This window comes from Corythoichthys intestinalis, chromosome 9 (genome assembly GCF_030265065.1).
Source record: "Corythoichthys intestinalis isolate RoL2023-P3 chromosome 9, ASM3026506v1, whole genome shotgun sequence".
In the NCBI taxonomy this organism is placed as follows: Eukaryota; Metazoa; Chordata; class Actinopteri; order Syngnathiformes; family Syngnathidae; genus Corythoichthys; species Corythoichthys intestinalis.
This window is the reverse complement of record NC_080403.1, coordinates 35,746,333-35,818,421: the sequence shown is the minus strand read 5'-3', so window position 1 is coordinate 35,818,421 and position 72,089 is coordinate 35,746,333. Positions and strand designations below refer to the sequence as shown.

At 39.4% G+C, this 72,089-nt stretch overlaps 1 protein-coding gene and 1 long non-coding RNA gene across 3 annotated transcripts in view; one reads left to right on the top strand and one right to left on the bottom strand.

Moving 5' to 3' along the window:
* Positions 1–8,099, top strand: part of gata2a (GATA binding protein 2a) — a 9,646-nt gene extending 1,547 nt beyond the window's left edge. Inside the window, exons 3-6 of one of the 2 annotated variants that reach the window (XM_057846856.1) lie at positions 1–213; positions 2,187–2,332; positions 6,294–6,419; positions 7,007–8,099. The exon at positions 1–213 is cut by the window's left edge and continues 360 nt beyond it. In XM_057846856.1, the coding sequence (XP_057702839.1) occupies positions 1–213; positions 2,187–2,332; positions 6,294–6,419; positions 7,007–7,306 (785 nt within the window). In that variant the 3' untranslated portion in view covers positions 7,307–8,099. Of the gene's footprint in view, positions 214–2,174; positions 2,333–6,293; positions 6,420–7,006 lie in introns of both variants that reach the window. The other variant, XM_057846855.1, reaches the window with a different exon arrangement.
* A 10,282-nt stretch (positions 8,100–18,381) lies between these two features.
* On the bottom strand, positions 18,382–67,486 carry LOC130922168 (uncharacterized). The gene is made up of 3 exons (XR_009064465.1): positions 67,378–67,486; positions 43,246–43,547; positions 18,382–22,200 (listed from the first exon to the last, which is right to left on the bottom strand). It is a non-coding gene; the product is annotated as an uncharacterized LOC130922168 (long non-coding RNA).
* Positions 67,487–72,089: the final 4,603 nt, after the last annotated feature.

Sequence of the window (72,089 nt, the reverse complement as noted above, 5' to 3'; positions counted from 1 at the left end):
GCATGAAGATGGAGAGTTGCAGCCCTCTGCGCGGCGGCCTTGCCTCGATGAACAGTCAGGGCCCAGCCACGCATCACCCCATTCCCACGTACCCGGCCTACCCTCTGCACACACCCCACGAGTACAGCGGCAGTCTGTTCCATCCCGGCAGCCTGCTCGGTTCGTCGTCCAGCTTTACGCCCAAGTGTAAAAGCAAAGCCCGCTCGAGCTCAGGTGAGTCTCTTCATTACATCCAGCGCGTTTTCTATTCACGCAAAAATAGCTTTTACACAATAATCAATTCAGAATATTATTTTGACGAATTTTCACTTGATTTTTTTTTTTTAAAAAAAGGAAGGTATTTCTCAATTTAATAGAGTCAAGAAAAAAAAAAAAAAAAAAAAAAAAAACGGCACTTTTGTATTAGAGCGTCACACACACCTTCCCTGGAAAAATGCCTACACACCCAGAATGACGTTGTTAAATAAAAAAATATATATATTTTGAGGAGGAAAATTTGTTATATAATTATAGTTAAATGTGACATTATTATGCATTGTTTAATAATGTATTGTTTGCACGTGGAGTAATGATAAATATTATAACTCAGCCTCGACAGATTTTTTAAGGCCATATACAACAGTTTATTATTATAAAAACATAATTTCTAATATGACTTCCAACACTTGGATGCGTTTCGCTAAATTAACCATGGAATGCATTAACCCCACATTGCCGTAAATGGACATTTTTAGATAGACCGACTAAATTATAATGCACGTCTTCTTTGTGACACTTGAGATACGCGGTGGTCGTGCCGTTGGCTTGTTTTCGTTTCAATGTGCCCTTTATTGCACTTAAAAACGAAGGAGTCACGACGTCCTGGCTCCTGCCATATCCTGTATACCTCCGAGTGAACAAATCACGACCTCCCTCCTCCCCGCAACCACCCCAAGCTAACAAAGAACAGGCGACAGATCCCCGCTGTTTGTGTTCTTAGACACGGCTTTGCCTCACGAAAAGTGGCGGTGAACAAAACCGCAGTGGCGTTATCTCCTCTGGGCAACAACTGTGCATATTACACAATAATCGTACTTTTTTTTTTTTTTTTAAATTTCTAACTGAAATGTCACAACATTTTAATTTGTAATGAGTAGACCATTGAAATCTAGTCGAGTATTTTTCATTTAAAAATGAAGAACTCTTCCATCTAACTTGTCATCATTTGTTCAATGAGTATTTTCCCACCTATATGCGATGCTGCCACTCAGATCACCTGACTGATGTGAGCTTTTATTGGTCAAAAATGTTGTCTTGTGACATTTTAATAGAAGCTTGCCCGTAATCAGGAACACATCAGGTGTGGCATTAAAAGGCGCTTATCTCTTAAAGTGGATGTCCAGCACCGGTAAATGTTGATTGACTGGTGTACAAAATGCCACACTGACATTTCAGCTGTCGTCACATATACCTTACAGTGGCTTCCTGTTGAATTACCCTCAAAACCCCAACCCCTCCTCTTCCCTTACTTTTCTCAGCTTTCATCTTCCCATTTTTAATTTCAACACCGAACGTTGCACAAGACTTACCAATGAATATTTAAAGCACTAATGACCCTTCTTTAATGTGGTTGCTGGACTTGCGAAACACTTGAGGAGAAGATGAGCGAGGTATGAAAGAAAGCAGGCGAATTTCAAAAGGAACATGGCTTTTGGCTCAGGTCAGATTCCATTGTGGAGCCAAAGGGTGGGACATTGGGTGTCGCTTGTATTATAACAGTAATAATGAGGTGATACTTTAGGGATACTTGAATTAGAAGAACATTTGAGAAACAGGTCATTTGAGGTCTTTTGGTATGTGAGAATAGAACTAAGGGGAAAAGCATGTTTAGTCAGTTTTCACCAAATGCAGTAACTGTTAAAATAGTGTAAGCATTAACACATTCTTACAGTGGAAGTCCTAAAGTCCTAATTTGATATTGTGCTATATTGACACCTCTGGACATGATCTGGCTGACCTCAGGTCATTGCCCATGACTAAGTTAATGACACACTTATGCACTCTGGTACAAACTTGTCACGAGACCCAGTATAGGTCATCCAGGCCCGGGTCAGAGTAGCAGTGAACACTGGCATTGTATTGTTGATTAACGGCGACACGTTTAATTATATAAAATTTCTTCTTGTCCCTTTTTGAATTATATGCAGAGGGCCGTGAATGTGTAAACTGTGGCGCCACGTCCACCCCTCTGTGGCGACGGGACGGTACGGGCCACTACCTGTGCAACGCCTGCGGATTGTATCATAAGATGAACGGCCAGAACCGACCGCTCATCAAACCAAAACGTAGACTGGTGAGTCCCACTTGCATGTCGGCACCCAAATATGAGCAAAAAGCAGATGCCTTCAACACAATTCCAGGAAAGTTATATTTTCCCTATCATCTTCCTGGAATTGTTTGTTGCTCTCACCCCCTGATGATCCACCTCCATAGCCTGTTTAAATACTGCTACTATTGCCATTGTTCCTGCTATCATTATTGCTGGTACTTCTGATACTGTTACTGATAGCAATGCCCATGTTGGTGTAGTTAGCACCACTTTGGAGTAAATGACATGCTTTGCAGTGCCGTTGTGCAGCTATGTCAATTGAGATGTTTTTCAGTAATACAATTAACTACAATTATAGTATTTGAATACATTTGGTAGCAAAGGCTTGCTTGTTTAAACATATTGTACATGTTTAAATGAATGGAAATACTCATATTGAAAACAATTGGTAAAATTATTAATGAAACAAGCAGAAAAATATCAACTGCTTATTCTTTTCCGATAATTTGGAACTCATCCCCAATGAGAAATTATTAACAAATCGAATTAGCGATAGATTGTTTCCATAAGACCCCCCATCCCCCAACACACTCTGTGGCGTTAGTAATGAAAATTCCTTGACTGCATAGGTACTCTTCCTAAGCGAACAGTCTATTCCCATTTTCCACTGGGCCGGCCTATGTGGCGGCAGCTTTTGCATTTCCAACTCAAGTGTTTGTCAGAGCCGTGTTCAAAGGGGCATCCAGTTGTTTCCTATCCGGATATCTGCCCGGCCCAGATAAGGAAGTCAGGCTCCCGGCTGTTTCCGCCTTCACCCGGCACGCTGCATTCTCTCTGGCCAGACTGACATATACTGTAAAGAGATTATCACAACACTAGAGGAGCCGCTTATGCTCTCCGAAGAGATGGACCGAGTGGGGCGGGGATTGGAAAATACACAGATTTATGTTCATGTCGTGTTTATCATTCTCTGCGTGTGCAAGTTGGATAGACACAAATGTTAACTTCATTCCATTTTTTCCCATAAAAATGAATAGGAATTTGATCAGTTGGTCCATTAACAGCAACTTCCACCTGGATTGAATTTAAAGGGAAAAAAAGGATGCTGCTCACACAGCACCCGCAGGGTTCTTGCATGTAAAGTTAATGTTTCTCATTATGTGTGTAGAATTGATCTGCAATGGACACAGCAGTCCAAAGCCAAGTGGGGCTACGAGTTTGACATGCTGGGTTTCCACCGTTTCCTGTTTTATAAGACGCTGTAGTTAACTCATTGGCTGCCGTTGATCGACGTCCAAACCATTTTGACAAAATTTGTCAAAATGTCTAGTACCTTCCGTTGCACTGAAAAATTCCCTTTCACAGCCATTCATCCCAGTTTAAATAAATCGCAGTTCTGTCGTGGTCAATAGCAACCAATGAGGTAATGAAAAATGCAACAGTTGATGTATTTTGCAAATCTTACAAAAGGTGAAGGTTTTTGTACAGATAATTTCTGAATCAACTTTGCTGGTACTGCTTTAAAATAAATATTGGAAAAGATTTGAAGCTGTGACAATTATATATTTTTTGCACTGCTCATTTTAAGGTAGTATAGTTCAGTAATCAAGTGGTACATTTAGTAGGACTGTAACGGTACACAAAAATCTCGGTTTGGTACGTACCTCGGTTTTGAGGTCACGGTTCGGTTCATTTTCGGTACAGTAAGAAAACAAAATGCAAATGTTTATTACACACCTTTGTGCTTTCAACAATATGAACATTAGACTATATAAAGCTAGAATTCTGCTCAAAAAGTAGTGGGTATTTAAAGATAATCTAACAACAATTTGCCTTTCAGACCCCGCGTATTGGTCAGCTTTCTTTCTGAAACAAAGAAGAAAAAAGAAGTCCTGTGCTAAAGAGAAAAGCAATCCCAATGACAAAGATTTTAACATGTATTTTAAAAATGAAATGCCTCAATTAATCATTTTTTTTCTTATGAACGGTTTTCAAAAGCTTTATTGGTGGATTTTCTAAAGTTAAAGCGCACACAGAAATGAATAAATTTAATTGTGTAAGCAGGATCTGTGTATTATTATTATTATTTAATTACAGGTGTTTTAGCTCATTTCAATTTATTTGATTCAAATGGGCTATTATTTATTTTATTATGTGTTTATATTTTACAAATGTAATGTAGTATTCATTTGTATTGTTTATTTCATGTTGTATAACTTTAGTTCCTAAGTGAATATTAGTTCCTACTTGTTTTGTTGTGGTAGGAGGGTTTTGTATTGAACACGGGGCCGTGTTGGTTATTATTAATAAAGCAGAGAAGACAGAAGTAAATCAACAAAGACAAGTCAACTGTGCCCCGATCTACCACTCAAGAGATCTGATGGACTCAAAAAGTGGGTTACGATTGCATATTAGTTTGAAAATCGACCGGATGCACCGTATTTTTACATGAGTGACTTCCGGTCTGCCCGATCCTAGCTACCGGTAGTAGTATTGACGCAGGAGGGTCGCGTCTCGCGTCAAATAATAAATTCTGCCGTTCTTTTCGCGTGTGTCGTGATGAGCCGCTTCTGGGACGCGTCTAACACGCAGCCGCACTGCGACTGGTGTGCATTGGCTGATTGAGTTTAACGCCGGCGTTTCACTGCGTTCTCGCAACGGCTACGTTGTTGCGCCATTTACGTTTCTGGGTTATACTGTTGTACCGTGTTGGTCCTCATTATAGTAGAGAAGATGGAGTAAATATAATCTACACAAAGAAACTGTAACCCGATCGACTCACAGCCTCGAAAAGTGAGGGTTACATTAAGTCAGAAACTCGTTCGGTACGCCTCCATTCCGAACAGAGCACCACGTACCGAAACGGTTCAATACAAATTAGGGTTGTTCCGATCATGTTTTTTTTGCTCCCGATCCAATCCCGATCGTTTTAGTTTGAGTATCTGCCGATCCCGATATTTCCCGATCCGATTGCTTTTTTTGCTTCCGATTCAATTCCAATCATTCCCGATAATTTTTCTCGATCATATACATTTTGGCAATGCATTAAGAAAAAAATTAATAAAACTCGGACGAATATATACATTCAACATACAGTACATAAGTACTGTATTTGTTTATTATGACAATAAATCCTCAAGATGGCATTTACATTAACATTCTTTCTGTGAGAGGGATCCACGGATAGAAAGACTTGTAATTCTTAAAGGATAAATGTGACTTTGTATATTGTGACTAAATATTGCCATCTAGTGTATTTGTTGAGCTTTCAGTAAATGATACTGCACCCATTTAACTGTTCTGCCAAAATGTATGATTGGAAGTGCAACCATGACTGTGCGTAGGGGCACCAATTGATATATCTTCTCTGCGTTGGGAAAGAACATAGGGTGCAACCATGACTGTGCGTAGGGGCACCAATTAAGAAAATGATCAACTACTACCTTTCTTCCCCACATTGCCTCTCATGATATTTTTAATTGCTGAGAGAGGGATTACAAGGCTTTAGCCAAATAAAAAAAGGCTCTCAAGGCTGTCAAAATTCTCTCTACTCATTATATGCTGCCTTTTAGTTCTATATATAGGTAAACCGGCGCCTTTATAGATTGAACGCGACAATGCGTGAGTGGGTCGTGCAGCGCATGCGTTAATAATTAAATGAGATTAATTAAAAAAAATTAATTACCGCCGTTAACGCAATAAATTTGATAGCCCTACTTTAAGCCAAAACTACTCTGGATGAGTGTAAGACATTTTGTCTCTAACGTTAAATACAATTAGACAGCGATTTAAATAAAATATATTTATATATTAAAAAAAGGCCGATATTTTTTTGCCGATTCCGATACTTTGAAAATGACGTGATCGGCATCTTTAATACAAATACATGTACCGTTACACCCTTAATATTTAGTATTGCATCCTCTTGTCAACAAGTGCGTAAGCTGGAATTTATAATTGACGGCATTTTCTCTGCTTCCCGCAGTCAGCTGCTCGACGTGCAGGCACCTGCTGTGCAAACTGCCAGACCACCACTACGACCCTATGGAGGCGCAATGGCAATGGAGACCCAGTGTGCAATGCCTGCGGCCTTTACTTTAAACTGCACAACGTAAGTAGCACCTCCCAAGAAACCATCGCAGCACATGGTTGAGAGGGGTGTATGGGGGGTTCTGCTGGTCGTTAACTGGTCAAGTGGGCGGACAGCTTGTATCGATTCAAGAGCAGAGAAAGTGTGAGCGTGAAGCAGAACCTACTGGCCGTCCTCCTCTCTTTTTTTTTTTTTTATTATTATTAATCCATCGTTGTTTCAATGGGGGGCGTTACTCCCCTGAGAGGCAGTGGGGTGGGACTGTCTTTCAGTGTAACGGCGTCGGTTACACTGATGAGGATTTGTCTGAGGCTGCTCCTTTCAGATCCAGCCAGGCCCTCATCCTCATGTATTCAAATTGACCAAGACGACTGTTTGGTTTTGAATTAGACAAAAGCCAAACACTCCCCCGACTCACCTTATAATGCAACTATAGTATATGCAAAACAGCTGCTCATTAGTAATAGCAAACTGGTTTGAATTAGACACACAAAAAGGCAAAGTCGAGCGACATTTCAGTTTTCAAAAGCACAATTAAAACATAGTATTCATGATGTCAGTGCAGCTTTTGTCCCGGATGTGTCGGGCTAATGTGCCGCTCTTCACAGGTCAACAGACCACTGACGATGAAGAAAGAAGGCATCCAGACGCGTAACCGCAAGATGTCGAGCAAGTCCAAGAGGAACAAGCGCTCCAGCGACGGCTTCGAAGAGCTAACCAAGTGCATGCAGGACAAGGCCTCACCCTTTGGTGCTGCCCCTGGCCTCACAAGCCACATGACCCACATGGGTCACTTACCCCCTTTCAGTCACTCGGGACACATGCTGCCGACTCCCACGCCCATTCACCCTTCATTCGGGCCCCCCCACCACACCAACCGCTCGCCGGTTTGGGCAGAGCCTCACTGAACTTCTTTCCCTGTCTGAGCCACCATGTTGCCATTAACATTGAAGGCCCTCCCTCCCTCAAAATACGCCGGAAGCTGAGCAGACTCGACATGCCATGAATGCGGTTTAAGCCGAGCAGCGCAGAGCTCAGTTGGACTATTTGAGTCGGACCTGGCGGATGGAAAAATATAGAAAGCAGGGCCGACTGCGGGGCGCGCAGTGTATTCTCAGTGGCTGAGGATTGCAGGACTGGAGAGAATGTTGACGCTTGTCCATCTTTCCGCTCACTCAAGTCACTCTGGTACCCACTTCAACTCTCATGAGAGGTCTTAAAAAGTTGTCGCTACACCCCATCTCCTTATATTCTGACATATGAGCACCCACTCAAGCCCTTCAGACACTTCGGTGCTGGAATTGAAGGCCTGCCTGGACACAAGCAGCAACAGACTATAGGGTCAGACTGCAGAAAACACGTAAAACTGTGCTCTCCTCACATGCTGGACACAATGTTAATCAGTTTTTAATAATGGCCTTTTATGGAGTGGAGCAGTAAATAGAGTGTTTATAAATGCTTAATTGCTATTATGGTTGTTATATTTGATGTTATAATTATTGCTACAATAATTTATTTTCACTTTTCAAGCTTTTGTCAAAGAGTATGGAAAATGTTCTGAGTTTGATTTCATGGTTATGGCGCAAAGGAAAACACTGACTTATGGATAAAAAATTCCCCGAGCTGTACGTTTTTATCATTTTTCCATTGCACAAATCGTGAAGAAAATAAAGTTTAATACTTATGTCACTGCTTCTTAAATTTGGTCTGTGTTTTTTTTCTGAGGCTACTTTTCACTAGGGTTGTTCCGATCATGTTTTTTTGCTCCCGATCCGATCCCGATCGTTTTAGTTTGAGTATCTGCCGATTCCGATATTTCCCGATCCGATTGCTTTTTTTTTTGCTCCTGATCCGATCCCGATCGTTTTAGTTTGAGTATCTGCCGATTCCGATATTTCCGGATCTGATTGCTTTTTTTTTTTTTTTGCTCCCATTTCAATTCCAATCATTCCCGATGATTTTTCCCGATCATATGCATTTTGGCCATAAATTAAGAAAAAAATGAATAAAACTCGGACGAATATATACATTCAACATACAGTACATAAGTACTGTATTTGTTTATTATGACAATAAATCCTCAAGATGGCATTTACATTATTAACATTCTTTCTGTGAGAGGGATCCACGGATAGAAAGACGTGTAATTCTTAAAGTATAAATGTGACTTTGTATATCGTGAATAAATATTGTCATCTAGTGTATTTGTTGAACTTTCAGTAAATGATGCTGTAGCCATTTAACTTCTGCCCAAATGCATGATGGGAAGTGCAACCATGACTGTGCGTCGTGGCACCAATTGATATATCTTCTCTGCGTTGGGAAATAACAAAGGGTGTTAAGAAAATGATCAACTACTACCTTTCTTCCCCACATTGCCTCCCACGATTATTACAATCGTCGGGAGAGGGATTGTAAGGCTTTAGCCATTTAAAAAAAAGCCTCCAAAGGCTGCCAAAATTCACTCAACTCATTTTACGCTGCCTTTTAGCTTTATATACTGTATGGGTAAAACCGCGCCATTATGGATTGAACGCGACAATGCGTGAGTGGGTTGTGCAGCGCATGCGTTAATTGCATCAAATATTGTAACGTGATGAATTAATATTACGCGATAAATTTGATAACCCTACCTTAAGCTTAAACTAAAGACTCTGCAAGAGGGTAACACATTATGTCTGTAACGTTAAATACAATTAGAAAACGATTTAATGAAAAAAAGAAATATATATATATATCAGCTATATCTTTATATAAATAATATATATATATATATATATATATCTTTATATATATAAAGCTAGACTTTTTCGTTGTCTGTCATTTTGACTGACAGTGTCATAAAAATCCGGTCATAATCTATTTTTACCCGTCACTTACATTTTTAAAATGATAATAATGACATATTCAATAGTATTTACTTTTCATTCATTTTTAATCAATATTCTGTCCGAACAAGCTTAACAAGAGGCAAACAGACAGCGGAGTGCACCAATCAGCGACGGGCAGACGTGCCGTTAGCAAAGCGACGAGGCCAGGACGAGGGACTTGCGCGCGGAAGTAAACATACGAGGAGAACGGAGTTTATTCAACATGGCTAGCGCGAGACAGACTGTTGTCAATGTCTCGTGTCGATGTGTTTTAGCTCATTTAAAACAGAATTTACCGCGGATTGGAACATATTCTCGGCTCTCCCGCCATCCGTGTTGTTGTAGAGACGACTTTCGGCGCGCAAGAGTGACGTTGCTCGTGACGAACATGTCACGCAAATAAACAAATCTGATTTGTCGATTGATTTTGTACCTACTCGAGAGGCTGTGTCCCAGACTTTTCTCTCAATGTTTGAAAAATACAGGGAGAACAGTCTGGCCGTGCCAGGCAAACACTCAGTTGCCTTGACATTTTTCCGAGTAAGGCAAACGACGTCATGCATCAAGACAATAGCTAATTAATATGCTCACTCGCCACCCTGTGGTCTGGGGTGTGAATTGCAACCTGTCAAAATGACGGATGGACTTGTTTTTTCCGTCACCGTTTTAAAAAACCGGTCAACGACGGAAAATATTCGGTTAACGCGACCCCTGATATATATATTAAAAAAGGCATGTCCGATATTTTTTTGCCGATTCCGATACTTTGAAAATGACGTGATCGGACCCGATCGACATCGCTACTTTTCACCATGTGACTTTAAACTGTACAGTTTTAAGCATCTGAACCCCGATAGGTGATACTATAGAAGATGAGCAGAATTAATTAAAAAAAAAAAAAAAAAAAAAAGGTACTTTATATATCGAAATAAATGATAAAAAGGGCTTATCAAAATCGTAAGTGATAACCAATGTATCAAGGGAGGCTCTGTGATCACCAAAACGTGGAAATGCTTTGGTTAGGCTCCTTCTCAATCTGTGATGGGGTCTTGTTGAGAAGGCCTCTTTGTGGTGCTGAGCAACAGGCTGGCTCATTGTCCATGACGAAAAATCCAAATTGACACAAACACATAACCACACGTTCGCATGAGCAAAGTTGGGACCTTTATTTAACCAGGTAACAAACAAAATACACAAGAACTTGCGGCAACAAATACTGAGTCATGAGAAAAGTTCAGTGGGAGTCGCTCTGTCTCCCTTTGCTTGCCGCCCTCTTTCTTGGCTGCGGTGATTGGAGTGAGAGGAAGGACAGCGGGTCTTTAGTGGGATAGAGAAGAGGAAGGAAAGGCAATCAGGCGACCTGAGCAAACACGTGGGGGTCTGCTCTGACCGTTTACACACAGATGTGCACGCAGCTGAAGCTGCCAGGAAGCAGGCGTCGATTGTTTCTCCCTCTTCTCATCCTTTTTTCTTTCTCTTTCTTTGTTTTCTTCATGCTTTCCCACTCTCCCTCTTTGCTCTCGATATTACTTTTTTTTTGTTGGCAACACTTCCCAATTTGTTTGTATTTTACCCCCTCCCCTCCCATTTGGAAGATTACAGTAAAATAACTGGTTGAAGAGATTTTGAGCAGAGCCGGCCATTAATGAGTGCTCCATTAGGGCCAATTAGAGGTCATCGTCGTTAAGTTCAGTGTGCCCTCACACACCCTAGAGACAAACTGGCCGATTAAAGACTCGAAAATAAAGTTTAGTATTACCCCTCTTTGAACCCTCCAACCTGCTCACATCTGCAGCAGAGGTTGATCTACTGGGGTTTCCCACAGCCTTGATATAATATTGACTGTAATGACGAACGGATTTATAAAGTTTCTGTGTTATTTCCAAAACATTAAATTTTAGCTGTCGCCTACAATGTACCATGAAATACTACCGTGATATGAAAAAGTATCTGAACCTTTTGGAATTTCTCACATTTCTGCATAAAATCACCATCAAATGTGATCTTATCTTAATCAAAATCACACAGATGAAAAAACAGTGTCTGCTTTAAAACCACCACCATAGATTTTTATATTTTAATAAGGATCGTATGCAAACAATGACAGATAGGGGAAAAATAAGTAAGTGAACCATCACATTTTATATTTTGTGCCCCCCCACTTTAGCGGCAATAAGTTCAACGAGATGCTTCCTGTAGCTGCAGATCAGTCTGGCACATTGATTAGGGCTAATCTTGGCACATTCTTCTCTACAACACTGCTGTAGTTCAGTCAGATTCCTGGGATGTCTGGCATGAATCACTGTCTTTAGGTCATGCCACAGCATCTCAATGGGGTTCAAGTCTGGAGTTTGACTTGGACACTCAAGAACGTGTATTTTGAACTTCTGAAACCATTCTGAAGTTGATTACTTCTATGTTTTGGATCAATGTCTTGTTGCCGCATCCATCCTCTTTTTAGCTTCAACTGTCTGACAAACGGCCTCAGGCTTCCCTGCAAAACATCCTGATGAACTTTTGAATTCATTCTTCCATTAATGATTGCAAGTTGTCCAGGCCCTGGGGCAGCAAAACAGCCCCAAATCGTGATGCTCCTTCCACACATGCTTCAAGGTGGGAATAAGGTGTTGATGTTGGTGAGCTGTTCCATTTTTCCTCCACACATGACGTTGTGTGTTACTCCCAAACAATTCAACTTTGGTTTCATCAGTCCACAAAATATTTTGCCAAAACTTTTGTGGAGTGTCTAAGTGCCTTTTTGCGGACATTAAACAAGCAACAATGTTTTTTTTTAGACAGCAGTGGCATCCTCCGTGGAGTCCTCCCATGAACATGATTCTTGGCCATAGTTTTACAAATAGTGATGTGTGCACAGAGATATTGGACTCTGCCGGTGATTTCTGTAACTTTAGCAGACACTCTTTGGTTCTTTTTTTACCTCTCTAAGTATTCTGCGCTGAACTCTTGGTGTCATCGTCGGTGGACATCCACTCCTTGGGAGAGAAGCAACAGTGCCAAACTCTCTCCATTTGTAGACAACTTCTCTGACTGTCGATTGATGAATATTCAGACTTTCAGAGATGGTTTTGTATCATTTCCCAGCTTTATACAAATAAAGAAATCATTGATCGCAGGTCTTCAGACAACCTTTTTGACCGAGCCATGATGTACAACAGTCAATGCTTCTCATTAAGACAATTCTGACCAGGTGTGTGTTTTATAGTGGGCAGGGCAGCTTTAAACCACTCGTTAGTGATTGGGCACACACCTGACTTAAATTGTTTGGTAAAAATTGGTTTCAATTGCTCTTTAAGTCTCCTTAGGAAGAGGGTTCACTTACTTATTTTTCCCCCTTCTGTCATTGTTTGCATGCTATCCTCATTAAAATATGAAAACCTGTTAAATGTTTGGGTGGTTTTAGCTAAAGCAGACACAGTTTTTACATCTGTGTGATTTTGACAAAGATTAGATCACATTAGAATGTGATTTTATGCAGAAATGTGAGAAATTCCAAAAAGATTCAAATACTTTTTCATACCACTGTATATCTACAAGAGTAGGCCTATATATCGCTTATGATCGTTTCCTTTTTAAAAAAATTTTTTTTTTTTTTTTTTAAGAAATTACATTCTCTCTTTCCCCTGCATGTTTTATGCCTAACATTGTGCTATGAAGCACTTCGCACAAAATTCACCATAATAGAGTAATTCACTCTTGTAATATGGCTGTGTATTCGTAGCATCAGAAAGACAAAAAACTTGTACAAGTGTCCAAAATACATTTTTTTTCTCAAAAGCAACACAACCAGCACTATGTACATTGTATGATCCATCATGGATTCATGAGAGTATTTCTGCATTATGTTCAATGGAACAGGAGTGATCGAGTAAGAAAATTTGGGAGTACATTGAGAAGCGCTAATCATTGTGAGATTCAGTGTTGTCAGTAACGCGTTACTGTAATCTGATTACTTTCTTTTAGTAACGAGCAATCTAACACGTTCATTTTTCCAAGCAGTAATCTGATTAAAGTTAGTTCCTCGGTGCCTGTGCTTTACTATTTTGTTGTTGCCTTATACTGTATGCTGAATGAAGAATATTGTAGTCATGTACGAAGAGCATTTGAAAAGAAAATACTGGGCTTGAGTTTGGGAGTGACATCACATCTCACGTTTTCTCATCGGGGGAAAAAAACAGATCACGTGTATTACCATCCTGCCTGTGCGCGCGCCATCTGCCACGGCGGTCAACAACATAGCCTGGCTAGTGGCTACCTATCAGGATGCTAACAGTAAAGGAGCCGGAGAGGTACAACAAACGGCTGCATTTGCTCATTGGAGATACAGCCATTACTTCACATATCCGTCAAGTAAAGATGACAAAAATATCTCCGTGCGTTGCAAACTCTGCGCAGGCTCAGAAAGACTGTCGAAAGCTAAAAACTCGACATCCAATTCAACAAGGAAGCACTTGGAATTACAGCACAACGCAAAAAAACTCGAATCAAAGCCAACAGTTAACAAGACAGCCAGCACTTCTACAGTTTGTAACCAGCTTTTATAATATGTGTAATTATGTACATTTTATATTTAGAGTTTGTAATCATAGGCAAAGTGTTACATTTGTGGGACTGATGAAAAAGCATGTTGAAGACTGAAACAAAAGTCAAGTTTGGGCACACTTCACGATTTTTGCGTTTTTTTAAAAAAATATTTTCACTACTATTGTATATTCTCACTGAAGACATCAAAACTATGAACGATCATGTGGAATGGCAAAAAAAAAGTGAAATAACTGAAAAAAGGTTTTGTGTTCTACATTCTTCAAAGTATCCACCTTTGAGGTGTCTCCAAACTTTTGGCCAGTACTGTATATATATATATATATATATATGTATATACTAGGGCTGTCAAAAGATTACAATTTTTAATCGAGTTAATTACAGCTTAAAAATTAATTAAACGTAATTAATCGCAATTCAAAACATCTATAAAATATCGCATTTTTTTCTGTAAATTATTGTGGGAATGGAAAGATAAGACACAAGATGGATAAATGCATTCAACATACGCTACATAAGGACTGTATTTGTTTATTATAACATTAAATCAACAAGATGGCATTAACATTATTAACATTCTGTTAAAGCGATCCATGGATAGAAAGACTTGTAGTTCTTAAAAGAAAAATGTTAGTACAAGTTATAGAAATTTTATATTAAAACCCCTCTTAATGTTTTCGTTTTAATAAAATTTGTAAAAATTTTCAATCAAAAAATAAACTAGTAGCCCGCCATTGTTGATGTCAATAATTACTTACACAATGCTCATGGGTGCTGAAGCATATAAAATCAGCTGCACCCAAGCGCCAGCAGAGGGCGGCAAAACTCCATAAAACACAACAAGTGAGCGTTTCACTGTACTGTCATTTAAATCTGTCTGAGCGGGGCATCTGCGTTAATTGCGTCAAATATTCTAACGTGATTAATTTAAAAAAATTAATTAACGCCCGTTAACACGATAATTTTGACAGCCCTAGTATATACACATCTTGACACTGTTTGAGTTCAATCAACTGTTCAAGTTGTTGTTGGCAGCGTTTGAAAGCTTAGGTTTAAAGGAATTCTAAATATCCATTTTGCCTCCTCTGGTGTAGTTTTGGCTTAGCAAAGCAAAGGATAGTCTCCGAGGTGCCAGTCTCATGATCTGTTTGAAAAATGATTTTGACCCATTATGAAAACTTTACGTTGTAGGATTTTTGTTCATTTCAATAATTTTTATTGTTTGTTTTATTGCTTTACAACTTTTGGAGACAACATTTTAACGGCTCAGTCTTTATTTCAAAGGGGCAGTTCAGAATTTTTTACATTAGGCTTAATCTTGGAGTTAGCGGGGGTTTAATTAGTCGTTGGAGTTAATTTAAACAAATGTTGTGCAATTTGTCAGTTATTTGTTAGTTTTAGGGCTCCGGAATGGCTAAGCTAGGGCGAGTCAATGGCTGGTCGACTAATTAAACCCCCGCTAACTCAAAGATTAAGCCTTATGTGAAAAACTCAATTACACGCGATGACATTTTTCAGTTATTTTTATGTTGAGGCAGCAAAAGGAAAAAAAATGGTAAAAAGTAACGGATAAGTTACTTTTAAAGTAACTTAGTTACTTTGATAATAAAGTAATCAGTAAAGTAACTAGATTACTTTTTTTTAGGTGTAATCAGTAATCAGTAATTAATTACTTTTTAAAGTAATCCGTGACAACACTGGTGAGATTTGTCTGATGAACAGAGTAATAGGTGCGTGTTTTCAATAAAAAAAATAGGGAACACTTCATTAATAGTATATATGTGATTTGACATTTGTGGGAGTGGCCTAGGGACTGACATCAGGAGCTTTGACTGAAGCACCGTTTCCACACAGAGCTCCTTCTGAGTGTTTGCATTTTTCATTGCTTCTTGTTCTCTTTTGTGTTGGTGTGAATTATTTGGTTAAAGTCTTTTTCTGTCAGCATGATTGTGCTTAAGTGCAAATATAATCAACTATTTGTTTGGGAATCGTTAAATGAACGTATATATGTATCCTAGTGGCGGAACAAATCAGATTGAGAAATATGACCGGGCCCCCTCAACCCAAATCAGATGGATCATCATAACATCATTTCACAACATACACATGGCTGCAACAGCAGGGCTGATAAGTTTCAGCACCACAGAGATCATCTATGTTTTTGAATCCCATCAAATGGATGAATGAATCAAGAAAAAAACAAAAATATAAATTAGCAGGATAAATGAACCATAATAATAAAACTACACAATTTCAAAGCAGCTCAAGATGACAGAATATGACCAAATCATTTTTAAACCCACTTGAACTACAGTATTCAAATTAATGAGGGCATTGTTGGCTACTAGTCTACAGAGGTATATCAGTATGGTCTATCTTGGAGCAGCTGCTGATTCTTTAGCAGAAGAAAAGATCTTTAGGAAAAAAAGGGCTTTTTTAAAGCTACCCTCAGGTTACTGCAATAACAACTGTTAACAGTTTTCAACTTAATTCACATATTGAGCTCTATTTTCATATGATATCAAAATTTAGACCAGTGAAAATCTACGCCCAGAGAAATGGCGCATTATAGAATTTCTTGCTCGAACTCCCTGACATAAAGGTTGCCATGCAGCCAGAATTTAATTTTTTTCCCGGTGTGGGGTAAAAATTCCCAAAACCATCGAAATGCAAAGAAAACGGCTTTTGGCACAGTTATTATGCCTATAACACACAATAAAACACAACAGGTCTTATACATGCATTAGGCTACTGCTTTACACTTACTACCCTAACGTGATTGTAAGAAGTCATACACGAGGAAGTGATTTTCATTCAATATATATATATATATATATATATATATATATATATATATATATATATATATATATATATATATATATATATATATATATATATATATATATATATATATATATATATATATATATATACAGTATATATATATATTTTTTTTACAATGTTGTGCAAAATAACAGTTAACAAACACACCAGAAACCCCGACCTCAATCTCCTATTATTATTTTCCCTCATTCTCTCACATCTCAAGACAAAACCTCAATTTTAAATACTTTAGAACATGACTTAAGAACATATGAGGGACATTAAATTTGAAGATAATATAAACATGGATTTTTTTTTCTTAATACAAATTAGTAGCCTAGCATAAATTACCAAATCCAAATTCCTCTTACATTGTGCATATTTAAATGGAACATTTTAAACATAACACAAACATTATTAAAAAAAAAAAAAAAATTAAATACAGCAAAAGGAAATAAATAAGTACCGTAATTTTCAGACTATAAGCCGCTACTTTTTTCCCTCCTTTTGAATCCTGCGGTTTATTGCCCAGTGCGGATTATTTGTTGATTCATTTGGGTTAATAGGTAGCACTTTATTTGACAGCGGCATCATACGACTGCTATAAGACCGTCATAATTACAGTACGACATGACATTATCATGGGCATTAATGAATGCTTATGACCAATATTATGAAGTGTCATCTGGCAAATTATGTCACTAACTCCATTTATGTCCAGCTTGAATCTTTTACATCTGTTCAAAAGGGAGATAATTTGTCGGATGACACAAAATGACATCTGTCATAAGCATTCATTAATGCTCATGGCAGTGTCATGTCATTATTATGATGGTCTTATGTCAGTTTTATGGTGCCACTGTCATATAAAGTGTTACCAAATTCCATAACTAGCAATGAATGAAACAACTAGAACAGTAACTACAGAAACAATTGACACAGAACATGAATTTTGATTGGTTATTTATGAGTGATTGATATGTTCTACTACTGTAAAAAATTGCACCTTAAACAGTAAAGTGAAATGTGAGAGTGAACATAAAGCCAGTAACTGGTCCAAAGCACAACATATCTTTTAGTTCACACGTGCCAGTTTATGTGTTGCTCTATTATAGCTTGAAGCAACACCTACTAGTATATAATGATTAGATTATCATTCACAAGGTAGTGGGGAGGCTCTAAGGTAGGGGTGTAAAATGTATAGCTCATGGGCCGGAATCAGCATGGTCTGGGCCCAGGTGCAGCTGCCCCCCTATATCTCCGCCCCTGATCTAGCAAAATTAAAAAATTTGGTCAAAATACCAGCAACAGTGTGTGAAAAGCTTGTGAAGAGTTACAGAAAACGTTTGGCCTCCGTTATTGCCAACAAGGGGTACATAACAAAGTATTGAGATGAACTTTTGGTATGGACCAAATCCTTATTTTCCACCATGATTTGCAAATAAATTATTTAAAAATCAAACAATGTGATTTTCGTTTTTTTTCTTCCACATTCTGTTCCTCATAGTTGAGGTTTACCCATGTTGACAATTCCAGGCCTCTCTAATATTTTCAAGTGGGAGAACTTGCACAATTAGTGGTTGACTAAATACTTATTTGCCCCACTGTATCACACAGTATTTTATGCTCCTGAATGAAATGGACTGCTTGGATGTGTGTGGAAGCGATCGATATATTTTATTCAGCTTTCTGAATCCCGTACCATGAAAATGAGTGACTTCCGGCCAGATTCTAGGGTTAAGGAAGAAGGCGGATGTGACGTCAGAGAGTGAGATCATCTTCACTATACAGTCAAACCACTGAAAGCAGAAGGATTGTGGATTCAGCTGATTATGCGGATTAATTAGTTTATTTTTCACGTCATGCCGGCCCAATGTGCTGCAGGCCTTTGTTGCTACACCAGGGAGAGTGGTGTGAGACCTTTTGGGTTTCCAAAAGATCCTGTTCACTGCAAAGAATGGGCAAAGCAATTCCGACAATCGAGGGACCATTGGACGGAAGAGGACACGAGTAAGATACCTGTTTTATAGTATGTCAAATACTGTGATCATGGTACACGTTTTGATAAGGAGGTGGGTTGCATTTTGTGGGTGACAATGCTTGCCCTCGGCCAGTGAAGCAGGGCGTGCTTGCATTCATTGGCCGGCAACCATGGCATGTGACAAGCTGCCCAATGTTGGTCGGTTTGTCTGTCGAGAATGAGCCATTTTTGGTGTTCATTCCCCTGCTCCGTCCTTGGCGACGAGCACTCGCGCGGGACTGCTTGCCAGTGCCGCAGAAGGGGAATGACAACCTGTAATAGTCCGCTGAAAGTTGCTAGCCGCCGGAAGCTGGCCGATCGGTGAAGGCAATCAGTCCCGCCGCTGTGTGTGACATGAGTCGGCGTAGTTTTGTGTGATTTTTCGTGTTCGAAAGGCATTGACATTTAGTGTTGCTCATGCAGTCTGCTTTAGTCATCAGACTCGTGCTTGTTGTCTCTGTCGCCTTTTTCGCATTCTGAATTTTCCTCCTCCTCCAAATACGACTCAAACTGTATGTCCTATACTTTTTTCTGGGTCGACAATATCATTCGAAAAATCTACACTAGAACTAGAATCGCTGAAAAATGCTTCCTCCTCCATTGGGCTCAATCCTAAATCCGCGGTATTTAAGATTTCTTTTTTTTGTCATGTCATATGAACTTTAAGCTTCAAAGAGTGGACGAACTTGTCATGGGCATGTGTCCACATTGTGGACATGAACTTACCAGTAATTCTACTTCAGAACAGGTTTTTAGGGTGGAAGGATATGGTTGTGGCAATCCCTGTGTAAATACTTGACAGTGTGCTCGCCTCCTATGTTGATAAACCGGGATGGTGTCTAGCTGCAGCCGGGGTGCCGGCTCGGCTATGTCTTGGCCAGGCTCCTGGAGCTTGAGATAGGGTAATGCAAGCCAACACCTTTCAATAAAGCACTCTAGAGAGAAGAAGGAGCAACCCAACCAAAATCATTATAGCACTCGGAATCGTCTGAGCTCATGAGTCGGCAGACAAAAGCATGCATGTAACTGTGTGTAAGAGAGTGGCATTTGTGGGAATTAGAGCAACATTTTTTTTTTTCATAAATACACAAACACATGAACTTCATTAATTTGTTTGTGGTAAATGTGTTTTTTATGTTGATTAAGTAATCTACCATGTTAATATTGCTGCTTGAAATGAATTAAAATGCCTGAAAAACCTGGGTGTGGCTAGACATAAAGAATTGCAATCCAGTTGACCCCGATTGATATTGTGTTTGATTGTGTGTCCTGCTCAATTAATTACCAATAGCGCAATGGTGCCTGTGACTTGATAGACACACCACTATACAGGTAGTCCCCGGGTTATGGCGGACTGGGCTTACACGATTTTGATTTTACGACACCTAGGTCTTGTCGTTTTTTGTTTTGTTTTTTTTAAATGTGGACTTTTGTTTTTTGATATATGTTTTTATTTTGGCGTAGGGAGCGTAGAACAGGAAGAGGCACATGTACAGACGCTCCCATCGCACACATGCACATACAGAGCATCCAAATGACAGAGGTGACAGCCTGCGCACACAGTTGTTGCTTGTGAAGCCGCCAGAGTCGACAGTTTTATTTAACCCCTTTTGTACTGTTATTGTGTATTTCCAATGGCGTACCGCACGCATGCTATTTTTAGACCGTGACGTCGCATCGTAAAGCGGAAGTAAAGCCAAAGTGGGACATTATCGACCTGCCCTCGACTAGAAACAACGTAATTTGTGCGACTTTTCTCCGGTAATCTTTAAAAAACGAACATGCTGATCACACATCGCTTTTTTGGAACTTGTAGAAACGACTCAGGACATTACGACATATTAAGGATGTTTTCTTCATACGTTTCCGGAAACCAAAAACTCGGGAGGAAAAAATTTGAAGACCGAATCAACTTGCGCGGACGTTAACACCAGCTCGGTGAATCCATTCACATTTCATATGCAGTAAACATTTTGTTGGGTTGGCATAGTCTTTCAGAGAACAAAGAGGTAAGCCATTTTTATATTTTTAACTTATTTTTTAGTGTAACGTTGTGCCGTACTGCTTCTGTCTGACAATGAATGACCTGAAAAGCATTACAATGGTATCTGACTGCCACTGTTACTGTTTCTGTTATCAAAAAAAAAAAAAAAAAAAAAACTTTAGTAAGGGGGAAGTGTAAATGGATTATAGAATTATTATTATTAATTATTGTTATCAATGAAAAAAGTTAAGTGTTCGTTGGCTGTCACTGAGTAGCATTTGCGATCGCTACACAAAGCTAACTAAATTACCCCCAAGAACGGTCAGAAACGTAGGACAACCAGAGGATATATAAGAAAGACAGGGCTGATGGTAAATGATAGCTTGTTAAAAAAGGAGAATGTCATTATCAGTCGTGTCGATAAAAAAGCTAAGGCTATGCTTCGGTCGGCTCGTTTTTTTCGTCTTTTTCAGCCTTCGACACTGAAGCCATTTCTTTGACCGAACATTTTTATGTTCTTCTACTTCTTTGTCAGTGAATTTGGAACCAGGGACATCATTTTCGGAGAGAATTGGTAGGTTTAGCTCTGTAGACATCTCCTTCATACACGATTTCCATTCATTTCCCATTAGGGACAAACGGTCACGTGTCCCTCTTTAGCAACAGTAGCTAATGTCATGAATATTAATGAGCGGAAGTGACGTGTTGCTTGCCATACGGCATTGCAGTCGAAAACTTGGGGCGAGTTCATGTGATTGTTTTTGAGGATGTGCGGATGGTAACTGATACATTTATCGTTTGTAATTTATGTATCAGCAGCTACTTGTAAACGCAAATTTGAATTAATATTATTGAAGATGAGACTGCTTTAATTTCATTTTATTTTAGTTTCATTCTGCAAGTGTTGACGTCATGAGCAGCTGAAGTCAGCAAACCACACAGACGTTTGACATCGTCATTTCGGTGCTTAGCTCACTGTTTAGCTAGGACTCCAACGTCTTGGCAAGGACAGTACAATAAATTTAGAGGGTGTTTTAAGGCATTTTAAGGGTAAAATCCGATTTACGTGGAAATCCAGGCTACATCGCCAGCGCAGGAACGGAACTTATTCGTAAAACTGGGACTACCTGCAAAAGTCTCAGTAGGCATACACAACAACAGCTTAACTCACCCACTAACAAAGACATGTACAATGTTGTTTAGGATGTTCAACTGCTCCTAATTAAAGAACAATTGATGAAAGATGTGAATCTAACTTTTCTGTGGCGCTTGTCCTGTGACATGATGTTTTAGTAGTGAATGAGTTAACATTCTCACAACTAAGTATATTAATATGAGGATTTATGCTTTTTCATCCAGCAATTCTTTGTAGAGCAACAGATAAACTGAACAAGACATCCTTTGCAAACTCACCTCATGAATTACGTGACACAAAAGAGCTATAAAATAGGATGTTACTTATCTGTGCTATCAATGGCCTTCCACAGCACAGATGAAGTACAGAGATCTCAGATGCATTGGCGGGGTGAGCGTGGCGGCCACCTAGATCAGAGCAAAGAAAAGTTTACGACCTCAAACTGGAACTAGATGTTTCGGCTCATTCGTACTCCCAAGCTCCCTTTCGGCCTCCCACCCATTTCTAACAACCCCACTGCCACCACAACTCCTTCCCTACATGTAATATTCCATCTCTTTGTGTTGTCCCTCCAGCAACTCCCACTTGTTTCTCGTCTCCCACTCCCCCAAAGTATTTGTTTTTCCATCAAATTCAATTAGAAGAATCAAAAGGTATCCCGGGCATCCTTTCACTAAGTTGAGTTAGGGAGAGAGGGACGCCGAAGATGAAAGGAAGTTGAGTGCAGTTCAGATGCAGGTCTTTATGTGTGTGTTGCACTTTGGGGGTTGACCTTTGCCTGGACCTAACTAAAAAAAGCATCGTTCCTTCCAAAGACCACTAGAAGGATATTAAAGCAGCAACGGGGACAGTATTGCGAGAATACAAACAAAAGGCAGTTTCCTGTCTTTTTTTGTTTATTGACATTGTGCAAAAGCAGAAGTTCTACTTAAGCTGAAGCACTGACTAAGCCCTAAACTGTCTCAAATTTGAAAGCCACCAGTCACTGTGAACATGCTGTAAAAGGAACGTCCTCATTTCAAGGACGCAGAGACATTCATAGAAATATTAATGTCTAGTTTTCTTGCCGAAGAGAAAGGAGGACATATTCAGTAAATCACCCACAGTGATTAACATCTTTCATGGAAATCTTCTGCAAGAAAACTGTTAACAGCTTTCAGATCGGTCTACATAAACATGATGTAATGGACAAAACCTTGACAGTAAAAAGTGACAGAGAAGCAGAGCTGACAGCAGATTATCACTGATGACCTTAGTTGACAGGAAACTACCGCAACCTTACCTGACAGAAAAGCCAATCTTTTGGCTGATCTCTCTGAATGTCAGAAATTAGTTAGAAAAAGTCTAATGCGTTTTCGATCTTGCATCATTTTCCCCTTCAATGACACATGTACACTTACTGACATTCTATGGCCTCTGTGCTAGAGACAGCTGAACAATTTCGACCTTGCAATATAAAAAATTACAAAGATTATCATTATGAGCAACAGGGCAGAAGGAAATTTACAGAGAATATGGTGGTCAGCTGCTTGTATACACAGTATAACACCAGTACCAACTGGGATACAGCGGTAAACTAATCATGATTTAAAAGACGGATTATGGCACTCAATATTCAACTGTATAGAAGAAAGCATTGTTCAGTTGGCCTTATTGTGGGTTCAGTGAAGTAATAATCCCATTTATGGTGGGATATAGTAAATATTTGTGGCTTTTCTGTCCTGAAGGTCTACTCTCATCCTAATGACAGACTTGGCTGTGCTCACAGGGCTCCAACTTCCAGCCATAAGATTTGTCCATACAGAATACTGCTTAAATTGAACTATTCAGCTGCTGAATCACATGAACTTAAAGACCAAATGTGAAGTAAGGTTGGCCAACCATGTTTTTGAATAATATCAATGGCTAAACAATTATAACCATATTTTTGTTTTTTGTTTTTTTTTAACGCAACCCTTCCAGATTCTTTGTTTAACCCATAGCAACGCCCTTGACAACGAAAATGCTTTTCTTCGACAATCTTCGGAAATGACGTCACACCCAGAACTGCAAGGGAAGTCCGCCGTACACACAGTATTGTTGCATTGCTTCTCGGTAAGATGCCACGGCGGTGTGTGGCCTTGTATTGTTCTCAATCTAAAGAAAAGTTGTATGAGTGGCTGAAGGATAGCAGGGCACGTAAATGGACATCTTTTGTTCGCACTAAGCGAATGAATTTCCCGCCATCATCGAGTCGTGTTCTCTCCTACAAAGACTTCGAAGATGCCTGCTTCCTCAACCGGTCTGCTTGTGATCAAGGATTTGCAAAAAAAGTAAGTGTGATTTTTGGATAGATGACTGATGACTTTGTCAAAGCAGAGCTGCCAACTGTTGTGGAAAAGTGCTTAATTTGTAAAGGTGCCGGAACGCAAAGTACATACGACAGCGCAGCGATGACAGCACGTGGACAGGTCCCGGAACATATCGTAATAGCCCGAATAGGGAAATAGAAAGGAGAGGAGTGAATGATGGCTTCCTTCACTTTATTGTGGCAACAGTTAAATCACAAATAACAAAAATAACAGCGGACTGCTGCAACATGCGACCGCCAACATCGCTCTCACGCCGCACTCTTCTCCTCACTTCCCGCTACGTCACCACTCTGCTGTCCGATGGCCCTTTCACGGGCCCGCACACAGTTACGGACATTACATTATGCAGAAAATGGTGCTGAAAACAAAACGCAAATACCCATTTGCCATGCTGTGGGGCTTTCCTTTTTTTCTTTCTTTTCTATGTGCTTTTCTGACTCGTTTTGAACCATCTTCCTTCTTTTTGAAAAAAGACAGTAAATGCAACAGTCTTTTTGGCATGTTGAAATACCGTTTGATCCTGGCTGCTTGCTCCCAAGATGCCGCAAATTTCGTTTTTTTTTTTTTTTAATGTCAAGAGTGTGATTTGTTGGTCCAGCTTCTCAGTGCACCAACAAATCTCCGACTCTTTCATATGACGTTAATTTAATAAACTACACGCAATTCTTGGGATTTGTTGTGTAAACGAATTTATGCATATTACTATTTTATTTTATACTGTAATGTCCTAACTGCGTGTAATATTCTGATATAATGTTTTTCGAGGCACCCTGAAGTGCACGCAACGATACTCTTGTTTTGGTCACGTGATGCGGGAGTGTGATAGAGAGGCACAGGCTCTATTTATCGCTCCGCACAGCCTGCCAAGAGCCCCAAGCTGTGTTCGTACTGTTAGCTCCATGTGTTAATAAAGAAACAAAGTTGTCAGCACGTCGTGTGTTCGATACCTTTGTCAACAAAAAGCTCATAACAAGACACTATGCACGATCCATTTAAGAGACGCTGGCACTGGAGAGCTGTGAGTAGTAGGAGGCAAGGGGAGATAAGCGAGAAGCAAAACTTCGCGGTCGTATGTGGCGGCAGTCCGCTATCATTTTGTTTTCTTATTGTTGCCACAATAAAGTGGAGAAAGCCATCAAAGACTCATCTCCTTCTTTCCCCCCAAAGTTTTTATATTATTATTTTATATGCACGAGAGCTGCTGGATCTACCAAAATGAACATGAAGTCTGATTATTATTTTTTTCAAACGATGTCATCAGATAGACAAAAACATAAAATTATGTGCAAATGCCTGCATCTTAAAAATCATGAAAATAATAACAGCCTATATTTTACCAATCTTGTAATCTTGATGGGTCTTGTCTCCATTCCATGTCAGGTAATCCAGACACATTGTTTGCATCCTGATTAGCGTCTGGCTAAATCATGTTAGGTCCAACATAAAATTCCAACCTCCTCTTCTTCCTCCAACTCTTCAAAAACTTGGATCTCCTCCCTTGCGCTCGATCTATCGCTTATATCGCTGTTTGAATCATTGTTTGAAGGGCTTTGTATGGCGGCCGTTTGGGGCACTGCCATCGCTGTTCTCGGTGTGACGTTTCACTTCCGGGTTCGTCCCCTTTCAGGCTCGAACTTCGGAAACGCGATTATTTTGTCATATATACAACATATAAATTATTTTTTCATTCTTTATTTGTTGGACAATGTTTAATTACTTTATTTGTGACCCTATTTGGCATGTTATGAAATTACTTCACATTTGGTCTTTAAAGCAATTCAAAATAAGGTCATTAGCTAAGCTATGCACCATAGGTATAGCCTGGTACACCAGACCCCCTGCTGTTCCAGCTATTGAGTCTGGCCACCATTCAGCGGATACAATTTCCAGGGCGGAGCAAGCCACAGCAAACAGACAGCAGAGTGGACCAATCTGCGACGGGCAGACGAGGGCAGGACAAGGGACTTGCGCGCTGAAGTAAACATTCGAGGAGAGCGGAATTTATTCAACATGGCTAGCGCGAGACAGACTGTTGTCATGGACTTGTGTCGATGTGTTTTTGGTCATTTAAAACTGATTTTACCGTGGATTGGAACATATTCTCGGCTCTCCTGTTCGCCATCTGTGTTGTTGTGGAGACGACTTCCGACGCGGAAGAGTGACGTTGCTCATTAAGAACACGTCACGCAAATAAACAAATCTGATTGGACTGGTTGATTTTGTCCGTGCTCGAGAGGCCATTAATGGGCTGGGTCCCAGACTATTCTCGCAGTGTTTGAAAAATACAGGGAGAACAGTCTGGCCGTGGCCAGGTCGTGCCAGGCAACCATAGGTAGCTTTCAGAGGGTGTGTGCATGCAAACCTGCCCCACCCCCAACATCTTAGACCACAAAGGAGGCCAGTCTCCTCTCAGAGGGGACAGCAAACATTGAGGATGTTCACCTTGGACAGGTAGTGTTTAGGCCTGATTGGGGTATGCTGAGCCCCCCTGAGCATCCCCTACTGATTACCTGCCTGCACACAAATCCATCCCTAGTTTCTGAAGACAAATGAGCCCATTCAAGTACAATACTCATGTCTTGGAGGGCTCAAGGGAAAGGGTGTCTGAACTCATAGCCATCCTCTTATATGCTTGTATAATGTCCTCCACCATTACCAGCACTCCCTTCCACCCAAATCACTTTCACTGGCAGGTAACTAGAGAAAGCCATGAATGGGTTCAGGACAGCTTGGCCTGTTGCCAGATGAGAGGAGAGCAGGACCCTCCCCTGCATGGATCCCCGTCCATAGAGACGGGTGTTGAGACTTGAGAAAGAGAATGGGAGGACAGTTGACGCCTGCAGAGACCCGCTGTGCCTTGCCTAGGCTCCTGGGTTGTTCAGCTTTCTATAGTAGGCTAATGATGGTTGTGCGGGATTAAGTGACATGGCCTTTCTTTGGCTCTCCTAAAGTAATTTTAAAGCTTACCTCTTTAATAGCATTTCCTGTCAACAAAGCCCAGCTCCATTTAAAGACTAAGGTCACAGTGAAGACAGACAGATACAATAATGGGGTCTAATTCTTTTATTTGTATTGAATCGTATAACTGCTAAATTGTTGCAACAGTAGTACTCAAATTCTTTAGACTACCCGTAAATTTGGGGATGTGACAGAGAGGGACAGTGGGGTTGGAGATCATTCGGATAAAGTAAAATGTATTCTTTGACTAAAAGGCATGAACCCACCCCCTACCCCATTCGTAGAACTGACTAATTTGAGTAATCCTGGGGATGTACCTTGCTTACTGCCCATATTTAACTAGGATAGGCTCCAGCACCCCCTCCCCTGCGATCCTCGTGAGGATAAGTAGCATGGAAAATGAATTAATGAATGAATGAACTAGGGCTGTCAAATTTATGGCGTTGACGGGCGGTAATTAATTTTTTAAATTAACCACGTTAAAATATTTAATGCATTTAACGCATGCGTAGAACCACCCACTCACGCATTGCCGCAAACTGACTACAATGGCACCGTTTTACGTATATTGAGAGCAAAGAGGCAGAGACAAGCGAGTGGAACGGACACAGACATTCATTGGGGCCATGCTATTTATTGGCAAAAGTTTTAGCATCTCTTCCACATCAATTATATCTATTGTGGCGAGAGACGTGGGGAAGAATGATAGAAGATGATCTTTTTTTTAACACCCTTTATTGAACACAACGCAGAGAAGATATACTATTTGCAGCCACCACTGACAGTCATGGTTGCCCAACTTCCCATCATGCATTTGGGCAAACTCTATTCCAACATTTAGTTTAGCTCAACAAATACACTAGATGTCAATATTTAGTCACAATATAAAAACTCACATTTATTTTTTAAGAATTACAAGTCTTTCTATCCGTGGATCCCTTTCACAGAGAGAATGTTAATAATGTTAATGCCATCTTGTGGATTTATTGTTATAATAAACAAATACAGTACTTATGTACAGTATGTTGAATGTATATATGTGTCTTGTATTATCTTTCCATTCCAACAAAAATTTACAGAAAAATATGGCATATTTTAGAGATGGTTTTAATTGCGATTAATTACGATTAATTAATTTTTAATCTTTGATTAACTCGATTAAAAATTTTAATCGTTTGGCAGCCCTAGAACGAACGTATGACGAAGAAAGATCTGGAAGTGCTTTGATAAGAGACAACGATAAACTGTAAATTATGAAGAGGCAAAAAAAAAAAAATCCTGATTTTGAAAACATAGCTTGAGTGGGAGGTCAATGTTCTCAGTTTTCCTGTGGATTTATTCACACACTCATCCATGGTAACAAGCTTTAAAAATTGTGGATGCACTGTAAATTACTGGAAAGCGTTTCCTCTATGAGTGGCGCCACAGTGACTCACAATACACAAAGTGGCCTTCAGGCTAATTTATATTTCTGCATTGGACTGATTCTATAAGACAGAATGCTGGTACCAAACTAGCCATGTACCATAATGAAGTGTACCATGTATTCTGACATGCACATACTGAGGAATTTCCACAACATGACCTTCACTATAACCAATTTTCTGGTTGGCAGTAACATCAGTCAATACTACCTCTTTATGTTAATACAAAAAAATTGTGACGGGGAACCCTGTGGCCACCCAGCTTGCATTTTAGCAGTGTAATGTACCAACAGCAGTGTACTGTAAATGACGATCCTGATTAAGCACATGCAGCATGACAACATCCACATGAAGAGAAAGAAAGGAACATTTTATATTTAAAATTTTTATTTTACTGTTTGCTTAAAGTGTCTGATAAGTGTGCAATTGTTCACAATCATCACCAGGCTGTAGGGCAAAGCTCAACAACCAAGTGTTTGTCTGCATCTCATTTAGTTCTTTTACTGGTTTTACTTTGTCGGGAAATCGCATTGGCTTCATAAAATAAAGAACCACAAAAAGAAGTGACGGCCATGATGTTTCAAAAAGGCCACACTTTAAATGATTACCTTTCGGTCTTGAACACCATTTGGCGGATAAAACTGACTACCGTAATTTCTGGACTATAAAGTGCACCTTATTATAAGCCGCACCAGCCAAATTTCACAAAATTTTCGAAATCAATCCACATATATGCTGTACTTGACGAGAAGCCGCAGGTGTCCATATCTTAACATTGGATATTTACTAGGGTTGGGAATCTAAGGCATGAAGCCGATTCGATATGTATCTAGATACACAGGTTACGATTCTATTAAAAAAAAAAAACGATACATTTTTAAGGCCGAGCGATTCGATACGATTCGATACAGTTTAAGAACGATACTGTTCGATACAGAGTGAAAACGATACGATGGTAAACATTTGTTGTGTGTGTTCGTACAGTATTTTAAACATATATGCAGTAAAAGACCACATTTCTAATAGCAAAATTAAACAAAAAAAATTTCATACCAATGTTATGTGTTTTGTTTTGGTTTTTTATGAAAAAAAAAATAAGGCTTACTATATGACTGTCATTTTGTTGGATGGGATTGATAAAAAAATAAAACTCCAGTGACAGACAACAATAAAATGCAGTAATTCAACTACTGTATTTCCTGGTGTTTTGAACACAAGAGGTAAGTACGGAAATTTAAGTGCAAACTTTCAACGTAAACATCTTACAAACAAAAAATATTAATTATATGCAGCAGCTCTAGAAAAAAAGAAATTAAACCTGCTAGTCTTATCATAAATAAATGATAAATTATGCTTTACCACTGGTATAATTGGGGGAATAAAAACATGGCATTTTAGACAGACAGGTCAATAATGATTACTTTAACCTTATACACAACAAAGTCATTCACTTTTGCCTGTGCTTCAACATTTTTTATTTCTCATCACTGTCCAATTTTTTTTGGAAGGGCAGATTTTTCTTGAGGAAGATCAACTAATCCACATGTTCATGTTTAAGTAGACTGCGTTTCGTGGAAACAATATTCCGCCCTTTCCACCGTTATAGTGGGTTATTTTTCAGGGTTAAAAACTCACGATCTCTGTACCGCTTCACACTTCACACTAGCTCTGTTCCATGCGAACAGATCTGTCTGCCTTCGTCACTTCAAAGTCTGACTTTTGTTTTCCTAGGTGCGTTGAAAATCAATCGCTTCACAGCGCTGGCGTGGTGCGCAAACTGTCCATTGTTTCAGCATGTTGCTTCGTTGCCACTACAAGTTTCGTTTTGGGCTGTGAAAAAAACGCTACAGAGCGTGCGTTACAGTGTTTTTGTTAGCTCTCGCGTTGTTATGACACGCCCGTGACGATCGGGTAATGACGGCAACTTGTAGCGGTTCTGCCGAAATGCATGGGAAGTTGAGGCAACTACGACTGTGAGTGGTGCTTGTCCATATTGTATTACGTGTGGGGTCTCAATCTAAGTGCGCTGTTTGGTGAATGACAGAAGCGCAGCATGTGAAGTAAAAGATAAATTATTATCATATTAGGCAATGCATTGAACTAGGCATTACAAGCCGATTCTTGTGCTCGCGATAGCCGAATTCTATCTCTACTATCGGTTCATTGAATATTTAATGGCTAATAACTGTCCAATGGTAACTTTACTATCGTTACAGCTGTATCTCTCACCTGTAAAACCGGATATCCGGTCATATCGGTTTATCGTTCTCAAGCTTAATATTTACATAGATGTTACACAGAAATATTTGATTGATGAAAAATATATTTATTAACCAGATAAACACGCATCAACATCACAAACTTGTGTTGTCTGAATGCTTAAAATCAATCTAACTTAAAAAAAAACAAAAAACAAAAAAAAACAGGTCACTTCATTTGAAAATATACATTATCAACTTTGACTTGCATTCTGAACTTGAAGTGGATGAAATCCTCTTAAAAGGTACCACCGATAGAAAGACATGTAGTTCTTAAAAGGTAAATGTTAGTACGAGTTATAAAAATTTGATACATACTCTATGATTTGATATTAAAACCCCTCTAAATGTTTTAGAAAACGTTTGACTCTACCGAGACGTCTAATGACGTCTTACCTTATTTTGTCCAGATTGTTGATCATCCTGCCGGTTGCTTCCCGGTGAATACGGGACACGAAAATGGATAAATATATTAATGCCCAACAGATTATAATGACACCTTATTTTGCACATTGAGATCTGAGAGGCAGAGAAAGGCGAGTGGCCACAGGCGTTCATTGGACAGCGCCGTTTATTGGCAAAAGCTTTGGCAACTCCTTCGCAACAAAAATAAGTACCATATAGTGAAAATACAACAAAAATTAATATCCCTCAAAAAATAATGTTCACATAAAGAAAAGCGCTTCAATCTGTATTAATGAGGCCCTATTCTCACACAGTTAAACAACAATGCAAAGAGAACTGGCATTCACAATCAAAATAAATATGCAGAATTCACATAAAACTTACTCAGACTTTGGTCACACTCTGTTCAAACATTTTAGCAACTTGTTTAGCTCAACAAATACACTGGATGGCAATATTTAGTCACAATATACAAACTTTGATGCTGGGAGCCATTATCAGGAGTTTTGTACGTTGTGAAAACAACATTCAAATGAACGTAAAGTACAATATACCCGCAGTAAAACAGGAAACTACGGCGTCAGTCGAGGGACAAAACGCACTCATTGGCTTGATCTCTAATTAATTTAAAACTCGCCATTGACACCTTGTGGTGTATTTAAATCACTACCCTACATAGTTAAAGAGTGACACTGTGGAAGTACGGCAGGGAGCCCATATGACGTCACCGCGTCAAAACAATGGCGAGCTATGAGTTTATTTTTTGATGTAAAATTCTACAAATTTTATTAAAACGAAAACGTTAAGAGGGGTTTTAATATTTAAATTATTATAACTCGTACTAACATTTATCTTTTAAGAACTACATGTCTTTCTATCCGTGGTACCCTTTAAAGATGGTAAACATGTAGCGCTAGCCCTTATATAGCAGCTTTGTTGTAGAATACTGTGGCAATAAAGTCCTCCAAATGCCAGTTCAAAACAGCTAATCAATGCTACCATCGCGTTGTCTTGTAGCAAATAGAGGATGCCCATCCATTTAAAATTGTTCTTTTGTAGCAGCATATAGTATCACATGGAGCCACATTCATCTATAAAATCCTGGGTTTTTGACGAGCTTCTGACAAGCTTTATTGGTGCTTGTGTAGTGGCTGAGAGCTATGCCATGGCAAAATTTCGAAAGCCATTCTTTTAAAATATGTCTCATTATCCAATTTTTTCAATAGGAAAATATGAAGCTTGTTTGTCCCCAAATAAAAAAAAAACAAAAAAAAACCCACACAGGGTAGAAACGGGGAGAAGAAAGTAATGGCTTATAGTCCGAAAAATATGGTACTTGTGTTAAAAAGTTACTTGCCTCCCATTGTACGTTTTGCAGTTTCCATTGGAAAAACATCTAGCTGCACATACCATCCACTACAGTACCTTACAGAATGGAAAACTTTATTAAAAAAAATTTAGAATGCATGTTCAAACATACCACTATTAAACCATGGATGCAGAAATTTTGCAGAGGCAGAAATTATCAGTGGCATCATGTACATCTGCACACGCACAGCAAGCCTATCTGTCGATGATCGGTATGAAACGGCATTGTGCTCACTCATTGGCCCAGTGGGATGTTGCAACCCTAGCACCTTACCGGTCCTTATCTCTCCAGAGCAGACTGCAGCATGATATGCATCTGTCATATTTGTCGGAAAGAAAAGACACCGTGGTGAGAGCAAGATGAGTATAAAAAAAAACTGAGGCAGTGTCATAAACTCACTTCCTTGCGGTTTCGGCATGACCGTGATCATTTGCTTGTTTGTGTCAACTCAGTGGTCGAGGTCGGCGCTTCGGACAGAAAAGTCCAACACACAAGAAAGCACTTACGTGGACATGATTCTAGACCAGATTATGACGTGCAAGTTTTTAAATTCAGGCCAAGTAAAGAAAAAAAAAACGTTTGGTCGGATTAATTAATTTAACATCATCATCTCTTCTGCACAGCTCTATTCAGATGACACTCCAAGTTTGTAATGGAAGTGCCATATTTTCTGGACTATAAATCACACTATATTAAAACTATTTTTTGCAGCACCGACCAATGAGTTATAAAAAGGTGCAACGATTATGACTTTTATTTTCTCAGCACTGACAGTCACGAGAAAGGTGCTCTAGGCGTGCCTTTTACTTCCAGAGTTTTTCAGAAGTGATACTGAAGATGAAGATATTGAAGAATATGGGAGGGATTTGGAGTGTGTTTGGAAAACAAGTTATGTTGTTAGGCTGTAGTTATCTGAATTTTTGTTAATATGTAATGTTAAAAAACACCTATTTAGCCTGTTGTTCTCCATTTTATTATCAAAATAATGTACAATATTTGGTCATACACTGCTGGCCAAAAGTATTGGCACCGCTGCAATTCTGTCTGATAATGCTCAATTATGCTCAATAATCATTAATGCTCATTACAAATGCATTGGTAGTAATCGGGCATGAAAATGGGTCAGGGGTTAAAAAGGTGAGAAGGGTGTGAAGGAAATATGTTCTGGTACACTGTACAACTAGGGCTGTCCCAAACGACAAATTTTCTTCTGATTAGTCAGCCGATTATTTTATGCGATTAGTCGACTAATCTAATAACCCCAGCCCCGCCCCCCCCCCTTAAAAAAAAAATTTTTTTTTTTTTACCAATTTAGCAATAAACTTTTTAATGACGTGTATTTGGAACACTTATTTTCTTTATTAAAGTTAAAATAACTACGTATATAACAACAATAAATCACAAATAAACAATGAGGTCAAATGCTGATAGCATTAACTAGTGCAAAAAATGGAATGTAAACAGATTCAGAACACCGACTTCGCCTTTCCAACATGATTCAAAACAATTTTCAGAAAAAAAAAATCTAACATTAATATTATAGTATATTACTATCTATTTCTAATCAGATTTTTCATAAAGGGTGCCATTTTCAAGCTATTCTTAGTGTAGAATCTGAATTCTGAAGTATGTGGGATTAACTCCAGAAATCGTTATCTATACGACGTTTTTATTTTGAAATGTTCACCGGAAGTACAGTTGTGGTCAAAAGTTTATATACACTTGTGAAGAACATAATGTCATGGCTCTCTTGAGTTTCCAGTTATTTCTACAACTCTGATTTTTCTCTGATAGAGTGATTGGAACAGATACTTCTTTGTCACAAAAAACATTCATGAAGTTTGGTTCTTTTATGACTTTATTATGGGTGAACAGAAAAAAGTGATCAAATCTGCTGGGTCAAAAATATACATACAGCAGCGCTAATATTTGGTAACATGTCCCTTGGCCATTTTCACTTCAATTAGGTGCTTTTGGTAGCCATCCACAAGCTTCTGGCAAGCTTCTGGTTGAATCTTTGACCACTCCTCTTGACAGAATTGGTGCAGTTCAGTTAAATTTGATGGCTTTCTGACATGGACTTGTTTCTTCAGCATTGTCCACAAGTTCTCAGTGGGGTTTAAGTCAGGACTTTGGGAAGGCCATTCGAAAACCTTAATTCTAGCCTGATTTAGCCATTCCATTACCACTTTTGATGTGTGTTTGGGGTCATTGTCCTGTTGGAACACCCAACTGCGCCCAAGACCCAATCTTCAGGCTGATGACGTTTGGTTATCTTGAAGAATTTGAAGGTAATCCTCCTTCTTCATTATCCCATTTACTCTCTGTAAAGCACCAGTTCCATTGGCAGAAAAACAGCCCCACAGCATAATACTACCACCACCGTGCTTGACGGTAGGCATGGTGTACTTGGGGTTAAAGGCCTCACCTTTTCTCCTCCAAACATATTGCTGGGTATTGTGGCCAAACAGCTCGATTTTTGTTTCATCTGACCACAGAACTTTCCTCCAGAAGGTTTTTATCTTTGTCCATGTGATCAGCAGCAAACTTCAGTCGAGCCTTAAGGTGCCGCTTTTGGAGCAAGGGCTTCCTTCTCGCACGGCAGCCTCTCAGTCCATGGCGATGCAAAACACGCTTGACTGTGGACACTGACACCTGTGTTCCAGCAGTTTCTAATTCTTGGCAGATCTGCTTTTTGGCGATTCTCGGTTGAATCTTCACCCTCCTGACCAATTTTCTCTCAGCAGCAGGTGATAGCTTGCGTTTTCTTCCTGATCGTGGCAGTGACAAAACAGTGCCATGCACTTTATACTTACAAACAATTGTTTGCACTGTTGCTCTTGGGACCTGCAGCTGCTTTGAAATGGCTCCAAGTGACTTTCCTCACTTGTTCAAGTCAATGATTCGCTTTTTCAGATCCATGGATGTATATTTTTGACCCATCAGATTTGATCACTTTTCTGTTAACCCATAATAAAGTCATAAAAGAACCAAACTTCATGAATGTTTTTTGTGACAAAGCAGTATCTGTTCCAATCACTCTATCGGAGAAATATCAGAGTTGTAGAAATAACTGGAAACTCAAGAGAGCCATGACATTATCTTCACAAGTGTATTTAAACTTTTGACCACAACTGTACGTTCGCTAAACCGCTAACCGTAAACTTTACACTCGGCAAAAAAAGCTCTTTTTGTCATTGCATGTGGTGTCAATAATCTTTTTTTCCTCCCATTTTTTATTCTAACCAGTGATTTTTCATTTTTGAAGTGTCACCTTTTAACCGCAAGTTTGCTTTTTGGAGAAGACTGCCAATGTTTTATAGCAGGCTAAAGTAGGTTGGCTTTTTTCCCTATTAGTCTCAATGTAGCAATGCTAACGTTTACAGTGTTTAATATAGATGTTTCCTTGTTTTGTATGTCTGAACTATAATGCTGCAGCTTGTTGATGACCAATAAATATCTGTGAAAGGAACTGTTTCATGGTGACAAAACGTTGCCGTGAAAATTACCGCCCTCATTTTTATTTACCATGCGATAAATGGACTCATTGCATATCGCGACAGGCTTAGCAAGTTCAATCAAACATATTGTCAGTTAGTTAGATAGACTAACGATCTGCTAGCTTCTGTCGTCTTCCAAAATTACAACTGGGTGACGGCGCTTTAGGTGTTCATTCACGGCCGACGTGCAGCCAAGCTTGGCATCGAAGAGACAGGACACAACAGTGTACCCTCCTTTGTTTCGTTTAAATAAGTCAATGTTTTGGCCACTCTGGTGCGTTTTTTTGGGCTTTGCGCTGCTTTCCCCGCTTGCATACAAAGCGTCCGACAAAATCTCCCACCCCGCCCCCCTTAAAAATTTTCTCCTCGGATCTACACCATTCACGTAGGTCACCCTTTTTGACTTCAAAACGGCGAATTTCGCCGAAAGGTGAAAGATTTTCTTGCCTGAGTAATAGCTTCATTTATTTTGCTTGCAATAAAAAAACACAAAAGAGAATGGAAAAATAATAAATCATAATTATTTTGAGACAAAAATGGGCCGGACAAAAGTATTGGCACCCTTTGAAAAATCATGTGATGTTTCTCTAATTTGTGTAATTAACAGTACCTGTTACTTACCTGTGGCACATGAAAGGTGGTGGCAATAAATACATCACACTTGCAGCCAGTTAAAAGGGATTAAAATTGACTCAAACTCTGTCCTGTGTCCTTGTGTGTACCACATTGAGCACAGAGAAAAGAAAGAAGACCAAAGAACTGTCTGAGGACTTGCGAAGCAAAATTGTGGAGAAGCATGGGTAATCTCAAGGCTCCAAAGACCTGAATGTTCCTGTGTCTACTGTGTGCAGTGTCATCAATAAGTGATAAGCCTATGGCACTGTGGCTAACCTCCCTAGATGTGGATGGAAAAGCAAATTGACCAGAGATTTAGATGAAAGATTGTCCGGATGGTGGATAAAGAACCTCGACAAACATCCAAACAAGTTCAGGCTGTCCTGCAGTCTGAGGGTACAACAGTGTCAACACATACTATCCGTCGGCGTCTGAATGGAAAGAGACTCTATGGGAGATACCCAGGAAAACCCCACTTCTGACCCAGAGACATAAAAAAGCCAGGCTGGAGTTTGCCAAAACTTACTTGAGAAAGCCAAAAACGTTTTGGAAGAATGTTCTCTGGTCAGATGAGACAAAAGTAGAGCTTTTTGGGAAAAGGCATTAACATAGAGTATATAGGAAAAAAAGAGGCCTTCAAAGAAAAGAACACAGTCCCTACAGTCAAATATGGCGGCGGTTCCCAGATATTTTGGGGTCGCTTTGCTGCCTCTGGCACTGGACTGACCGTGTGCATGGCCTTATGAGGTCTGAAGACTACCAACAAATTTTGCAGCATAATTTCGGGCCCAGTGTGAGAAAGCTGGGTCTCCCTCAGAGGTCATGGGTCTTCCAGCAGGACAATGACCCAAAACACTTCAAAAAGCACTAGAAAATGGTTTGAGTGAAAGCACTGGAGACCTCTAAAGTAGCCAGCAATGAATCCAGACCTGAATCCCTTAGAACACCTGTGGAGAGATCTGAAAATGGCAGTTTGGAGAAGGCACCCTTCAAATCTCAGAGACCTAGAGCAGTTGGCCAAAGACGACTGGTCTAAAATGCCAGCAGAGCATTGTAAGAAACTGGTGGATGGTTGTTGGCAGTTACTGTAATTTCCCGAATATAAGGCGCACCCGTGTATAATGCGCACCCCAAATTTAGCACCAATAAATAGAAGAATACAAGAAAACGGAGCTCGTGTACAGATACAGAATTGTCATTTTACTGACTGGTGAAACACAAAACAAGCATAGCACATTGGTAGTTCAAAACATTACCATAAACTGACAATATTTACGGTAATAATATGATTTGACAACTTCTCCAACTTTCCAGAATCTAGGAGAAAACAAAACAGATGTGACTTTTCTTTTAAAGGCTGCTGTATAACTTGCTCGTTTCATCATGATGAATAAATGTTTCTTCCATGGATTGATACGGTAACATGAAAGTGAGAACGTAAATCGGAAATCCGTGAGAGCTCATCGCTGTCAACACGACAGTAACAATAGGAACTATTGTTATTTGGGTTTGAGTTTACTGAGGGACCGATATAGTTGACGGACACAGGAAGTGTGTGTGCTAACGTTTGTTATGGTCTGAGTTGCGGAGCTGCAAGAAACGTTGACTCAAATGAGTTCAAGAAACTAAATTCTGTGCTTTATGAAGAGTGAAAAAAGCAGAATTTAACACAGACGAAATCATTCGGCCGATTAAAGTGAAGTATTACCGAAACAAAATGGTGACGTCACGTACCGTAATGGTTGGCAATGGGTCGCCGCATACGTTTCTTCAAACACAACGTGGCCTTGTCAATAAAAAAAAAAATCGGTTTATATATACAGTGCCTTGCAAAAGTATTCGGCCCCCTTGAATCTTGCAACCTTTCGCCACATTTCAGGCTTCAAACATAAAGATATGAAATTTAATTTTTTTGTCAAGAATCAACAACAAGTGGGACACAATCGTGAAGTGGAACAACATTTATTGGATAATTTAAACTTTTTTAACAAATAAAAAACTGAAAAGTGGGGCGTGCAATATTATTCGGCCCCTTTACTTTCAGTGCAGCAAACTCACTCCAGAAGTTCAGTGAGGATCTCTGAATGATCCAATGTTGTCCTAAATGACCGATGATGATAAATAGAATCCACCTGTGTGTAATCAAGTCTCCGTATAAATGCACCTGCTCTGTGATAGTCTCAGGGTTCTGTTTAAAGTGCAGAGAGCATTATGAAAACCAATGTACACACCAGGCAGGTCCGAGATACTGTTGTGGAGAAGTTTAAAGCCGGATTTGGACACAAAAAGATTTCCCAAGCTTTAAACATCTCAAGGAGCACTGTGCAAGCCATCATATTGAAATGGAAGGAGCATCAGACCACTGCAAATCTACCAAGACCCGGCCGTCCTTCCAAACTTTCTTCTCAAACAAGGAGAAAACTGATCAGAGATGCAGCCAAGAGGCCCATGATCACTCTGGATGAACTGCAGAGATCTACAGCTGAGGTGGGAGAGTCTGTCCATAGGACAACAATCAGTCGTACACTGCACAAATCTGGCCTTTATGGAAGAGTGGCAAGAAGAAAGCCATTTCTCAAAGATATCCATAAAAAGTCTCGTTTAAAGTTTGCCACAAGCCACCTGGGAGACACACCAAACATGTGGAAGAAGGTGCTCTGGTCAGAGGAAACCAAAATTGAACTTTTTGGCCACAATGCAAAAGGATATGTTGGCGTAAAAGCAACACAGCTCATCACCCTGAACACACCATCCCCACTGTCAAACATGGTGGTGGCAGCATCATGGTTTGGGCCTGCTTTTCTTCAGCAGGGACAGGGAAGATGGTTAAAATTGACGGGAAGATGGATGCAGCCAAATACAGGAACATTCTGGAAGATAACCTGTTGGTATCTGCACAAGACCTGAGACTGGGACGGAGATTTATCTTCCAAAAGGACAATGATCCAAAACATAAAGCCAAATCTACAATGGAATGGTTAAAAAATAAACGTATCCAGGTGTTAGAATGGCAAAGTCAAAGTCCAGACCTGAATCCAATCGAGAATCTGTGGAAAGAGCTGAAGACCGCTGTTCACAAACACTCTCCATCCAATCTCACTGAGCTCGAGCTGTTTTGCAAGGAAGAATGGGCAAGAATGTCAGTCTCTCGATGTGCAAAACTGATAGAAACATACCCCAAGCGACTTGCAGCTGTAATTGGAGCAAAAGGTGGCGCTACAAAGTATTAACGCAAGGGGGCCGAATAATATTGCACGCCCAACTTTTCAGTTTTTTATTTGTTAAAAAAGTTTAAATTATCCAATAAATTTTTTTCCACTTCACGATTGTGTCCCACTTGTTGTTGATTCTTGACAAAAAATTAAAATTTTATATCTTTATGTTTGAAGCCTGGAATGTGGCGAAAGGTTGCAAGGTTCAAGGGGGCCGAATACTTTTGCAAGGCACTGTATATGTAATATATATATATTTCTGTCTCCATCCATGTACCCGTTTTTAATAGGCACCATGATTTTACAAGTTGATTTTGGGGGGAAAAAAGTGTGCGTTATATTCGGGAAATTACGGTATTTTGTCTAAAGGTTTTGCTACCAAGTATTAGGCTGAGGGTGCCAATACTTTTGTCAGTCTTATTTTTGGAGTTTTGTATAAAATGATAATGATTTAAATCTTTTTTTTTTCATTCTCTTGGGAGATTTCAAATGTATTTTTTTGCAAAATGTAGCTGGACTTTGATGTTGTCTTGCCACTCCACTACACCAAACCACAGATATACAAAGAAGAAAGGAGATTGCAACTTGTCACATGAACTTATCAGGCAGTTCTTGAATTTGCTTTTGGCTTATTGGCATCATGCCTAACCAGTTTTCTTTAGTTTTTTCATGAATTTTGGAGGGACATCCTCTTCCTGGTAATGTCACTGTAGTGCCATAATTTCCCGCTCTTGCTGATTAATGTATTTACTGTATTCAATGATAAATTTGATGCATTCAAATACTCTTTTTATCCTTCTTTTGACTGAAAGTTTTGAACAAAGAGTTTCCTCAAAGCTTTTCCCTGTAGACCATATCTCGTGTTGTAAGATGCAACAAAAATGACGCAAAACCTTATAAAAGCAGCTGAACTTGATTTAGGGTTAATTTGAGGCACTTAAAATGGTAAACTTACCATGTATTTTAATTTAATAAGTAATTCTTAACACAGCTGCATCCCAAGTCATATAAGTGAAGTGTGTTCACACTTGTGAAAGCCCCCCCCCCATCGGAGAGCACATTTGTACATTTATGGTGGAAAAGCTTTAAAATGATTAATTTTGGTCTTATTTTGTGCATATCACTGGACAAAAATGGCTGGCAAACATCACACTGTACTGTCTCAACTTCACATATTTGTGAATGTGAACAGATTTAAAAATATTTCTCATTTGACATCTTGGGTTTAGCTCTCATTTCTAAAACATTATCAGCTATTTAGATAACACTGATTCAACACACATTAGTTCGGCCTGTGAAACATGCAGCGCATGTGACCATGAAATAACCACAAATTCCAAGCAATTTTGGACAACCAAACCAACCAACCAAATCGCTGCCCAATCTTCTCAATTTTATTTTGTTGACTAAATTTAGACATGAAGATATTTACTGTGCTAGTTATCACAAGAGGTGGGTAGAGTAGCCAAAATTTTTACTGAAGTAAGAGTAGCGTTACTTCAAAATAATATTACTCAAGTAAAAGTAGTCATCCACTAATATACTCAAGTAGAAGTCAAAAAGTATTTGGTGAAAAGAATACTTAAGTAATGACTAACATTGTGAGTAACTGCTTAAGATGTTTGATTAAAAAAAAAAAGTTTTTTAAGCAATGGTATTTTTTTCTCAACACAGTTATGAACTGCTATTATTATACTGTTCCATAACCTATTACATAAACACATTAAGCCAAATAAGAAGAAAAAGATACATTGAATTCCTGCGAGAGAAAACAAATCTACAGAAATTAAGCATTATTTGTCCAAAGAGCATGAGTGCTTTGTTGTGGAGATATTATTTCCCATATTTTCTACTATGAAACTAAAAAGATCATGTCTCTGGTTTTCTGTGGTCAATCGATGCCTAATAAAAACTGGAAGACAGATTAAAATGCTTTCGAGTCCTGTTGATGGTTGCGCCCTGTGTCAAATGCTTATTTTTTTACGGTGCTTTAAATAGAATTATAATACTAAGGGGCTGTGAGATATCAATAGAACCGTTATGTGGCAAGATAACAAATATTAATAAAGTTAACAAAAAAATAAATCACATTTCATGAGCAGTTATCGAAAATAGATTGAAAATTACGAAAATTTACGAAAGTATTCCAGAAACAGCCGAATGGGGCTTTGACGTCACAGCCAGGAAACAAAAGGGTCGAGGCAGGTGCTATCGTTGTTTATCGACGAGAGAGTTGCGTTCGTGTTTTTTCAAAAAAATCACTAAAATGGTTCAAACCTGTCGTGCTATGTGGTGTAGCCATTTGTCACAATGTAGTACCCATGAGTTCCCGAACACGAGAAAAAGAGCTGGACGAGGCAGTCAATGAGTAAAGTTTGTCCGTGCAAAGAGGGCTAATTTTGCAGACCCAGCCTCCGGCACGGTTTTGTGTGGTGCGCATTTTACACCTGAAAGCTATTCGAACTATGGACAAATGAAATCAGGTATTGCTAAGAAATTGCTGCTGAAAGCAGATGCGGTGCCCACCATACACACGCAGCCACCCAAATGTCCCGAGATATCAAGAAAGAGGACGATGACTGGCACTGATGAGACCACCCCACCACCCGAGGCTCAGCAAAGGAGGGGAGCAGCCAAGCTTGAAATGGCCAGAGTGAGTACTATTTCATAATAAAAAACATATCACGCATTGGATATAGGACTGGACATGTATAAATTATCGCTCGTAAAATATATACAACAAATCCTCTAATCCCATTCATATTTGTGTCTGTTGGCAGAGCGAAAACCTACGATAGCACAATAAATGATAATTATTCTATACATTACTTTATTTTGCGGTCACGGTGTATCAGCTTCACAAAAAGAAATGCAAAACAAACCATTCGGTGTTTCCCACATGATCTGTTGCCGGTGTTTCATCAGTGTGATTGCTCCCCTAAATGATCGTTTCATTAGGCAGCATTGGCTTTCGTTTGGGCTCAAATTGATAACCCACAACACCAAAGAAAGGTTCATAACTCTCCTCATCACCATTAGAAGACAAAATTGTCTGCCATCATGGCCGCCATTCAGTACTAAGTACTGAGCCGGGTGTTTCCTAGTTGTGACGTCACGCACACAATATGCTAGATTTCGGGGATCTTGGGCGCCGGTCGTTTTAGCTTGACATTCGATCCAAATTTCTATCATTTTCTTGGTGTTGCGATGTGTGTAATTACACGAATTGGCATGATATGAATCCAAAAGGCATGCGTTTATGGATAAATGATGGAATATTAGCATTTCCCCAGGTGTTGTAATACTCTTTAAAGACTCTAAAGACTTTAAAGGTTTTCCGTCCCATTGTGTAGAACTTACTAGGTGAGTTAGGCCCCTCCAGTACTGGCGGTCTTGTGCCAGCAGATTTGTATCCTTCAAGGTAACTCCGTGTTGTTGGAGTTTGTCCGCGATGGTGTCAAGCCATTGAGTGCGGGGCTTTCATCGTGGTAGTCTCCAGCCTGCAGCCTTTGGGTCAAACTTCAGGATGGCTCTTGTCGGGTGGTCAGAAGGAGCACTGAGAACTGAGGCCAAGCCAGCGGATGTGGCGCCGTGCGGCCAGGCGGGAGGCTGTGGGCTGATTTGTCCGGGCTCGCAGGGTTTCATGGAAGATTTGTTGAGATCTGGTAAAAAAAAAAAAAAAAAAAAGAAAGTAAAATCTATTACTGTATCCAGAGGTGGGTAGTAACGTGTTACATGTACTCCGTTACATTTACTTGAGTAACTTTTTGAGAAAAATATACTAAGTAAGCCATTCTTTTTACTTGAGTAGTTTTACAAAGAAAAAAACGCTACTCTTACTCCGCTACTTTGGAGTAACTCTTTGAACACAAGAGTTTTTCCTCTTTATTCTACATATTTAGGGCCCGAGCACCAACTGGTGCGAGAGCCCTATTGAAATGCAAAGGTTATGTTTTAAAATTTTTCATGGCAAAAGAAATTTGCCAACTTGGAGGCCTTAACATGCACGAAAACTAACCAAAATTGGCACATACATGCGGCTTTGTGTAAATTTTGCTAAGTTTGTAACATTGTGAAAAAATGTAACAAAATGGCTCAGTGGCACCCCCCTGAATTTTTCAAAAAGGAGTAGAGCGATGGAATTTGGGGACTCGATACACTGTGCAAACTGCTCCAAAAAGTCTCTTGCAACCATTTTCCAAACTCAACAGGAAATCAGGTATTTTGGATTGAAATTTTTATCGATTTACTGGGTGCACATTTGAGACCTTGGGACTTATTTGGATCCTCCTCAAAATTGTTGAGACTGTTAATGAGACATATGAGATCTTAAGTTATCAAAATGGTGAGTTTTCATTCATGGGCCTGATCTGGGCGAGGTGCCAAAGTCGGGCATTATCATGCCAGCATGCTATATTCAATAAATGACTTATAACTTCCTGATACAAGGTGCAGTTTTTTTCATATCTGCCATATATGAAAGGTATCCCGGCCTGAACACGACTGCATTGAAATATATACCCATTAGGCCCTGCGCCCCCTAGTGGGAACAGAAAACAGCCTTTTTTAAGAGACAGGCTCCTCCTCTAACGGAAAGAAATCAATTGACCTCAAATCTGCATCAGAGGAGCCTTAAGACATTTGTTCAGGTTCTTGATGAAAAAATATAAGGTTTCGCTGAAGCTGAGGACAGGAAACAGGAAAGTGAAAATTACCGTCGCCATTTTATCTCGCCACAAATTCTGAACATTTATAACTTGTCAGATAAACAAGATATCTGCACCAAACTTCCCATGCTTGGTCAGAGTTGTACCCTGAACGGTCCTGTAGGGGTCATTTGCATCAACTCTGCAGCACCAACTAGTGGCAACAGAAAGTCACTCTTTTACTTATACAGTACATGTCCAGTTCTCTTCATTTTGGTCATTGTAGTTACTAGACCTTTTGTAATACTACATTTTAAGGCCCATGTCCACATGTCTCAGTCTGTTGCCATGACGACTCTGTTTGCCATGAAAAGACAGCAGATTTTTTTTCATGGACTTGGGCAACTTATAGAGCCACGAAATTTGGCACACTTGGTCAAATTGGCCCCAAAATGCGAAAAACGATGGAATACGGAGAATCCCCCCCCCCACTGTATTCCCCCACTTTTCGCGGCGTTCGCGGTTTTTACGAAAAAACACGAAAACGACGAAAAAACAAGGCAATGCAGTGAAAAAAACTTCAACTATATTCCACCGCTTTTCCACGAAAAATGAGGGAATACAGTGAAAAAAAATGTCACTCTATTCTCCCGCATTTCCGTGAAAAATGCAAAAATCATGAAAAACGTGAAAAATGAAGGAATACAACGAAAATAAAATTTCACTGTAATCCCCTGCTTTTCTGCGAAAAACGATGGAATACAGGGGAAAAAAATTAACTATATTCTCCCGCTTTTCCGCGAAAACTGCGAAACAGTGAAAGTGGGTCTGTTATCATTATTGATTTCACAAGATTGACCAATCTAAAGTAGTCAAAATGAATTGCTCTATTTGGTATGATCATAATATCAATTGAATTGTAATTCCAGCCAAAATGACAGTAATTGACTGCCAGAATTTGACACCCCCAGATTCAGGCGGACAAATACTGTATCCCCGTTGCTATGATAAAGAATAAACCCAGAAGATCATCTCCTTCAACAAATACACTTTCTGCAGTAGTTCCATCATTCTCTGTGCTACATTTATCATCTCAGACGGACTTTTAGCCTGCAAGTCCATCATTAACTGGCATCAAACACACAGTCAAACACATTACACACACACAGAAGCACACACAGAGACATTTGTGTAAGGAAAACATCTAATCCAGCTTATCCATGCTGCCAGCCGAACAACTGGTGACATAGTTAATCACCAACATAAAAGGTAAAGACAAGACCAAATTGACTGATAGAATTATTCAATTTGCCATTCTGATTAAAACATGCCGCCACTTTATGGTTCAGTGGAGATCGTCTTCAGAAAAAAAAGAACCACAAGAAAATTAATTTAAAAGTCAGTCATCTAAATGACTTCATTCAATTACTGATGGAAAAAAAAAAAAAACCTTGCATGAGCTTTATGGCGAAATAAGTCATCAGGAAAGCACTTCAGCATTCTTGAAACAGGAGACAATTTATCCAAACAAGAGAAGTTCTCTACTGGAACGGAAGAAGGGGAATTCTACGATATCCTCACCGTTTTAGCCATGCTTGCTGGACATAAGCTCATGTGACCTCAGCTCACATCCCAACAGCCCTTGCTCCCGATGTGACTTCGAGCTGAGAGGTCAAAGTTAAGTGAGACATTACAGTGAAGAGCGAATGAGTGCCTAGGACATGGGGAACGGAGAGAGGTCTCTTTGATTTGTTTCCTTGGCATGATGACAAAACTGCACGGAATGTTGTGGAGAGGGGAAAGAGAAGTGATCAAGAGCTCAAGGAAAAGTGGAAAAAATAGATGACAGACAGGGAGAGAGACGCTTGTTGAATAAGCCAAACTGGCAGTGCCTTCCATTGATTCATTTCCCCTCTCCCTACTCTATTAACATTCTTTGTCCTTCTTCACTCTATTGTTGAACAAGCATCAACTACATACCAGCTCATCTTTTCTGCATTACGCCTCTTTCCTTGCTCAATAAAAGGAGTGGAGTTATTGTGAGGGGCTTCTCTGCACACTGACATTAGTGACGAACGGGTTAAAAGCAACTCAAACTGTAATTAATCTCAACACACACACACACATAGCCACAGAAGACTACAAGCAAAAAAAAAAAAAAAAAAAAAAAATCAGAAGAGCAGTCACGAGCACAACCGGCTGCCTCTGTCAGCCACATTTCACAGTGGTCTGTCATAGCCAAACACTGCACATACACTGAGTAAATGCTACCACCTCAAAAATACACACACTGAGTGGATGCTAACACGCAAACACAAGTCAGAAACTGTAATAAATTCTGTGCGACAGCAGTAAGAAGCTCCTGTGATAAAGAGCCAAAAAACAGCCACTCGGCGTTTAAGCTCATCATGTCAGTTGACTGAGCATTACTGTACGAAATTGGGATATTGCTTCTTTTATTACCCTGACCTTCTAGTAAATACTGTAAGAACAGACAAGAAATAGCCTCCCTAGACCAACATTCTCAATTTTATGAGAACCAAACGATTGCTAGAAAGAAATTCTTCACAACTCAATGAAATATATGTGTTTTATGAGCACTGATGTCTGAAGTTGATGTAGTCAATAAAACTATATGTTACTATATGAGAGTGTATTCAGTAAAAAGGTGAGTATATGTGATATTGTTTCGTTGTAATATTCAAACTATGATGATGCTGGTGTTTTATCTACCGTATTTTCCAGACTATAAGTCGCAGTTTTTTTTCATAGTTTGGCTACGGGTGCGACTTATCCTCAGGAGCGACTTATGTGTGAAATTATTAACACATTATGATATCATTTAACATGTTATTTTGGTGTTTTGGAGTGACACCGATGGTTTTGTAAATGTGTTAGCATGTTCTTTATGCTATAGTTATCTAAATAACTCTTAATCGCTATGGCCACGTTTGCGTTCTGCCTTTGGCAATGTGTGTTCAATTGTATTATTGACTTTTTTTATATTGAAATGCATGCTTTTAGCTTGTGGCACTTTCACGCCCACGTGGGGGCGCACTCGTACTTGTTTACGCGAAGAAGAGCGCTCACACGCCAGAAGAAGACGGACAGCTATGCAGCTCTGAGTGAGTGGGTGAGTTAGCGAGAGAGAAATACGGTTGCGAACGGTACGTTCATTGTTTATGCTTGTAAAATATCTCTACAGAGGCAACGCCTGTGTGTATCATCTTTTCTATTGTTGTTGTGTGTTTTCCACCCGCGATCGGACACTAGGAGCCAGTCGTGTGGTTGTTTGAACGATGTGCTAATGCTAGCGAACGCATGCTAACCGTTTGTGTCATTGCTGTAATAGCACCTAATTATCATTTATTTACGTGGATGCGAACCTGTTTGGTATCGAGGACGAAATTGATTCAGCAAATTATACAGACGTCTGGCATCGTCATTTGGGAGTTTAACTCGCTGTATAGCCAGGACCAAGCCGTAGCGTCCTGGTGAGGACAGTATATTCGCATTTCGTTGTTCATGCACTGTACACTTATTCATCATGTTGTTCACTATTGTATTTTATATTAAATTGCCTTTCAAGATGACATATCTGTTCTATGTGTTGGATTTGATCAAGTATGTTTCCCCCCAAAATGGGACTTATTCTCCGGTGCAACTGATTTATGTTTTTTTCCTCTTCGTTGGGCATTTTATGGCTGGTGCGACTTATACTCAGGTGCGACTTGTAATCCGAAAAATACGGTATTCATTAGGGTTGTTCCGATCATGTTTTTATTGCTCCTGATCCGATCCCGATCATTTTAGTTTGAGTATCTGCCGATCCTGATATTTCCCGATCCGATTGTTTTTTTTTTTGCTCCCGATTCAATTCCAATCATTCCCGATAATTTTTCCCGATCATATACATTTTGGGAATGCATTAAGAAAAAAATGAATAAAACTCGGACGAATATATACATTCAACATACAGTACATAAGTACTGTATTTGTTTATTATGACAATAAATCCTCAAGATGGCATTTACATTATTAACATTCTTTCTGTGAGAGGGATCCACGGATAGAAAGACTTGTGAGGTTGTATATTGTGACTAAATATTGCCATCTAGTATATTTGTTGAGCTTTCAATAAATGATGCTGTAGCCATGCCCAAAGGCATGATGGGAAATGGAACCATGACTGTGCGTAGTGCTACCAATTGATATATCTTCTCTGCGTTGGGAAATAACATAAGGTGTTAAGAAAAAGATCAATTGCTACCTTGCTTCCCCACATTGCTTCCCATGATATTTCTAATAATAGGGAGCGGGATTGTAAGGCTTTAGCCAATGAAAAAAAGGCTCCAAAGGCTGCCAAAATTCACTCTACTCATTTTACGCTGCCTTTTATCTCTCTATTTAGGTAAAACGGCGCCATTACAGATTGAGCGCGACAATGCGTGAGTGGGTCGTGCAGCGCATGCATAAATTGTGTTAAATATTGTAACGTGATACATTCTTAAAAAAATCAATTACCGCTGTTATCGGGATAAATTTGATAACCCTACCTTAAGCCTAAACTAAAGACTCTGGATGAGTGTAACATATTATATATATATATATATGTATATTTTATTTAAAAAAGGCATGGCCGATATTTTTTTGCCGATTCCGATACTTTGAAAATGACGTGATCGGACCCGATCATCCCGATCGATCGGGACATCTCTAGTATTTTTTTTTTTTTTTTGAGGACAAAACACATTGCACAATGTGAGGAGAAATCACGAGTAAACGGCTCAGTTATTCAACACTTTGAACGTAGTTTGTCTTCATTATATGCCCATCATGTGACGGCAGTCAGACTCAGTGCCCCCCTCTATGGCTCCATAACTCCGCTTCCCAATTCTGCATCTTCTCATGCCCGTCTCTCGCCCCCGCCGACCCATCTTCACTGGCGCCTGTACGGTTAGTTAGACATTGCCACAGGACATCATGTGACAAACAAGCAAAGAAACACACAAACACGATGCCCTGCTCAGGCGCACCCACACTCACATGCACACCCCTGCACGCACGCACACACGCGTGGTAGTACAAGCCTGTACACTAGAAACACCAACACATTCATTCGTCATTCTGCCTCCCATTGACTTCTTTCATGTGGCCAACTTGAATGAGCAGTGGCGCGCTTCAACAATAGGATCCTTTTTATTGGTAGCGCCGTGGTTGCTTGTCCTTGTGTCTTAAGAGAGTGTCGTGGCCAGACACACCTTGAGGCAAAACAGAATCGTAGCAGATGAAGCCATGCCAAATAAAGGCTCTGGGTTTTGTAGCTTTTTCTGTGATGAATTGATTTAAGATCATATTGAATCACAGCAGATATGCGCTGTCATTTAGGATAACGTTACCAATATTTCTTGGGAAAGAAGACAGTTGAGGGTTCCAAGTACCTTGATTTATTCAAGGGGTTCCTTCATAATGATGTAGGGATGTTGAAACAACGAGACATATGATTGTCTTGAAAGGGAGCCATGATAATGACAACACTCTGTTGAACCCATACTCATACATGACCTCTTTACCTATTGTATCCAACCCAGCCTATGTTCTCCTGAACATCCCCCACATCCTCCACCTTTTTTGTCTGGCAGGGATCCAGGCGATGAAACTCTATACTGGACTGCTTCTGCCTGCTACAAAATTTAGGAAGCCATTAGCAACATCAAATCATTACTTTGGGGAAAGGGAGAAAAGGCTGCATGGGTGGCTTGAGCAACAACATAAAAAGAATAAAGAAAATCCACACACAGATTAGATTTTCCTCTGATTTCAGGCACACACTGAATGCAGAATCTTATTAGATGTATTCAAAATTTTATGAGAAAAAGCTTAGGGAAAGTACTGACTGAGAATAAATTAATAACATTTAAAACCAAACACGCGTCTTTCACTTATATGGCCTTGTTGGACATGAAAGTAGCTTATGGTGCCAAAACTTCAAAATTAAGCCTCAGTTATGCTTTTGCGTTGCGGTGTCGTCTACGTCGTCAATGAACATTCAAAATTTTGCATCTACGGAACGTGTTGCTGTGTAATTCACCGCCAAGCCACTAGAGGGGTGTTGCATTGTGTTTGAGTTGTTTAGGACTCTTGCCGAATTCCTTGAGTTTTTTTTCTGGTTAGACAACAATGGAAACGGAGATGGAATGCTTGAATGTGGATCTTCAGCTCATCAATATTGAACACCAAATGTTGATCATACAAATGTTGAGGTGCAGGCGACGCAGCAGACGGTTGCGGAAGTGGTCTGTCGACTGTTGATGCCGCACAGAGACTGGCAGTCACATTGCGAATTCTAGCCTTGGGGGAAGCCAGCAAGCGGCTAGCTTCAAAACGAGCAATGTGTCCGGCGTTTTGTCTGAGGTCTGTAAAGCATTGTGGACAGCCCTCCAGCCCAATTTTTGCCGTGTCCTGCAACAGCCAATGGGAAGCCATAGCAGATTTCTAGCAGGTATGGAACTTCCCAAATTGCGTTGGAAGCCTTGATGGTAAACACTAGGGGTGTAACGGTACACAAAAATCTCGGTTCGGTACGTACCTCGGTTTTGAGGTCACGGTTCGGTTCATTTTCGGTTCAATAAGAAAACAAAATGCAAAATAAGAAATGTGCTAGTTGTTTATTACACACTTCTGTGCGTTTAACAATAGGAACATTAGCTTATACAAAGCTAGAATTCTGCTCAAAAAGTAGCGGGTATTTAAAAATAATAATCCAACAACAATTTGCCTTTCAGACTCCGCGTATTGGTCAGCTTTCTTTCTGAAAGAAAGAAGAAAAAAGAAGTCCTGTGCTAAAGACAAAAGCAATCCCAATGACAAAGATTTTAACATGTATTTTACAAATGAAATGCCCCAATGAATCATTTTTTCCCCCTGATGAACGGTTTTCAAAAGCTTAATTGGTGGATTTTCTCAAGTTAAAGCGCCACACAGAAATTAACTAATTTAATTGTGTAAGCAGGATCTGTGTATTATTCTTATTGTTTAATTACAGGTGTTTTAGCTCATTTCAATTTATTTTATTTAAATGGGCTATTTATTTTATTATGTGTTTATATTTTACAAATGTGATGTAGAATTCATTTATATTGTACATTTTACGTTGTATAACTTTAGTTCCTATGTGAATATTAGTTCCTTCTTGTTTTGTTGTGGTAGGAGGGTTTAGTATTGAACACGGAGCTGTGTTGGTGATTATTATTGTGGAGAAGACAGCAGTAAATCAACAAAGACAAGTCAACTGTGCCCCGATCTACCACTAAAGAGATCTGATGGACTCAAAAAGTGGATTACGATTGCATATTAGTTTGAAAATCGACCGGATCCACCGTATTTTTACACGAGTGACTTCCGGTCTGCCCGATCCTAGCTAGTAGTATTGACGCAGGAGGGCCACGTCCCGCGTCAAATAATAAACTCTGCCGTTCTTTTCGTGTGCGTCGCATTGAGCTGCTTCTGGGATGCGTAACACGCGGCCGCACTGCGACTGGTGTGCATTGGCTGATTGAATTTAACGCCTGCGTTTCACTGCGTTCTCGAGGCGGCCACGTTGTTGCGCTGTTGACGTTTCTGGGTTATATACTGTCCTACCATGTTGGTCCTCATTATAGTAGAGAAGACGGAGTAAATATAATCTACACAAAGAAACTGTAACCCGATCGACTCAGAAACTCGTTCGGGATGCCTCAGTTCCGAACCGAGCACCCCGTACCGAAACGGGTCAATACAAATACATGTACCGCAGAGGTTGCGCTAGACATTTTCGTTGTCTGTCATTTTGACTGAGAGGGTCATAAAAATCCGGTCATAATCTATTTTTACCCGTCACTTAAATTTTTTAAATGATAATGATGACATATTCAATAGTATTTCGTTTTCATTCATTTTTAATTAATATTGTAACGCTTGCTTGGCGGCGAAAAATTAGACACGGAAGTCGTGGTATTTGTCTCCCTCTTTTTACTCTGCTTACCGCCAACACCAACAAAACAACAACTCCGCCCCAAAAGAAAAAGAGGCAACTATATAGACCCCAATCACCAACGTCACACAATGATCTTAATTGTGGTTGTCAGCCCAAAATCTTCTAAATATATATTAAATGCATCTTACCAGATATAAAATGACTACTACATAGTCTGTGGTGATCGTTTGGTGCCCAGATTTCTTGTCGAATTACAGCAGTCCATCTCGCTCTCCTCTTCGGGTCTCTCAGAATACGGTAGAACTTCAAGTCTCTCCGTCTATCTTCTCTGTTACTGCAACCAACCGCCACACACGCCTTCACCATTTTGATTATTAATGTTAACGAGCAGAAAAACACGCCGTAATAGGAGGCATGTACGTAGCGGTAATGTGTAAACACAGCCGACACACAATATGGCGGCTCCAGTCAGGGGGGCGGAGTTGTGACGTCATGTGATTGGGGTCTATACACAGGCGGCAATCTAGTCCACCAATTGGATGACGCGCTGGCACACCGGGTGCACCGATAAGAACCTCGCGTTGATGTGTCAATCACGGTGCCGCCGCCAGACCCCGGTGACGCTACAATATTCTGACAGAATAGCCAACGACGTCATGCATTAAGAGAGACAATAGCTAATTAATATGCTCACTCGCCACCCTGTGGTCTGGGGTGTGAATTGCAACCTGTCAAAATGACGGACGGACTTCAGTTTTTTCCGTCACCGTTTTATAAAACCGGTCAACGACGGAAAATATTCGGTTTACGCGACCCCTGATGTACCGTTACACCCTTAGTAAACACGTTATCATAAAAGCACCGAGGCACTCTCAATCAGTGATGATGTATCAAGTGTGTAAACTGTCTGTTGTTGAAAATTAAACATCAAAAACAACTCTTTTGGCACCAAACCTGTGCTTTATTCTTCATATACTTGAAGTATAAATGTAAATAAGTCAGACTCACAGCAAACATATGTACAAAATAAATGATAAAGTGTACCAACCAAAAATACGACTTAAAGTGATAAAATTGAGGCAGTTTGGCCGGTTCGGTAACCGCTTCATGTGGCAGTTCGCTTCCGAACACACATGTACTTGTCTCGGGGGTTCTTCCATTTTTTTATGCATTCACTGACCTCCAGCCCCGTGTTATCAGCAATCTCCTTCCATGAATTTCATGCCATTTGGCAATCTTTATAATGCTTTGACGAAACATTGTACAGGTGGTCGTATTTGCTGACCTCTTCGATGATCCTCTCATTGGCTTGGTCCATTTTTGAGTGTAGCGCAAGAATGTTTGTAAACGGTGGTTATTTCGCGCTGAACCGGAAACAACAGTCTGAGGGGACCAATCACAGTCCATTTGTGTGACGCGTAGTCAGGATTTTGTGGAGGTGCATGTCAGGCTACAGCGGAGGGTCGTAATCGGGTCTGCCTTGACGGCGTAGGTCCGCCGCAGAAGCATAAACCAGCCTTTAGGGATGGGCCCAAAAAAATCAGGTTAAAGTATAGATGCACAAACACTTTTGCTGAGTTATGGGTTGGACTTTATTAACTCTTTGTCTGCTATTAATAACAATCAATGTCCAATTAATTTTAGGGGGGCTGGCCATGATTGCTCATGTTTTAGTACAATTGACGGCGCTAGAAGTCATGTCCTTTTTGATTGGGATGGCTGGCAGCCATGATATGCTACAAAATGGTTTGGACGTCTAGGGCCGTCAATGGCAGCCAATGAGTTAATCAGTTGTGAGTTTCTAAATTCACTTTTATGCACTATCAATTAAGCACATTTACTTCCTTGCTTAAAAAAAAACATGCAAACTTCACACAGGAGAGGCAGAACTACAATTTGAAACTCAAATTTTGTACTGCAACAGTAAAGCAGATGTAACTACAAAGCTACATGGCTTACCTCCCCAGTTCAAAAACTGATTTCATTCAATTTAAATGAAAGAAATAACATGTATTTTGAACACGACAAGCTCACACTGTATTTCTGCTGTGAATGGAATGCAAGCAAACTGGAAGAGTTAACTGTTCCGTTTCCAAAACCTGTTTCCGTCCTGAGACTGAAAATGTACTTTTATCAACTCTCACCCAAACCCTACCCCTTCAGTTGCAGCACCGTCACCCCAACACTAATCCAGTTCAAATGTAAACAGACTTAGGTCTTCATTCCTCACTTAAACCGTATCAAATGTATCAAAGCAGAGGCTCAGTGGTGTCCCTGGTTACAGAGAGGTCACGCCGAGGTCAGACAAGGCCACACACTCTACTCAATTAAGAGAGCCAGATTGTCTGTCTGACTAACAAAGTGTAGATTTCGATTCATGAGTGTGGCAAAAGGAAACAGTACATGAGTGTATCTGCAAATGTCTGCATATGTACACAATGTAATAACAGTGAGTGCGTGTGACCGAATGTAAATGTTGAAATGCAAAGGGTTAATGGGTCAGCTCATGGATATAAAGGGAATGTGTATATAATCGTGTGAATGTGTGTGTGTGTTTGTGTGTGGTTCCAGCAGAGACATGAAGTCTCAAAGCTTCAACACCCAGAAGGGAAAATATGTAGAAGGTTGTCTGTGAGCTAAAGACAATAATACAGTCACTGTCTGCAAAAACATTTCTTCTTTGGTTAAGTTGGATGCCCCAGAGGAGTTCTTGATGGCCTTGCAAAGCATCTCACTGAACATCGTTGTCTTTCTTTTCGATACAAAACGTCCGTTCCCAGAATTGTTGCGCAGGAATTTTGAAAGCAGAATAAAACGATATTCCGCCTTTTATCAAGTGTCTCTTACCGTGAACAATTCATAAGACATTATTAGCACCATGAAGCCAGAGGAAATGGATTTATTTACTCAAGACAAACAAATCCATTATTATTTATTTTATTTTTTTTTTGCTATAATTACAATTCTAGCCATTTAAAAAGATAATTGGGCCACTTTTTGGTCAGCCCTGAGGAAGATTTTCAGTTTTTTCAAGATAAAATCACTCATTTACTCTTTGACCCGTATTAAAATGTTTCAGGTTATCGATAGCTTGAATGTGGGAATCACACACAACTACAGCTCCCAATCCACCACCGTCTTGTTTATTCATAGACAATGAAGAGGTACCATCCCAGGAGACACTTAGAGTCCTCCTGTAAAGTTCCAGTCTCAACAGCAACAAAGTGTGTTTGTCAAAAACGATATCCAGATTTCTAGGTAATCAAGTGCTATGTATCATTAGAGTCAACATATACGGTGTCCTCAAAAGGTCCCAGAGGGCCCTTCAAGCAGAAGGGATCTCCGTTCAATCCCAAGCCCATCACTCTTCCCTCGGCACTCAACTGTCAGTTTGACCCTGATCTGGGAACCCTGTCTTATCTGATCCCTCAGGGTTCCCTAAGGAGGGGTGACAAGGATTTTAGTGCTGGGGTGTCCCAGCCAAGCCAAGCCAAGCTAAGCTATGATCACTAACCTTGCTAGAAACAATTAAGTGTCTGACCTCACCGAACCTTTAACTAATGACATGCATACTATCCCAACAGAAAGTGAATGTGAGAGTATGAGGTGTAATGAAGACAAAGATGCTTATTCATATGGCGTGCTGGTGCGCTCTGGTACTAAACGTGACCCAAGTGGATTATGTACCAAAGCATAACAATATGAATGTTTTAGAAAATATGGTGTGTCTTTGCGAACATGCCGGAGACAAATTTCCCCAAGATGTGGTGTACAGTAAGTTTATTCCTGCGGCAGTGTTGTTTTTAGCAGCCCTATTAATTTAAGTCTTTGTCTTAGTCTTTTGGACGAAAATACTTATTACTCTTAGTCATAGTTTAGTTATTTCAAAATGTGTTCATCTTCGTCTAGTTTTAGTCACTACAAACTCAGACAGATTTTGTCTTGTTTTAGTCGACAATTCTCAAAATGTTTTCCTCTATAAACTTCAAAAGTTTTAGCCCATGAATAAATAAATATTTCCAACAATTTCGAATGAACATTGACAGACGAGCACATCATTGTAGAGTCTACAAGGACATCAACATCTTAATGATGATAGTACACAGCAGAAAAACAGCACGTCTTTTGCAATTAATTTACCTCACCTGGATGCCACGAACTGTATGTAAAAGGTTTTCCAAGAGTTTAACAAGACACCAGAGGTGGGTAGTAACGCGTTACGTGTACTCCGTTACATTGAGTAAGTTTTTGAGAAAAATGTACTTCTAAGAGTTGTTTTACTAAGCCATACTTTTTTACTTTTACTTGAGTAGAGAGAGTCGTTACATTTTTCCTCTTTATTCTACGTATTAGCTATCTTTTTTTTTTTTTTTTGCCAGTGATGCCAAGAGTAGCTCTACCAATTTCATCGATGAGGCGTCGCAACAATAATCACGACTCTATTATGCCAATCTGATGCAAGCCTGTCATTCTATTATCACGCCAGCCCATTCAATAACGTGGCGTCTTTAAAGCACCGTAAAAAATGAAGCATTTGAGCTCTGCCCTCAACATGAATTTAAACCTCCCCAGTTTTTATTTGCCACCGATTGAACATGGAAAACGGAAGTATAATTCTTTTATTTTACAATAGTTACTATGAAGGAACTATTCATACTAGAAACAATTTTCTCCACTAGAGGGCACTAATGCTCTTTGGACGAATAATGCTTAATTTCTGTCTTTTTTTTTTTTTTTAGGTCTCTTGCCGGAATTCAATGATTTTTAATTTTTTTGTATTTCTGTAATGGGTCATTGTACAGCATCATTATAACAAAAGTTCATATAGAAATATTTGTGCTGATAGAAAAAAAAACCATTGTTTTGAAAAAACAAAAATAAGCAGTTACTCACAATGTTACTGATTACTTGAGTATTCTTTTCACTGGATACTTTTTTACTTGTACTTGAGTACATTTTTTGGATGACTACTTTTGAGTAATATTATTTTGAAGTAACACTACTCTTACTTGAGTACAGTTTTTGGCTACTCTACCCATCTCTGCAAGACACGCACCAAGTCACCGTGTTAAATGCTAATGCTAACACAAACGCTATGCTAACGCTAGTTAGTAGTGTATGATAATCACTCAGCACATACCTTTTGAAGGGGATAGTTACCTTTCTCGCAGACACTGTATAACTGTTTGCATTAGTCTAACACATTCATTATAGTAAAGCATTTAACCATAGTTAAGGCAGACTTCACTCCATGCCCTTTGACACAGTAAAGGGGACCAACTTATCAGCCCTCACCTGATAAGGTAAGGAGAAGACGTCAGTGGCTCTTCGGTCGGGTCAGAACACCCTCGCCCTACCAAGATAACAAGTTGATAGCTCGGCGCCTGAGACGTCAAGACATGCATCAGTTGCTGTGGCAACCACGACCCAGCCACGAAAGATGACACATGAACTTGACTGCTCAAACCTGCCACAGAAGGATGATCCCAAGACAACACCCAGGCACGCCTTCTGCCCGGCCCACTCCACCGCAGCTTTCAAAAGACTGAATATTTAGCTAACAACTGTCACTTCTCGGGGACATTTCGATGTATCCATTGTCGACGATTAAATTGTCAACCTGTTCTCGTTGAGCCTTCTTTAAACCGTTCAAAATGAAGTCAGTACAAAGGGTTAACACCGGAGTGGATGCGCGGAGTTTGGCCTTGCCGGCCGACTTGCTGCAGCAGCTCCAGCGGAACGCCATCTGCTTCGGCTGTCGCTGTTCCGGTGGCTTGGCCGGGAGGCCGAATTCCTTCACTTTAAAGGCTAAAGCAACATGGCATAGCCAACAAAACTTACCAAGGAGTTCCTGGCGTGTGTGTTTTACAAAATGAGCCTGGAATGGGCATACACTTACTAACTGAGTAAGTGGGACAGGGGGGTTGGGAGCAAGCACAGCACGTCAAATGAGTGACACGACCAAACATCTGCTAAGACGCGTGCTAACTACACATACTATAAGAAAATATCACATATTGTGAATTTTTATCTCGTTCTTGTCTCACCAGACCACAACTGGCGTCCATCACGTTACGTTTTAGTCTCCCAAGATAAGTTTTTACCTCGTCATCGTGATGCCATCGTCATGAAAAATTGTTCGTTGATGAAATATTTTCGTTATCATTGACGAAAACAACACTGGCCTGCGGACATATTTACTTTGGCAGATGGTATAATGAATGCACCACACTGACAGGGTATTAAAAGTGCCACTTTGATTGGCAGCGAAAGTTGGCTATGTTCACATAAACAATGGTGTAAAAAGAAGTCTTTCAAATGTGCTGGCTTTTGCTTATCTATGAAATTACCCACAGCTACTCTAACTCCGCATCCTTGCACGTTTACAAAGCATGTTGTGTCGGGTTTGCACCATGCCTGAGACAAGCATTCTAAGTCTATGCGAAGTGGGACCTTTTTGAAAGTTCAAATGTGGAAATGGTTGAATGAGACAAAGAACAGCCTGGAAATTTCAACATTGAAGTGTTAGTGTTGCAGTTGAGTTTTCAATAAAACCTAATGTGTGTGTATTTTTGAATGTGGAAGGAACTACCCAGTAGCCAGATTAATACCCTGAATCTCAAAACCGTAAATCCACGCTCACCATTTATCCATCCTGTTGCTCATCATGACAGTTTTTCTGAAAAACTCAAAATGAAATAATAATTTTTAATGTTTAGTGTTCTGTATAACAACAATAACACTTTAGTTTTTTTCAAAGAGTTTGATTCAATGTCATACATGCAGCAATGTAGACAGTTACCTTTTCTCATTTATCAAAATAGTCGATCATGACACATAGAAATAAGCTTTGTCAGGTCTTGTAGCTAATCGTGCCAAAGATTCCCAGCAGACACAGATCAGATTCAATTGGGGCCTTTTAATTAATAAAGCTGTTTATCATCGGCGGACATCAGGTGCTGGGACGTGGGGGGACATTGGGAACTTGTCTTTGTAATTGGGAGCCCTGATTAAACTCCGGAGGAAGCTTTTAAAGCAGCAAGGTTATCAGTGCCCTTCTCTTCTTCTGTCATCATCTCCTCAATGAGCGAACCCATTTGCTTTCACTCGATCATTTCTATTATAATCTCTGCAGCTTTTTACCTCTGTTTGACTCTTTGTGACATTCAACAGGTGGCCAATGTATAATATCAACAATGGGGAATTAATAATATTAAATAATGGTCATTTCAGTGTACTGTACTTATTTTAACTTGGTCACTGTGCCTCAGCACTGTGAGAGCTGGACAGCTCCAGTCCAGTGTGATGTGAGTGGGCATTTATTGATCCCACCAGGCTGTGGTTAAGCAGCTCTAATGCGTTTACACTCCACTACACTCCCTCTGCACATTGTTGGTCCCTCTAATTTATTACGAGACCATAACAGATCCATACAACTCCCCTGATATTTAATGACATTCTCATTCTACTGCTATTACCCCCTCCTCACTTGATTTCCCCAACCCTCTGTCCTCCAGGATCCCTGGGGTATAGCAGTAACGGCAATATTTGAGTTGACCGCCTGGTGTTGGCAGGGTTAATGAATTTTGATGGCCAATAATAGATCCCTCACAATAAACTCAAATTATGCTTGACAGCAAAAATGTTCAGCGCTCAAACGAGACCTAATTTTGTAGTGGATTGTGGGTAACTAGAATGCAAAAATGTAGTAAAATATTTAATACAGGACCTGGACATATTGTACACGATTACACTGCTGGCCAAAAATATTGGCACCCCTTTAATTCTGTCAGATAATGCTCAATTTCTCCCAGAAAATGTTTGCAATTACAAATGCTAATATATTCATTTACTGTATTTTGCTCGCAATGAAAGAACACAAAAGAGAATGGAAAAAATTTTTAGATCATTATCATTTTACACAAAACTCAAAACACAAAAAACACAAAAAAATGCGCCGGAAAAACAGTACTGGCACCCTCAGCCTAATACTTGGTAGCAAAAACTTTAGACAAAATAACTGCGAACAACCGGTTCGATATCCATCAATGAGTTTCTTACAATACTCTGCTGGAATTTTACACCATTCTTCTTTGGCCAACTGGTCCATGTCTCTGAGATTTGAAGGGCGCATACTCCAAACTGCCATTTTCAGATCTCTTCACAGGTGTCAGGCCAGGACTCATTGCTGGCCACTTTAGAAGTCTCAAGTGCTTTCTCTCAAAAAATCTTCTAGTGCTTTTTGAAGTGTGTTTTGGGTCATTGTCCTGCTGAAAGACCCATGACCTTTGAGGGAGACCCAGCTTTCTCACACTGGGCTCTACATTATGCTGCAAAATTTGTTGGTAGTCTTCAGACTTCATAATGCCATACACACATAGCCCAGTGCCAGAGGAAGCAAAGCAACCCCAAAACATCAGGGAACCTCCGCCATGTTTGACTGTGGGGACCGTATACTTTTGTTTGAAGGCCTTCTTTTTTTGTCCTGTAAACTCTATGTTGGTGCCTTTTCCCAAAAAGCTCTACTTTTGTCTCATCTGACCAGAGAACATTCTTCCAAAATGTTTTTGGCTTTCTCAAGTAAGTTTTGGCAAACTCCAGCCTGGATTTTTTTATGTCTCTGGGTCAGAAGTGGAGTCTTCCTGGGGACTTGGTACCATAGAGTCCCTTTTCATTCAGACGCCGACGAATAGTACGGGTTGACACTGTTGTACCGTCGGACTGGAGGACAGCTTGAACCTGTTTGGATGTTAGTCGAGGTTGTTTATCCACCATCCGCACAAAATCGTTGAAATCTCTCGTCAATTTTTCTTTTCCGTCCGCATCTAGGGAGGTTAGCCACAGTGCCATGGGCTTTAGACTAATTGATGACACCGCAAACGGTAGACACAGGAACATTCAGGTCTTTGGAGATGGACTTGTAGCCTTGAGATTGCCCATGCTTCCTTAAAATTTTTCAGACTGTTTGTTGGTCTTCTTTCTTTTCTCCATGCTCAATGTCGTCCACACAAGGACACAGAACTAGGGCTGTCCCGACTAGTCGACATAGTCAACGTCATTGATGACGTAAATCCGTCGACGAGCACAACATCCCGTCGACGGCTAATGAAGGGTTGAAAAAATATATGCGTGGAAAGTTCAGAATGTCGGACGCTTGGTATGCAAGCGGGGAAAGCGGCACAAAGCCAAAAAAGCGCACCAGAGTCCAAAACATTGACTTATTTTTAGAGAAACAATGGAGGGTACACTGTTGTGTCCTGTCTCTTCAATGCCAAGCTTGGCTGCACGTCAGCCGTGAATGATAACGACAGGAGATTGTAAGTCCTTCTAACTAACTAATGACATGTTTTATTGAAGTTGCTAAGCCTGTCGCGATATGCAATGAGTCCATTTATCGCATGCTAAATAAAAATGAGGGCGGTCATTTTCACGGCTGCGTTTTAATCGCTGCGCGCGCGCGTGCGTGCTGATGGCATATGAGACTCCAGTTCTTTTCTCTCGTCAACATGCTGTAGAATTAAAGTTCAGACATACAAAATAAGAAAACACATCTATATTAAACACTATATACGTTAGCATTGCTACATTGAGGTGAATGGGGAAAAAAGACGACCTACTTTAGCCGGCTATAAAACGGGCAGCCTTCTCCAAAACTTGCAGTTAAAAGGTGACACTTCAAACATGAAAAATCGCTGGTTAACAGCATTTGCAAAAGGAAAAAAAATCTATTACTGACAACACATGCAATGACAAAAAGTGTTTTTTTGCGGAGTGTAAAGCTTAAATTAGCGGTTTAGCAAACATACTTCCGGTGAACATTTCAAAATAAAAGCATGTAATGTTCGTCATATAAATAATTATTTCTCGAGTTAATTCCACATACTTCAGATTCTACACTAAGAATACCTTTAAAATGACACCCTTTATGAAAATTCTGATTGGCAATGAATAATAATTATAATACTATTATACAGTGGGGAGAACAAGTATTTGATACACTCACAATGGGAAAACCCATTGGCAGTGTATCAAATACTTGTTCTCCCCACTGTATATAGTACTACAGTATACGATAATATTAATGCTAGATATTTTTTTAAATAATTGTTTTGAGTCATTTTGGAAAGGTGAAGTCAGTGTTCTGAATCTGTTTACATTCCATTCTTTTGCACAAGTTAATTCTATCAGCATTTGAACTCATTGTTTATTTGCGATTTATTATTGTTATTTATCTGTTTATTCGTACTTTAATCAAGAATTTAAGTGTTCCAAAATGTTTTTGTGAATTGACAAGCGTCAAAAAAAAAAAAAAAATCATTGATAAACTAGTAAAAAAAAAAAAAAAAATTAAATTATAAGATTAGTCGACTAATCGTAAAAATAGTCAGCTGACTAATCGGGAGAAAATTAGTCGTTTGGGACAGCCCTACACAGGACAGAGGTTTAGTCAACTTTAATCCATTTTAACTGGCTGCATATGTGATTTAGTTATTGCCACCACCGGATAAGTGTCACAGGTAAGTAACAGGTGCTGTTAATTACACAAATTAGAGAAGCATTACATCAAAGGGTGCCAATACTTTGGTCTGGCCCATTTTTGGAGTTCTGTGTAAAATGATAATGATTTTTTCCCCCCACATTCTCTTTTGTTTTTTTCATTGCAAGCAAAATAAATGAAGATATTACTAAAAACAGTGGCAGACTTGGCAATTTTGGGGCCTAAGGCGAACATATCCAGGGGCCCTCTTCATGGGTCAGGGGTTAAAAAGGTGAGAAGAGGGTGGAGGAAATATGTTCCGGTACACTAGGGCTGTCCTTAACGACAATTTTTTTCTGATTAGTCAGCTGACTAGTTTTACGATTAGTCGACTAATCTAATAATTTTCTTTTTTTTTTTTTTACTAATTTAGCAATTCGATTTTTGTTGACACTTATTAATTCACAAAACCATTTTGGAACACTTAAATTCTTTATGAAAGTACAACTAATCATGTAAATAACAATAATTAATCACAAATAAACAATGAGGTTAAATGCTGATAGCATTTACTAGTGCAAAAGAATGGAAAGTAAACAGATTTAGAACACTGACTTTGTCTTTTCAGCATTATTCAAAACAATTCTTAAAAAAAATTGTAGCATTATTATTATAGTATACTACTTTATAAAATAGTAGTATAATAATTATAATAATTATTCATTGCCAATCATATTTGTCATAAAAGAGTGGCATTTGAACGCTATTCTTAGTGTAGAATCTGTATTCTGTAGTAGTTACGTATTATATTATAATATTAATTCTGAAGTATGTGGGATTAACTCCAATTTTTTTCCGTTAGCTGTTAATGTTGTTAACCAGCTGTTGAGTGTTATTGTATGACTGATTGGAATTGTACTGCATTGTTTTGCCACAGGGTGTGCTGTCGTGTATTTTATGTTCGGTGTGAAGAAGAATAAAGTTAAAAGAGGCATTAGCGGCCTGTGCTCAGCTTCTCCCTCACTGCACTTTGGTTTTCATGGAGAGCACGTTCGCTCATGTGTTTGAAAAAAACGATAGCCGACGTGCAAAGTAGCAAGTGAGATGTAAAAATAGGGACTTAGTGGCGTGAAAAACGCAGGAGAGCTAAGTGAAGTTAACGAACAGCTAAGCGGAGCTAAGCGATGCTAAATGGAGCTAGGCGAAGCTATACAGCCCTAAATGAAGCTAAGCGACTGATACTCAGTCCGTCGTCGTGGAACAGTCCATTGTAGTGCGTGTGTGTGTGGGAGAGATAATATAAATGCAGCATTCAAATGGCTTTCTTTTTTGTTTTGTTATTTTTTTTGTTTGGTATGCTGACATAATTATACATGACGAATAGTTGGGGGTGCTGCTGGCTCCGGTGGTCTAAGCCCTTGCTCGTTGGGGAAAGGGCAGCTGGTTGGGGGCCCCCTACTGGTTGGGGGCCTAAGGCCATCGCCTACTTCGCCTGAATAGTAGATCCGCCTATGACTACAAAAGCATTTGTAATTGCAATCATTTTCCGGGAGAAATTGAGCATTATCTCACAGAATTGCAGAGGTGCCACTACTTTTGGCCAGCAGTTTATATAAGCCGTATTTGAAAGATGAAAAGCTGTAAACATTTATGATGTCATTCCACAGTGTTATACTGAGGGAGCATTGCAAAGGTTAGCAAGAAAAAGGGCGAGCTTAATATGGAGATAAAATTATACTGAATTGTAAGGAGATGAATATCTTTTTCAATTTATTATTGAAGGATGAATCATCATGTTGGTGGCTTTGAAATGTCTCTTCTTTACTCCTCTTGTCCTGGTATGCCAGGATCTGTAAGGAATGTTCCAACTCATCTCTAGCTCCAACAGTTTCAACACTTTCAACTCCCAAGCATGTGGATGTTCTTGAGAGCAAAAAGGAAAGATCACTATTGCTAAAAAGTAAAGATGAAAAAACTCTATTAACAATACTGTGTTGTCCCATAACAACTAACATAATGATGTCCAGGCTTGTGATCTTTTTTCTGACTATATATAATAGTGACCCTTCATTGGAGACAAAACTGAAGGTTAAAGAGCTGAAAACAAGAAGTAAAACCACAGGCGGAGTGTGACTTTTGTGGCAGGAGGGGCAAAAATGTTGATGACCCCGAAAAGCAGTGTCAGCACTTACAAGATATATGCTCGGATAGTAGCTTAGTCCATGCTTGAACAGGCATCCCAGCTGTGTGTGTGTGCATGTGCGAGTACACGTGTTTTTCTGTCTTACCTAGTGGAGAAGTAGACGCCGCATCCTTTTGACTGAATATTCCAGCCAGGAACATTTATGATATTATGTTGAAAATGAACACTTTTTGTTTCCCATTATTTTTGAGGGGAATTCTAAATTAGGTAGCTTCTTAGGACAGCTATGCTTTATGCCAAGATCGTCCTCCATTGAATATGGTATGCCCGGTTGTGGCTCTGTTGTCCAAATAATGTTTCTAGTGGGTCAAACTGATACTCCGCTCACCATTTTGGCGGTGCTCTCTAGCGTTTCATGTTCCTAATCTTCAATCCTTGATTCTCGCTCAGTAGTTGTTGTCGATTTTGAAAGCTTAGATTTGAAAAAGAATACGTATATCCATCTTGCCTCTTCGGTCCTCAGGTTTTTTTCTTTTTTGGCTAAACAAAGCAAATGACCGTCTCTAAGGTGCTAGTCACACAATCTATTTGAAAAATAAGTTTGACCCCTTATAAAAATATGTTTCTTCATTTCATTCATTTTTGTTGTTTGTTTTCTTGCTTTACAACTTTTATATACAACATTTTACCGGCAAAGTCTTAATTTTAAAGTAATATATTGGGAAGTCATGCAATTACATTTTAAGCCACCGGGGGGGGCTATAGTAAACCATAGCTATCCTACATGGAAAAAGGCCAACGGTATTTTACGGACCATAACTCGTTTTTTTCATAGTTTGGCTGGGGATGAGACTTATACTCTGGAGTGACTTATGTGTGAAATTATTAACACATTATTATATCATTTCACATGTTAAGCCCAGGCTTCTCCCGTCAGCCCTTGTCTTTTCTTCGGGTTAATCTTATCACAATGCTATCTTGTAATTGTCAGTGATACCGATGATGATGACAATAAACAATTATTTTGGTGTTTTGGAGTGACACTGATGGCTTGGTAAACTTGTTAGCATGTTCTTTAAGCTATAGTTATCTGAATAACTCTTAATAGCTATGTTACGTAAACGTACCGGCCACGTTCGCATTTTGTTGTTCATGCATCATGTAACGTTATCATACTGTACACATATTCAGCATGTTGCTCTGTATTGTATTTTTATTTTAAATTGCCTTTTAAGATGACATGACCTGTTCTATGTGTTTTATTTTATCAAGTAAATTTCCCCCAAAAATGTGACTTCTACTCCGGTGCTACTTATATGTTTTTTTTTTCTTTTTTCTTTTTCTTCCTCTTCATTGTGCACTTTTGGGCTGGTGCAACTTATACTCAGCTGTGACTTATAGTCTGAAAAATACGGTATTAGTATTCTCTAACAATGGTTGTGTTTTTCTTATCTTCTGTTGTCATTGTCCCAATACTGCTGGACTTAACTGAATGTAATTATTAAGTTATGTATCTATTTTCCAGAATTAAACAACACAGTAGCACAAAATTTTCACTGAAATATAGGCACAAATTTAAGTTATAAGGTTTTACACCTAAAGAAAGGTCTGAACAAAGAGAAGAAAACAAATTGCCATGACTTCAAACCTTTGCTAGTGCCCCCTCTGAGTGTATATGCTGAGAGCAGTTTTCATTTCCTTTCTTGAGTTGTTTTATTAAAGTTTAGTCTCCTGAAGATGCACAACCATGTTGTATTTTATAAAAAGAACATGATGTAAGGACAATTTTTGAAGGAATGTTTGTTGATAAATTCAGTTAAGATGGTTGTTTTCTCCTGTTGTTTATTTTTTCGCCCCCACGCATATTTCATCCCTATTTTGTTTTCCTGTCTGATCAATTGTTTGTAAACAAATTACCAAATGAATACAAAACTAACATTTCTTCATTACTTAGATATTTCAAGAAAACAATGTAAGCAAGTCATTTTTGACCCACTTATGTATCTAATAGTTAAACTACTGAACTATTTAAAAATCGTGCCTTTCTTTGCAAGAGCACAAGTTTTAGCAATGCTTTTCAATAATATTTAGGCTGCACAAATGCAGCTGATTAAGAGGTCCAGTATTCAGTATAATTTGACAATCTGCAACCTAATCCTATCCGGATTCACCTTAATATAGTGAAAATTAGTTGCATTTCACCCCCCACTACCTACTGTATCGATCGCCTCATGTCCTACACGCCACTTACTTTTATTGTTGCGTGTTCTTAAGTGCTTGGACCAGTGAGTTCTGTCCCGCGGCCCATCCGTTGGCTGGTTCCTAATCCAGTTAGGGCTGAGGGGGTCTGGCGTTTCCCGACTTGGCAGGACAGGCTGTGGTAAACGAGGTTTTTACTTGCCCTGGGGACGAAAACTTTAATGGAGCCAGCTAAATGAACACATAAAGAAGAGCGTAAGGCCAGAAGAGTTGCGTGGACAGGATGTGATGCAAGGGCATTCACAATAAATTACTGGTTTAGTGATGAGTTTATACACAATAAACCTATGACGTTGCTACTGCATGAATGACTTAACTCTCGCGAAATAGAAAAACAGAATACAATGAGTACCAAATTATTTTGAGACTAAATTTTAAATTGAATAAACACCATATCCAAATAATTTACTGTTTAAACTGATACTAATAATTTGTTTAACCAAATATTTTGCATTGGATGCCTGCAACAAATTTCAAAACAGCTAGGAGAGGGGCTTGTTTACCATGGTGTTGCATAACAGTACTTTTAACAACAGTCATTCTTTCCCGAATTGCAGACACTAAGGCTACATTCACACTGCAGGTCATTTCCTATCTTTGTTGTCCATATGTGACACATATCTTTAGCCTCCTAACATAATTGTCCAAGACATTTTTGGGAATATATATTAGGGCTGTCAAAATTATCGCGTTAACGGGCGGTAATTAATTTAAAAAATTAATCACGTTAAAATATTTCACGCATTTAACGCACATGCCCCGCTCAAACAGATTAAAATGACAGCGCAGTGTAATGTCCACTTGTTACTTGGGTTTTTCGCTGGTTTGTTGCCCTCTGCTGGCGCTTGGGTGCGACTGATTTTATAGGTTTCAGCACCACTCGAGCATTGTGTAATTATTGACATCAATAATGGCGAGCTACTAGTTTATTTTTTGATTGAAAATTTTACAAATTTTATTAAAACGAAAACATTAAGAGGGGTTTTAATATAAAATTTCTATAACTTGTACAAACATTTATCTTTTAAGAACTACAAGTCTTTCTATCCATGGATCGCTTTAACAGAATGTTAATAATGTTAATGCCATCTTGTTGATTTATTGTTATGATAAACACATACAGTACTTATGTACCGTATGTTTAATGTATGTATCCGTCTTGTGTCTTATCTTTCCATTCCAACAATAATTTACAGAAAAATATGGCATATTTTATAGATGGTTTGAATTGCGATCAATTACGATTAATTAATTTTTAAGCTGTAATTAACTCGATTAAAAATTTTAATCATTTGACAGCCCCAATATATGTATTTGTATATATATATATATATATACACATATATATATATATACATACACATATATACATATACATGTATATATATATATATATATACACACACACATATATGTATATATATATATACACATATATATGTATATATATATATATACACATATATACATATACATGTATATATATATATATATATATATATATATATATATATATATACATATATGTATATATATATGTATATATATATATATTTTTAAACCTGTCCTGTTCAGCTGTTTGACACAGAGAATGGAAGTCTGAGCGCCCGGTTGGTCTGAACAGTTTTAATGTTTCACATTGAGGGTATGACATACTCCCATTGTGATCATTCACATACATTCTGCGGAATCCTGTCTTTCTGCTTATATCCTTGGCCAATCATAACACTTTTCAGAAACCAAAACAAAATAAATAAAAAAGGCCAATTTTTTTTCAGACAAATATGTTTTTTTCTTCCAAAACCAGTGGAATACGAGTAAGCCAATTATGCACTGCACTGCCTCCTAGGACCTGGCATGAATACTACATCAATTTCACGCAGAATTCTGACATCGTTAGAACAATGGAGACGGAACGAAGATGGAACCATGTAAATGCAAACATGAAATGTGTCATTTTCTTGAAGCATCACCATGTAAACGACCCCTAATTCGGATGTTTTCAAATCTGATCCGGGACTTTTCATATGTGGATATAAATCAGTTATGAATCCAATGCCTCTGAATGGTCATCCAGACATATGCAATCTATATAGACATATACATGTGAAATACGTCATCACTGTTTGCCAAAACAAAGAAGAGACTTGAACGAAGAATGGCGGGCAAAGGCATAAAAAAAATACCTTTTGCTTCTTGATATTGCACATGAAGCTGTCAGGTTAAAAAAAAAAGTTGGCTCCGGTACCATAAAATCCTTAAAAACACGACGGCTGAGAGCTCCCAAAACATCCTTGAACACAGCGACATGTCGCAGTGCGCATGCGTGTGACATGACACTGCGAGCTGCATATGTTTGTGCAATGGTAACGGCTACACAAATATATCGGAATCAACAAAAAATTCCGAATTGAGCATCAAGCCCTACGGTGTGACCGTAGCATATTTGTTGTAGCTTTCTAGGTGCATATGCTTCTTATTGTTGCTTGATATTAAACTTCAGTTACTCAAAAGACAGGGTCTACATTGTCGTATTTTGCACTTTACAGTGTGCCACAAAATTTCAACGATTCTTTTTTTTTTTCAATGATTCCACATTGTTGTAATGTGTAAAATATGGCTTGACATAACCTTGATAAAAAAAGAAGGGACATCCCTGGAAAACATTGAATGGATGGCAGCATATGTACCTCCAAAACCTGTATGTACAGTGCCTCCCAATATTGATGGTAACTTCACAAGTGGGCAAGGTACCCATGCCGTGAGCAGTAACATGCCCCCAAACCCAAACCATCACAGATGCTGAATTTTGACCTTCACGCTGAGCGTAATCCAGATGGTTCTTTTGCCAAAATGACACGACATCCATAATTTCTTAAAAACAATTTCAACTGTGGACTTTTCAGACCACAACAAACCTTTCTACTTTACAATTGACAATCTTAGATGAGCTCTGACCCAGAGAAGCATTTTTGGGTGATTCCTATTTTATCATTTGTAATCTAGAGTTTCAAGTTGCTCTCATAGATAAACTTTGTTAACTGGCAATAGTTTTCTGAAGTGCTACTCAAAGATGCTGTTTTTTAATGCAGTACTTCCTGATGGATAAAAGGCTATGGCCATTTACTGTTGGTTTTTGGCCTTGTCCCCTAAGTAGAGGGACTTTTTTTGAATAAGTAATGGATCGTATAGGATGAACTCTCTAAATGTATTGTTTAATGTACAGTACATTGAACAAAGTCGTTTAAAAATATTAATATTTTTTTTCCCCCCACAAAGTGGTCAACCATCACCTTTCTTCGCTTATGAACAACTGAGCTTTTGTCTTTTCTTTTTAAAAAAAATTTTTTTTTTTTAATCAATGCCCAGTCGTGTCAACCTTTAAGTGCCCACAGTCTTTGTCACCCATACCCCAGATTTTTGGCAACCTGTTGCATGCATGACATTCAAAATGACAGAATTATTAGCAAAAACAAAGCACATTGATTAATTTAAAGATTAATAATTAGTTTATATTTACATTTCATGTCCAAATCTCATTGGATTTAGGGTTCATTTTTACTTATAAATTAATGTTTATGGAACATATGGCTCTTTGGAGGCCACAAAATAGCTCTATCCAGACAGCCAAACAAACAGCCCCCCAAATCCCACCCATTCCCACTGGGGTCCCTGAGATGAGCAGTGGACTCAAGGGAAATGAGGTAACACTTACACACCCAGCAAAGCACACATTCAAATAAAAAACAGTGGCAGTGTCACGCCATTTGGTCCTCTGTTCCTTTCTGTCCATCAGAGCTGTCAATCTTAGGACATTTCTCATTGCTTCCCCCTTCAGATCTCGACCCACCTATGGAGGTCTGGAATATTTGCTTCAGACGGTTGCTATTGGAAACAGCCAGATGTTGGCCTCTGATTAGCCGGCGACGGTCAAATGAAATCAGAAGAAGTGAGATAAAATCGCACGGTGACACAGACTGGAGAGTGGTGGCTGCAAAGTGAACAGCGGGGGAGGGTTGAGTCATAGATGGTGGCGGTGGGCATTAGGACATTTTTTTGGATGCACTTTCACAACTGAATGCCCTGAAAGACTAATTTCAGGTTGAATTCGTGTGCATGTAAAAGGTATAATATACTGTTTCTCAAAGAAAATGTGTCGATAAAAATCAAAGTGGGAGATTTACAATCACTTTATGACTTCTTTGGATTGTCATGCAAATAACAAAAGAGAAGTAGCTGTACGATTGCAGTAATGATACAAGAGTTTCAACCTGAACATTCAAATGGCTTTTAAACAAAGTCAAAACAGCACTTTACCTCTCCCGTACCTGTCCTACAAGTACTTAATTATGTTCAAAGTACTATTTCCTGCCAGTGAAATTACATTAAACATCTCCCTCTAGGTCTTTGTCCAAAGTGACCCCAAACTCACAATGACTGATAAGAGTGGTAACTAGGTAAAGGCTGAAGCACTTTGTGAAAAGGGCTGGATTGAGAGGAACAGAGGGAGTTTGGCCCTGCCCCTTCACTCTCTATTTTCCAATAAACTCCAGCAATCAGATCAGAGCTGCTTTAAAAGGACGACTTGATGGCAGCTGGCCATATTAGCCGCTGGTGTTCTCTGAATCCGATTAGACAAAGACAGTGACGGTTTCCAGTCAAAGGAGTCAGGTATTACACCCAAAGAATATTTTTCGTAGTCGA